The sequence below is a fragment of the Sycon ciliatum genome, chromosome 12 (assembly GCF_964019385.1).
Source record: "Sycon ciliatum chromosome 12, ocSycCili1.1, whole genome shotgun sequence".
Classification (NCBI taxonomy): domain Eukaryota; kingdom Metazoa; phylum Porifera; class Calcarea; order Leucosolenida; family Sycettidae; genus Sycon; species Sycon ciliatum.
Genome location: NC_088654.1, coordinates 4891928 through 4964016, shown reverse-complemented (window position 1 = coordinate 4964016; position 72089 = coordinate 4891928). Strand labels below are relative to the sequence as shown.

Genomic DNA, 72089 nt, shown 5'->3' with positions numbered 1-72089 from the left:
GAAAACAAATTATCAGCGGTCTAAACACGGCAATAACCCGCGACAGCAACAGCCGTCCGCCACGCCATCGCAATGTCCGAATTGTGGTCGCACTCCCCACGCCAGCAAGTCGCAGTGTCCTGCACATGGCAAGAAGTGTAGCGGCTGCAAGACTATTGGACATTTCCAAGCGGTGTGCAGAAAATCCCGCAAACCGGCTGACCAGTCCTCGCAGCGCACGCTGGGACGACTACAGCTCCGCCGCGCTCAGTGTGATGCATCTCCTACGGTGCCAGTCGACACACAATTGTGCACTGAACCTGACGCTACCTCCCTAGAATGGATCCCCGATACGGGAAGTGACATTGACGCTATTGGCGTCGATCAGTTAGCGCATCTCGGTGGTTTTGTGGAGAATCTGGCCACAGACCATGATAATGTGCATGCTGCCAATGGTGAACGTCTCGTTTCAGCTGGCAAGATCTCTGCCACTCTCACCATCGGCTCGCTCAAGCATGATAGCACCATCCATGTGTACCGTGGACTGCGTGAACCCCTGTTGTCACGCCAATCGCCATACGCCTTAGGCCTCTTACCAGACGGCTGGCCCAAGCAAGTTGCGCGTGTTAGTACCAGCAGCACACCACCTCCAACGGCTCCCGTTGTGACGACCGGTCTGGTGAACACACCTGACCCTAGCAAGCTGGCGCAGATCCGTGCTGACCTACTGCGAGAGTTCGCAGACGTCTTCGACGACACGACATTGAAACCCATGTGTGGCAAGCCAATGGACATCATTCTCGAAGATGATGCGAAACCTCACCGAGTCTACACAGCTCGTCCTATCGCACATGCCTACCGTGAGCAGGTGAAAACCCAGCTCGACAATATGGTTGAGGAAGGCATCATCGAGACAGTGTCAGAGCCGTGCGACTGGTGCCACCCCATTGTTGTAGTCGACAAGAAGAATTCTAGTGAGAAACGTCTGACTGTAGACCTTCAGTCTCTCAACCGACAAGTGAAGCGTCCCACCCACCCCATGCAGAACGCACGTGATGCTCTCTCTGGCATCGGCACAGCCCGATGGTTCACCAAGTTTGACGCCCGTCATGGCTATTGGCAGGTGCCCCTGTCTGAGTCTGCCAAGTCTCTCACTACGTTCATCACGCCGTGGGGTAGATACCGATTCTGCCGGAATCCACAAGGTCTTGTGTCCGCCGGCGATGAGTACAACCGCCGCACCGACGCAGCTTTCGACCGTTTGACCCATCTCATCAAGGTGGTGGACGACGGCCTCGTTCACGATGAGTCATTCTCGGACCATGTCGCTCACGTCCATGCCGTCCTGACCCGTGCACGCGAACACGGAATTACTCTCAGTCAAAAGAAGTTTGTCTTCGCCGCTGCTGAAGTCGAATTCTGTGGGTTTCATGTGTCGTCCAACGGATACACCGTGCCAGCTGACAAGACATCGGCTCTTCAGCACTTCAACCTACCCACCAATCGTACCGACCTCCGTTCCTTCCTCGGTCTGGTGAATCAGTGTGGAGAATTCACCCCACGGATATCCGAGCTCGCAGCTCCGCTACGTCCGTTATTGAAGACCACGAATGAGTTCGTGTGGGATGATGTCCACACCGCGGCTTTCAACGCCGCAAAGTCTGAACTGACATCGCCGCCGACTCTCTCGTACTACCGTCCTGGTGACGACCTTCGGCTAGAGACCGACGCCTCTGCCCTGAACGGACTTGGGTTCGTGTTATGGCAACGCCAAGATAACCAGTGGCGCATGCTGCAGTGTGGCAGCCGCTTTCTCACCGACGCAGAGACACGTTATGCCGTCATAGAACTGGATTTACTTGCTGTGGTTTGGGCTGTCCACAAATGCTCCCTCTTTCTGTGCGGCAGCCGATTCGATTTGTTCACTGACCACCGTTCATTGGTCCCGATTCTGAACAAGTACACCCTGGATCAGATAGAAAATCCACGTCTGCTACGCCTCGCACTGAAACTCCGGTCGTTTCAACTCGTCGCGCACTGGCGCAAGGGCAAAGAGAATGCGTTTGCTGATGCACTGTCCCGTAACCCGGTCGACAAGCCGACCAGTGAGGAAGAATTCGGTGAAAGCTCAACGCTCTCAGCACCAGCTATCAGAGCATGTCTCCGCCAGGACGAGGATGGCCGAATTGCAGACCTCCGGCACTGCGAGCTCTTGGACGCTGCCCGTGCCGATGATGACTATCAGGCCCTTCTCAAAGCCGTTCGTGAAGGTTTCCCTGATGATCAGCGCGCCGTCCACTCAGCTGTGAAACCGTACTTCACTACCCGCGAGCATCTTTCAGTCGACGGTGATCTTGTCCTGAAAGGCCAACGTGTTGTGGTCCCGCGTACCCTCCGCCCACGTGTGCTCCAGGATCTTCATGCCTCCCACCAAAGCCTCAACCGCACACAGCGTCGAGCTCGACAAGTCGTATACTGGCCACACTTGTCTAATGACATCGCCCAAGTCGTTCGCAGTTGCGAACAGTGTCGCTTGCACGCTCCGTCTCAGTGTAAGGAACCGATGCGTGCCACCACTGACCGCCGTCCCACCCTGCCATTCCAGTCAACCAGTGCCGACTTATTTTCCTGTCAAGGCTGGGAATACCTGGTTTACGTCGACCGTCACACTGGCTGGCCTTGCATCGCCAAGATCGGCCGCACTGCATCTTCTGCCGATGTGATCCGTGTGTTCCGTGGCTGGTTCGCCGACGTCGGTGTCCCCAGCATCCTCACCACTGATGGTGGTCCGCAATTTTCATCACGTCGCTTTGCTGAATTTTGCACCCGATGGCAAGTTCAGCACTCCACGTCTTCACCTCATTATCCTCAATCTAATGGCCATGCCGAAGCCGCCGTGAAAGCGATGAAATCACTTGTGTTGAAGACCACGTCCGACGATAACTTGGACGTCGATGAGTTCAGACGCGCATTGTTAGAATAGCGCAACACCCCCCAAGAAAATGGTCAGAGCCCAGCCCAAGCACTGTTTGGTCGACCATTGTCCTCCTTCGTGACAGCTCATCATCTCAGCTTTGCTCCTGATTGGCAAGCCAAAGCCACCGATGTTGACAAGCGCTCTGCCGCTCAGTCTGCCACCCAAGAACAGCATTATGATGAGTCTGCCAGATCACTGTCCCCACTTCGCATTGGCATGCGGGTTGACATCCAAGATCCGCGCACCAAACTCTGGCGCACCACCGGCGTGGTCGTCGCCATTGGTCGCAACCGGGACTATATGGTGAAGTTACCCAGCGGACGTGTTTACTGGCGCAACCGTCGTCTTCTCAAGCCTGCCCCTGCCGTAGCCCCTCCCGCTCCGCCTGCAGACACCTCCCCGGCTGAGCCCGCAGCACCGCAGCAGCCTTGTGTGCAGCAGCCTCGTCGTAGCCAACGGTCTCGTCAGGCACCAGAGCGTTTGAACATTTCGTCCACAGCATCTAGGTCCTATGCTTGACTCTACCTACCTGTACCTTACCCTCTTGCTACAAGTAGTTGGTATTGGTATCACGCTTCATTAGTGTTTACTTTCTTTTCTCTCACTTCTGTTTTTTCCTTCTCGTTTATGTGAGATAAACAGCTCCGATTTTCCGCTTGTTTATCTCAGAAGGGGCGTGTGGTGTACCCGTGTACATCGTACATATTTGCACTCTCATGTTTCTTATTATGCTACTGCATCTCCTTGCATGGACGTGCGTACAACCTTACAGCATACTACTCATACTATGCGTGCATGTGTGTACTCCGTGCCCATAATCGACAGTGCATGTCTCTTGTTGCTGTTCAGTCTTTCCTTGGTAGTTTCCTGACGAGTCGTCCTCTCTCAGTCCTTCGTTGCATTATTCTATTTCAATATAACTAATCATCACATAGAGTTGAGGATACCACAGCTGGGAACCCTTCCACGGTCTGCATACAGCGCCTGGCGTGCTTGAGCGGCCACTGAGGCATCACGGGCAATGTCTAATGCATCACATTGCTGCTGGAGCCAATCAACAGAGGCAGAACTCTCCCCTCCCCGTAAAATAAATTCAGGTGGGGACCGAGGATTAAATTCATAATTCAAGCAGAAAGGAGTGTTAGCAATAGATGATTGTTGGGAACTGTTAATGGAAAACTCACACAACGGAAGAAGGGTGTCCCAATTGTCCTGTTTATGATTGACAAAAGCTCGTAGAACATCTTCTACTTGCCTATTAACACGTTCTGTGAGCCCATCCGTCTGAGGATGGTTTGCTGTGCTGAAAGAAAGCTTAGTTCCTAGCTGTTTCATGATTTCTTGAAAAAAGTTGGCAGTAAATCTAGGATCTCTATCTGATACTATTGTGGAACTCAAACCATGAAGTCGGAATACATTCTGAATGTAAAGTTCAGCACTACCGCGGGCATCAATTGTGGAGTGGGTAGGAACCAAGTGAACACACTTGGTGAGGCGGTCTACAAATGTATAAATGGCATCATAGCCTCTGGGGGCGAGAGGGAGCCCCATGATGAAGTCTATTGAAATGTCCTTCCAAGGCTGGTCAGGAATGGGGAGGGATTGCAGAAAACCAGAACGCTGCTGGCTGCCCTTGGTGTGTTGGCACACTCCGCAAGACTTAACAAACTTCTTAACCCTTTGGAGTCCGTAACTTTTTGCTTCCGCAGAATTTGTGGCAGTCACGAAAATGCGCACTCCATTTCCAACATAACTTTGGTTCTACTTCACCGATTTTGAAGATCTTGGACTCGTTGGAAAGCTCTTGATGAGAGAAATACAATGGGCCCAAACTCGCCAAGAGGACTGTTCATTGTCCGCCACAACGCGCCCCAACCGCGAGTCCAGCTCCAGATCTGAGACGAAATCGGTCTCCTGTAGCCATTTCACTGAATCTAGCTCGGAACTGTTCACATTTTTTCGAATAGAAGCTTACCTTGCCGTGACATCGCGCCGCGCAGGTCCTGACACGTGCCGCCTGTCATGAAGCTGGGAAAATCCCTTTTTTTTCACGCACTGGTGACTCGCAGCACGCAGCGCAGAAAATTCGAAATGTTTGATCGCTCGCCGCTCACTCAAACTTCATCACAGAGACTTCGGACTAGTTCGAGGCGATAGCTGAGAGTTTTCTCTACCATATAGACCCTTCGATTGTTGAATTTGAGATTTCGCCGAGAACCGAAAGTTTGACTGCGCCCACATGCATACAAGATGCCCATGGTTCGAAATCGAACCATGGACTCCAAAGGGTTAATATCAAGTCCCATTCTTGGCCAGTAAAAGTATCGTGCTAAACGAAAGTAGGTGCGGTCGCGACCCGAGTGACCAGCAGTTGCACAATCATGATACTCCTGGATAAGCTGTAAACGCATACTGCAATTCGGTATACAGAGACGGTTATTGGAGGTTCCTCGAAGGTATAAAAGATGCATTTGCTCACCCGAATAGTATTGGTCATGCATATTGTCTGAACCGGAATGTTGCATTCTTTCGATAATAGGTGAGAGATCCTTGTCATGCGAATATGCATTCGAAATCGTTGTCGCCAGCTGGTCGTTAATCTGCAGTGCATACTCGATGGCATATACGTTGGCTGTTGGGGTGGGCTTGTTAATGCTAGATAGAATCTCATCCTGGCATGCCCTGTGCAAATCTGGGCGACGTGATAGTGGATCTGCGACGTTCTCTCGTCCTGGCTTGGGGTGAACAGAATAATGATAAACTGCCAAAAACTCCACCCACCTGGCCTCGCGCTTAGTAAGGTGGGGTTTGGTTCTCAAGTGAACCACTGCCATATTGTCAGTTAGGAGCTCAAATTGATTGAACAGGTAAATTCTCCAGCATTTGAGCGAGAATACGACTGCAAGGGTCTCTCTCTCTCCGCCGCTGTGTAGTTTCTCTCTGCAGATGATAATTTGCGGCTAGTGTATGCTACGGGGTGCCAATCATCGTTATCATCTTCTTGGAGGAGAACGCCTGCTACCGCAAAATCACTTGCGTCCGTAACCACTCTGAATGGCTTGTCTACATCTGGAAGTTTTAATACTGGCGCATTCAGTAAAGCATTCTTCAAGGCCAAAAACGCCCCTTGCTTGGAATCGTCCCATTCGAATCGTGCGTGCTTTCCAGTGATCTCTTCAAGGGGCTTAGCTATAGACGAATAGTGGTCTATGAATCGTCTAAAATAGTTCGTGAAGCCTAAGAACTGTCTCACCTCAGTGATGCTCGATGGACTGGGCCACGTCCGGACAGCGTTCACCTTCTTCGGGTCAGGTGAAATATGAGAGCCGTTGATGCAATGCCCCAAGAACAGAACTTCCGAAGCGCCGAATTCGCACTTCGATAACTTGCAGAGCAGTTGGTTCTTCCTGAGCACGTCCAGCACCGTCCGCACATGGCTTAGATGCTCTGACCACGATCTGCTGAATATGAGAATGTCATCCAGAAACACACCTACAAAATCTCGTAAGTACGGGCGGAGGATGCTGTTCATCAGAGTCTGAAATGTGGCCGGTGCATTAGTCAGGCCGAAACCCATTACCCGGAATTGATAGTGCCCAAACGGTGTATTGATGGCCGTTTTCTCGACATCGTTCTTCTGAATACGGATCTGATTGTACCCTGATCTTAAATCGAGCTTCGTGAAATACGTGTTCCCCTGGACTGTGTCAAATATATCATCCACATTGGGCAGGCAAGCCTTATTCTTCACAGTAATTTTGTTAAGATCCCTCCAGTCGCATACCATGCGCAAACTGCCATCTGCCTTTTTTACGAAGAACACGGGTGCGCCATACGGTGACTTACTTGGCTCAACAAAACCCTTTGCGAGTAGTTGCTCCAGTTGCGACTTCAACTCGTCCATTTCAGGCTTGGGGAGACGATAGGTTGGTCGTGACGGCGGCGGTGCACCCTCTTCAAGCCGAATCTCATGATCTACGGATCTTTCAGGTGGAAGTGCGTCCGGCAGTTCATCAGGAAAGACATCGGAATACTCACGAAGCAAGTCAGCAACTTCGGGCTTGTTAGAGTTGGGGATACTCAGAGGTGGATCAGGACCGGAGTCGTCCTCAGCTGTGACCCATGCTAGGAATCCTTGTTCACCGTTTCTGAGCGCATGACTAGCCTGACAGCCAGAAATGAACATGTTTTCGATTTGTGAGTCTCCGTCCTTGTCCTGAGAAGGTGCACTTGGCAGACCATTCCCGTCCACGATTATTTCGTTGGTCCGGAAATTGATTCGTGGGTTGTTCCTAGTCAACCAGGGCTTGCCCTATATCGCGTCGTAGCGGGCGAGGGGAAAGACGGTAAACTGCTGTTTCTCCTTGGAGTCGCTGACAACAACATCTATGGCATTCGTGGTCTCCATAGCGTGTGAGCTCGTTTTTCCATCCGCTAATGTGACTTTCAGTAATTCCGATCCCAACTCTGTTGGCACCTTGTGTCTTCGGACGAACACCTCAGAAATGAAGTCGTGGGTTGATCCACAGTCGATCAACACTGTCGCTGCACGGCCGCACAGTTTGGCTTCCACCCGTTGTAGCTCGTTCTCTTTTTCAGCGACGACACTTCCGACGTGCGCTTCGCGGCTCTTCTTAACATGTTTTTTGGAATCAACACAACTAGTAGCGGTAGCAGCAGCTACATCCGCGGCAGGCTCATCTTCTCCGCAATCGACTTCGTCAACCAATAAGTCACTGAAGCGATTCTTCGTGGCGATTGGAGCGGCAGTGGGACAGGGTGGTGCTCTTCTCAGCGCCAGTGATCGCACCGCTGTCAATGGCGTCCAACGTTTGGGTGGTGGTGAACTCGCGGGCAATCTTGGGCTAAATGTCCCTGCTGTCGGCAAGCGAAACATCTGCCAGCACTCATCAAGCGATTACGGTCTTCTGACGACAGTCTGGTTGGTCTTCGGATATTTGGCGATCCTGCAGCTATGCCATCTGGTTGGTGTCGATTCTCGGCCGTTACGGTCAGTGCTGCTTGTATAGCCTTCGACAGTGTTGTCAGATGCTCCTTGAGTACTTCACGCCTCAAATGGCCTCCGAGTCCGTTGACAAACAGCAGGGCGCGCGAGTGTTCGTCTAACTCAGGTACCTGCAGGCTGAGACGATTAAAGTCAGTGATAAATGATGCAACGGTGTCCTTCTGGCGAGCACTAAATAAATTCAACCGATTTTGCTCATTGCTGAAATGCGGGCCATACACACTTCCTGTACGCTGTCACGACGATGACGGTCAGCAGGAGCGGAAGGCCAGTACTAGTCAGGTCGATGGAAATCATCCTCTCTGCTACCAGTGTAACCGGCTACTGCGGGTTGAGGAAAAGAATGATCTTTATTCGTACTGCACAGGGTTATATATGATGTAAAGGTGTCAACTAGATAGGCGGGATGGTAGGTGATAGGCCGAAAGGCCGTGGATAGATGGGATAGGAGTAGGAACAGCAGGTAACACTGTTACAAGGCGTATGGCAATATGCAGTAGTGTGTGGGCAGATGTGCAAACATCTTACAAAGTGTCAGTGGTCCAGTGCCATTGCTGGGCACGGAGGTGCCGGAAGACAGACACTTTGAAACTTTGCAGCCGTTTCCGGTCAGGTGGCTCGCTGAGCACGGCGGGTGGCAGGGCATTCCATACAGGGACAGCACAGGCGGGGAAAGCTCTACGGCAATTTTCCCGGCTATTGACAGGTAGCCCTGTCTCAAGCTGGTAGTTATGCATGTCGAGATGGACGAGAGAGAGACGAGTGGGTCGAACATGGGCTGGTCGGGGGGCTTGAGAGGGAGGCAATAGCTGACGAAGTGGGCTGGTAGGATTGGAGCACAGTAGCTTGTAAATGTAGGTACACGCAGCTACAATGCGCCGGATAGACAGGCTTTGCAGCATTGCGCCGGGGCCAATCAAGTGGAGGGCTGAGCGCTGCGTCTGGTCAGGTCGCTGCAAGTGACAATCTGCTGCGCCAATCCAGACCAATGCATATTGCATATTTTGCAGGTTGATTGAGAACATGGCTGTCCGATGTACCTCATGTGATCTAGATGATAGGGAGCCAGGTACGTGCTCAGACAATTCAATGAAAATTCGCCAATATTAACTTTGTCAAGTAACCCGCTTTTCTGGTTACAGTAACAATAAAATGAGATTTAAAAAATATTTTACTGTAACTCAGAGATGGGATTATCAGACATGTCACATTTTATTATCTAAAACATTATATCGTGGAACCCTCAGTTATCACTATCGACACGTGATCACAGGTACTCACATTTGTTTGAGGAAAGCGTGCTTTTTCAAATTTCCAAAACTTGGACACGTTGTGCTCGGCTTAACTCTTGCCTACCGGCTGTTAGTTCCTTTACATTTTTCTCTAGCATGAATATGTCCATACCAGAGGAGAGTAAAGGTCAGAGATTGGTATCAGCAACCGCTGCCTTAGGATAGCCATATGGGTGGCATCGTCTGTGCTTAAATTCATATAATATAAGCTTGATCGTGCTCACGTTTCCTTTTTTGTCATACAAGTCCTGTAGTTCATGATCTAGTGTAACACTCGAATTCCACCAATATTAACTGGGCGATTGGTTTTTTGGTCCAAAACCAAAATATTGCACCAACATCAACACTTGAAAGAAGGCATAAATCAACAGCGAATAATGGTATGTATTCAAGAAAAACCCAATAAATGAGAAGAAAAGAACGTGAGTGAAAGAAGTCTCACACGCTGAAAAGTATGAAACAGAGACTACCTAAAGGCGATCTTAATATATCCCACTCAAACATGGATGAAACTCAGCCAGCATGCTTCCACGGAAAATCAAAGCAAAACATTCAACAAACAGCAAAACAACAACAACAAGAATGGATCAGGGTTGAATAGAAAAGAAATACATACAAAACGTAACACGTCAAAAAAACTACTTAGCTTCTACATTGGAAGCCATTACAAGCTTTGGCCGACTCAGAATTTTCATTACCTGGTTGGAATTCGCGTCAATATTCGAGTTTTTAATTCACACAAAAAACGGACGAGGTCTGTGTCATCAAATCACTTTCGAACACGATGTGCAAGATTGCAGTGGGCTAATACGAACAATTTTTTGTTTTATCTGAAGTTCAGAGCGTCAAATATTTTACGAATTTGAACATGGAGACATGAAGAATCCTTGCAGCATTTCCGAAATATTCAGAATTCTCAACAAGTCTTCACTGCCAAAGTACAGCATGGAACTACTGACTTTTTACGAAAGCATCACGCATAATTACCTTCCGGACATTTCCCTTCACTTCCAGAAGGAATAATATGTCCATTTCGAAGGATTTCCCGAAGATGTGGCTTTGATCATTCACAACCTTCTCGATACATAGACTTATTTTGAAAATGACGTCGCTCCAGCGCTTTGGTTTGGTTACAGTGTAGCTCGTACCCTTTGTTACTTCTAAAATAACGCGCTGGAAGTCCTCAAAATGATTGAAAGCAAATTTACCAGGTTTGATCAGTGGAGGTCCCCACATGAGTGGTTTAGAAGAATATGTGAGCAGGTTTAAGCCGACCGGGATTGCCTCAAATTGGTTGGATGGTGGCAATTCGATCATCACTTCCACCCAACGCGTTGCTTCCTCTTGTGTTATGCACCATATGCTATCTTCACGGGGCAGGACCAAATTCTCCAGACCGATGAAATCCAGGTATAAGGTGTCAATAATCCAGTGACATACACCTGCGTTATCATAGTACGTGTCAAAACAAAATACACAAATGCAAGTCGGGTAGTGTCCTGACTTTCCAAGATAGGATCCTAGAGTCATCTTGATTCGGATTACAGGATTTTGCCGCCTCTCGTCTTTCACCCACTCCTTGCTATCAATAGCCGAAAGAGGAATTCGAGGATAATACGCTTCTCTAATGATACGTCGCCGAGGCTTATCAGGGTGAATGGTGCTAACTACGGATCCTGTTGGGCGGAAGAATACCGGCCCCCACACTGTTTTCCTTGTTCCATCCGAATTAGTGCTCAGCACTATGACTTCTTCTTCACGACCTGAAATCGGAAACTGGCGTTTGGAGTACACCTTCACGAAGTTTTCCAGCTCAACAATGGACGGTTTCGAAGCCATATTCGAAGCCATATTTAAAAATACTTCACCGAGAAGTGCTGGTGCTTTCTGAGTACTTCAGTCGAGATCACTTTAAAAGCACCTCAATCCAAAACTTTTGCCACCTGTGGCTTGTGAGATATCTTCAGCCTTCTGTTACGCTGTTTGGGTGTTATAAAACGAGGTTTTTGCAGGAATCTGATTCTTTTTTGGGTGGTTATTTCGCTCTTGGAAACTACGAAAGTTTATTTTAGTTGCTAAGTCTTACTTGAGCAGCGCCGGGAAATACAGCTGTCTAGTCATGTCGCAACACGTGTGTTTTTCATCACATCGCAATCAGATGTTAGGACTTACACTCACGAGAATGCATGTTTTTTGAGTTGACGTGGTTCTCATGATACAAGTTCTACAACAGAAACCATTAGCACGAGAGACTGGGAATAGAAATCCAAGGACTAATCCTAGCCATTAACTTAACACGTGCACTGTGAATAGAAGTCAGAGGACTATCAGTAACCGGTAAAGCGTGGATTGGGATTAGGACGTAGAGATTAATCCACGTTTCCCACCTTCTCTTCGTGTGAACCACCTCACTTCTGAAGTAATACGTTGCATGTTATGGGAGGTGTCAGTACAAATATCCATGGAAAAATGAAGCTGTATTGTTTATAGTTGCTGAAGGTATCTAAAGTTCGGCCACTCGCAGCAGTGGCGGATCCAGGATTTGGCCGAAGAGGGGCCCCAAGGTATCCGTCCCCCCACCCCCTCCCCAAACAAAACAAAAACAACCAAACCAAAACAACCACGACAAAGTTCTGAAGTTGTGAAGAGCTGCTGTATTCCATTCTCACGACATTTTCAAACTGCACTGGAAGTGTTGTCAAGCTGTGGTGTAACTCAGGCATGAGGGCGACACTACTCTACTACTAGCAGGTATTTGTATGTTACAAAGTTACCACAAATATACATGTAATATTCCGTCGCTGGAACAGTGCTAATACTCTCAGTGGGCTTGGCGTGCGAAACCGGAGATCCAAGCAGAGAACTGTCACTGGAGGAATGACTTGAAATGACTTCACATTCAGGAGCAGGTTCGGGAAATGTCGCAAGTGCAAGAACATTTCCAATCGGCAGAGGCTGCGACGGACCTTTGGACGGCTCTTCAACGCGAGCTCTCTTATCTACCGGTCCACTGAAGAACGACCTGATGTCAGACCCTTTCCTCTTCATCGCACATCTGAAGGTGACCCGTTGGCTACACGCGAAGTAGAGAGAGAGAGCGTTTAGTTTCTGACAAGTGAAAAAGAAAAAGGGACGACGAAGCCGACAGCACGGTGCACCGTACAGGACTTCAGCCCAACGCTATCGCTGCACTAGCTGCACTTTGTGCCGGGCCCTGAATTTTTGGCACGTTTTTCACATGTTTGAAGTGCGGCCGTGTCCTCAGGCCGCAGTGCGTACAGTAGTTGTACACAGCGTGGTGACTAGTGCGTGACACCGCCAAGTCATTTCGAGCGCTCATTCTACAGTCTACTGTAATCCTAGACCAAGGTCGAAATTTTAAAAGCGGGGGGGGGGGCAGGCCCCCTGCCCCCCCCCCCCCCGGATCCAACACTGCGCAGTGCGAGGCTTACAAGCTGTCCAGACAATTATGTAGAGAACTACCTGCATCATATAATGCAATGCATTTGTATGTATTGGGCAGGATGTATTGCATATTTTGAGAGAGCATGTCTGAGAATACCAAAGTATGTGTGCAAGTGGATCTCTCCGATTTCGCTCCAAATTTGCAGGTAGGTTGCCTTTGGAGTGTGGATCGATTGTGCACAGCCCTTGTAAAAGTGTCAGAAGGGAACCTTCCAATTTGCATACCCCTCAAAAATGGCCGAAATATCACATTATTTATGGTTCAAGAAACGAGTCCCGCCATAGCGTATACGAACAACTATGAACAAAACTCCATCAAGCCAACATTGTCTCACTTTAGAAGAGTTCCTGGAGCAGTACCGCTTAGCCACGCCAGGATCCCAAAAGACGAGGTTCATCACCCCCCTGGCGCCACAAATGATCGTCTTGAAAATAGTAAATTTACAAGCGCTGGCAAAACAGCCAGCTACGTCCTCAATTGGCCAGAACTATTCACCGGCAGCTAGTAGAACACCTCTTCTAGCGCTGAGGACATGTCCCCCATCTTCCTTTTGGGGATTTCTTGAAATAAACTTTTTTGAATTTTTCCTCTCGACCATGCTGAAATACGGTCAAAGTCATACCCTCGCAGGAAAGCTCGCCACTCCGCGACGTCTTCTCAGCAATTTCTACTCCAATATTACTCGCAAGGCCGCAGAACAAAGTGCATTGTTGGCTCGTACAAGAAAAAGCCGCGGTGATCACTTGTCACTTCAAACGACAAATTTCTCCTTGCGCCACTAACAATTTTTGTTCGACTGTTGATGTAAAAGCCACTGAAGGCATGAGCGCAGTTTTTGAATTTTACTTCAAGAGGCACGGTGAAATCACGGGCTTTGAGACGGGCACAGTAACAATAAAAGGAGATTCAACAAATATTTTGCTGTAACTCAGAGATGGGATTATCAGACATGTCACATTTTATTATCTCTAACATTATATCGTGGAATCCTTGGTTATCACTATCGTTACGTGATAACAGGTACTCACAGCTGTTTGAGGAAAGGGTGCTTTTTCAATTTTCCAAACTTTGGAGACGTTGTGTTCGACTTGAGTGTTGCCTACTGGCTTTTAGTTCATTTAAATATTTCTCTAGCATGAATATGTCCATACCCGAGGAGAGTAAAGGACAGAGATTGGTATCAGCCACTAGGGTCCAGCGGATAATGCTCCGAAAATGTTCGTTAACACGCATGCACTCGCTATTGCAGACCAGTGGAGAGCACACATCATATGGAGGATTCATGGAGTGCTGGGCAACCGAATCTGGCATGTGATAATCATGTAGGATAGTCCACGCACGAGGTGCAGCCCATGAAATGGGCACCCATGAACTGGGCGGAGTGTGGACGGCCTGTATGATAGTGTGTATGTATGTCCACGCACAAAGTGCAGCCCATGAGATGGGCGCCCATGAAATGGACGGAGTGTGGACGGCCCACGCACACGAGGTGCAGCCCATGAAATGGGCACCCATGAACTGGGCGGAGTGTGGACGGCCTGTATGATAGTGTGTATGTATGTCCACGCACAAAGTGCAGCCCATGAGATGGGCGCCCATGAAATGGACGGAGTGTGGACGGCCCACGCACAAAGTGCAATGCCCGTTAGGAGCCAGGAGTGTGGGAGTATGAGTGTGATGGCCGAAGGCCGTGATAATTGCCAGATGAGAGGAGATAGCTGGCCCAGCACTCCTATATAATTTTCATCTTGTATGAATTATGATACCTGTGTTGAATCAAGGATATCAATATTATTCATAGATGGGAAGAGGTGGGTGGGTGAGAAAGGAACAAACCGGTGTTCTTCTCACAACCCAAGCAAAGCAAATATGAAGTAGCAATACGGCCAGCGCGAAGTATGGTGTATGCGTTACAGGTTCAAGCTCCGATGTGTGCTGCAGCCGCATATGGCTGGTTGGCTGGCGAGTTCAGGTGAGTTCCGGCGTAGATCTACGCATGTTACATGCCACCACAGCGTGCATGTACGTGTTACTTGACATGCATCAATGAATAGCGTGGGATCTGCGGGCTCTTTGGAAGCCGCTGGAGCGCGTGAAGTGGTGGCTTGTGCAATGTGTTAACCTACCTTATGTGCAATGCCCGTTAGGAGGCAGGAGTGTGGGAGTATGAGTGTGATGGCCGAAGGCCGTGATAATTGCCAGATGAGAGGAGATAGCTGGCCCATGGTTGCCCAGCCTCCATGCTAAGTTGTGACACATTGCAATGCACGTGAATGACACTGTTGTTGCTATCAGCACAGTTTGTCAGCACAATCCTAGCAGAGCAAGTTGCTGTGCTGTTCCAAACGGTCAGCCGTGTGGGTACGTGCATGGGTGCGAGTTGCGTGCCCGCGTGGCGGGTTCTTACATACCTCCATGCGTTCTGAGATGCGCTTGTACCTCTGACAGCTTTTGGGTCAGCTGCCCCATGTCTGTGTCGGTTGTCCTGATGTAGCGCAAGACACTGTCGCTTCTCCATCGGCCCATTGCCCTGATTACGCATAGAACCTGAATAAATAGAAGCTGAATAAATAAAAGCTGAGGTTCCGGCTTTGCAATGCGCTTATTACACCCATACTCACCTACAAAATCACCTCTTGGGTTCTCACTGAGGCCAGCTTAAACATATTGATGCATTCCACCGGCGTCCGCTCCTGCATGTCATCGAAATTCGGTGCCCTTGACGAATAACGAACAAGGACTTTTCCCAATGGATAGAAGTGGTCCACTGAGCCAGATCATCCATACTGTCAGATGGTTATTCTTTCGACATGTTGCGATCACAAGCAGTGGTGTGAAATGGGCAGATGGATAAATCAACATTATATTTAGAGAGTAACAGTGTTTAAGAGTGAGTTAACTCAATATGCGGACAAAAAAACCTGATAGTGATTTTAAAAAAATGTTTCAAATCCAGATTTACACCAGACTCGAACCTTGCCAGACCGCTCAAACTGACAAGTCAGTGAGCTCTGCATAACGAAACAAAGGTGTAACGTTTTGTAAACTCACAATTGGCTTGTGGCGTCGACTCGCTGGTGTTGTTTTCTTTTTCCCTGAATGTTTTTCGTTAATAATACTTCCCTATCATTTTATGACTGTGGGCTCTCCGTGTGCTAGTTTGTACATGCGGGGTGTGGGATATTGTGAAGGCTGAGCACCACCCACATGTGTGGATTCACAGGAAGTGTGAGTTACGAAGTCTGAAGAGAATTGTGAACGGCCACCTCTGGGATAGTGGTTACACATTAGCTCAATGGTTAGAGCATCGCTGGCCTCAAGCCACGATCCCTAGTTTGAATCCTGGTGATGACAGTCAATGTTTTCTTCAGATGTTTCCCGTATCTGTCTTTCCCTCAAACTATTTTTAAAATGTTTTGATTTTTATCATTATGTTGTATTCATAATTAGCTAGGACAGTTTCCAAAGACCAGATGTCTCCATCCTGTACTGATCACTACAAAGTCATGATATCCCCAGCCACACAGCGAGGCGCACAAAGAAAGAAAACGCCACGTTAGAAGGCGGGAGTTAGAAGGTAGAGGTTATCCGGGCCCCAGACTGTTTTCCTTGTTCCATCTGAATTAATACTCAGAACTTTAATTTCTTCATCACTACCAGAAGCTGGTAACTGGGAGTTGGAGCACAGTACATTCACGAAGTTTTAAAAACTCTACTATGGAAGGTTTCGAAACTATATTTAAAATACCTCGCGAGAAATGACGAATACACTGTTACCTTCTCAGTACTTCAATTGACACCACTTTAAAAGCACCTCAATCTAACGCTTTCGCCACCTGTGGCTTGTGAAATATTCGCGACTGGTACTTCATGACATCGCTCTCAGATGTTACGACTACCACAAGAGAAAATGTCTGTTGTTTAAATTGACGCGGCTCTCAAGATAAAAGTTCTACAATTAAGGTGGCTCACACCCTCTGCGCGCGCATGGTTTGAAAAGTGTCGATTTTCAGGAAAATTTTCGGTAGCGATGATTTTCGTGTGAACAATCGTTGTAGGAAACGTCTTCTCGCTTTTCTGCAATTCTGGCGACCTAGCTATAACCTGCTGCTAGTGTCCCTCTTCACTCGTTCTTTCTATGAAAGGGGAAGGCAGCACTCGCAGAAGATTTTCCCAGAATGCAATGTCGACTTGTGCTCGTACCATAAGAAGGGAGAAATCAGAGTCCGCTCTTGAATCATGCCTGAGTATTGGAAAATTATTTCAGAACACGCTTGTGTAGATTTCCTGTCAGTGCCACTGATTATAACTTGCTCGATCATCTCCCGCACTGACTGGCAAATTCGCCAGGTAGCTGTGGATGGATCGATTCAGGGAGATCGAAGGTAAATATATCGAAACACTTCAAACACGTTCATGAGGTCCGGCAGCTCTCGAGTGATGCAGAGTTGAATGAACTCTGGACCTGTGAAAGCGTGAGTGCAAGAACTCCGCTTCCTCGCTGATTTATTTTGTACCTTTTCTTGTAACCTTGCTTCCCGTCTTCGACTCGCTTCACCAGATTCCATTGCTGAACTTTGTTTCTTGTGGCGGAGAGTATTCATGTATCATGCTTCCTCACTGTGGCTATTGGAAATTTCACATAGCGGTAACAAAACTCAAGTTCTTAGTGGCGATAGATAAGCAACAATTGCAATAAGCCGGACCAAGCCTTCAAATTATGTAATTGTGTCTTGAAAATTGTTTAGAACAATTCGTACTTCAATACGCTGTTGAATTGTGTCCTCTGCTTGGGAGTCTCAACTGTTTTATTGCTGCATGGCTTTCTTCAACACCGTTCACTGTACATGCATCGCAAAACGCAGATTGGATGGCATTGGAGGTGAATTTGATAATTTGTGACTGGGTCATCAACCAAATGAGGCCATCAAATATCAACAGGGACGCTCCGAAAATCACAAACGCTGCGAAATAGATATGAAATGGTCTTACACACTGGATGGTATTCCACATTCATTGTGTAATATCTTTAGACTTTCCGAAGGTTTGTCGTGCCGTGCAACTTTCACAGACTAATCCGATGATTGGCATGTGGCCCTACCAGCACACTCTCATGCGTATGCCGTTGAGTTTACCTATATGTGCACGCACATGTGTGTACTTCTTCCGTATACAAAAACTTCGTGACATTTTTTTGAAAGCTGCGCACGGCTCTGGAATTGTTCCGTTTGACTCGAAATAACACTTGTGGCATTGTCTAACCTGTTTACAAGCTATATACAAAGAAAAAAGCAACTCAGACGAATGAGATTGAGTTTTTTCAGAGTCTTCGTCGCTCATGTCATTGTCACCTGACGACGCTGACTCCGCATCGCCAACAGTCGCTGCTTCCGCTCGCATTTCGGTCAGATTCTTGTCACCTGCAGTGATGATCCGACGCTGGACTTTGGCTACGTCCTCTTCATCTCTAGAGCTCTGTACAAACCGGTGTCGACTAGATTCAGTCGTTCCAACCCGCGACCTCCATTATGCCGTGAAACGAGTCGTACAAGCACATCCACACGCTTCGCATTTTCTCACCAGGATAATCCTCCCAAGCATTCTACAATGGCTTCGAGGAGGTCCCTGCAATTCCCCTTGGCGACAAAGGAGACGTCTGACTGGAGAGAGGCGAAGAAAGCCAGGCCATCGACATTCTGATCCTGAGTCTGCGCTGGTTGCACGACGACTGAAAAGTTTCATCTTGCAGTGCGAGCGAAACAAATCTATGTTCTCACGCTGCGTAGATCTATGGGGCCGCGCACTGCAAGTACGAGCCTAGCCAGTTTCAGGGCAGCGAGTGCCGCGTGATTCCGTGTTCCATGCCAGTGCAGCCACGAGCTACACTTCGTCACTGTGTCAGTTTCGAGCAAGTAAGTGTTAGTTTTTTTCATTTGACTCTTTGAGTTTCTGTCGGCAACGTCCTCACACGCATGGTGTCCGTGGAGAATCTGGTCGGGATCAACCGAACTAAACTCGACATGGACGTGGGTTGTCGATGACAGCCTTTGGCGCCGTTCGTTGAGCAGGTTCTTGCTCAAAAACACCGTTCAAAAAAAGTCACGAAGTTTTTGTATACGGATGAAGTATACATATAAAATTTTATTACGTATGCAAAATTAGGCAATGTACATCTATAATTATGTGTGTGCACTCACTCCTATGACATAGAACGACAGTGCAGGCTATGTAACGTCGCATGAATGTGTGTCACCTGGGTGTGTACATGCATGCGCACTCCCGCGGGCGTTTTGTGTGCGCGCCTGGCATGGCGTAACGCCGTTCAATATGACTAGTGTTGAACCGTGGTAATTAGCCCCCACTCCCTCTTTTTTCTGCTGGCGTTGGATATGCAACTAATGACATAAACTCGGTTGTTGAAAACGAGTACCATGCACCACAATGGATTGACAATAATATAATACAAATAGCACTGTAAAAGCGCTGGTAATACTCATGTTCCAGCCATGGCAGTTGTGATTAGCTTTCCAAGTCAAGCCTGCTGCAGAAATTATTGCACTCTGAACAGCTGGAGTGGCCCGGGACTGCCAGTTGTGGAGAACAGGAGTGATGCTTGTATATACGCTTGTATGATGTACACGTGTACTTCGAAGTAACTTTAGGTGTATTACTTGTGTGTTCTTCTGCCTGTGCGCGTGTACATGTGCTGGTCAGTGTGAAACCGCCATCCATATCAGATCATACAGCTGCTATCAGTCTCAACAGCTTGTATCTGGCAAATAGGGTTTTAGTGACTCGATTTTGCTTACTGTGTTCAACAGAGTGGCATTGCACACAGCTACTTGATGTAATAGTAGCATCTTGGAAATTTCATATTTTTGATAGTTAGCTTCAGTAGAAACTTCTCCAGTATGGCTCTTAGCTTCATTACCACGGAGACTAAGCATTCAAGTAATGCAAGAAGAACAGTGGCTATATGTAAAGTGAAATGCCATTGGACAGTACCCCACGGAATACGCATTTAGTATAGAAATATTTCTTGCTATGTTGGCAGCAAACACTGTATAATAATTATATAGATTAAATTACCAGTAGAAAGTGCCCAATGTGCATTGCTTCAGCACTATTTTTTCGACAAAGCAGTCAACAAATTCCACATCACTATCGGCTTCATGTTGGAGAAAGTTGTGAAAAACAATAGAGCATACATGTACACTCAATATAATGCACATGCTCAGCTACATGTATGGCATTTAGTATGTGGGCGACTTCAAAGTTCTATTTTGGTAGTTTGCTTCGGTAGAAACTGTCTAAACTTGATCCAAGGCTCTACTACTATGTTCTGAAGATGTTGCAATCAAGTAATGTCAGACACGTATCTGCCGCATTGGAGCTAGTTGTGAAAACCTTTGGACCATACACTCAATGCACATGCTCAGCTATGGCCTTTAGTATGTGGGCGACTTCAAAGTTCTATTTTGGTAGTTAGCTTGGGTGGAAACTGCTAAAACGTGATCTAAAGCCCTACTACTATGTTCGGAAGATGTTGCAATCAATTATTGTAAGACACGTATCTGTCATATGGTGAAGTCAGGGGTCCTAAGGCGTTGGACAATGTCCCAGTGCAATGTGCTGATTCTTGAAATATGGCATCACTTGAAACTTCAAAGTTTTATTTCACAAGTTACCTTCGGTAGAACCTGCTCAAACTTGCTACACAGTACCATTATTAGGTTATGATAGCATAACCATCGAATACAGGGCAAGTCCAGTGTCAAATACTTGTAGGACGTGTGCGCTGAAATGGGATGATTCCGAAAGAGAAAAAGGGTCACCTTCTACCAGAATTCTACCCATTTCTACAGCTTATGCTGATATTTAGCAAGTATACTACTGTCCTGATGTTGGACATCAAGAAAAAGGGGGTAACTACCAGTGCTACGGCCCAAAAAGTGGTTTTCCGGTATTTTTTGCCTAAATTGGCAATTGTGAGTATACCATGTTTGGCCCCTCCCCCGAGTGAAACCGGCTGGTGGACCCGAGGGGTAGGAGCCACTTTAAGAGAAACCATTAACACGAAAGAATGAAGTTGAAGACACCACTGCAGCTGTACTTATGGTTGATAAATATGGTGGTAAAGACCCACCTGGCAATATGGCGGTAAACACACGCCTGCCCACACACGCTCTCTAGGCTGCAAAGTTCTGGCACAGAGCTCTCCTTCTCACGACCACCACCATCAGTTCGCGCCTGGAGCCTGGTCGATGCATGGCTGGCGGTATTCGGCATAGCAGGCTGGTGCATCAAGCAGCGCATGGCACATAGATGATGACACAGCAACGATATACACTGTAACTCGATTGCGACCTACTTGATGTACCAGGCTACCAGCCTGCTATGCCGAATACCGCCAGCCATGCATGGTGGGTTTACGACGAAAGGGCGCGAGATATTAGGGCGCTAAGACGTTTCGGCGCCCTCAAACGCCGCTGAGACACGAGGGCGCTGAGACATCACGGCGCTGGGACACGAGGGCGCTGAGACATCACGGCGGTGAGACACGTCGGGGGCGAGACGAATCGGCGCTAAACTGTATAATGTCGACCCATGTGGAATAACTTAACAAATCACCTCGGAATAAAACACAGGTACGTTCCCCCCCCCCCCCCCCCAATTATCCCAAGCAATGTTCTGATTTTCTAGTCATAACCGATAACCGAATCTGACTATGGCAGCTCAAACCGATGGTATTCACTTATCTACTACGAAGAAGAAGAAGAGACTCCTCATCAATGAGGGGTTTTCGTACACCAAGGACAAGGACGGACTACAGGACACGACTTACTGGAGGTGAGAGCGGCGAGGCGAATGCAAGGGACGCTGTAAAACTGTCAGGGATGACGTGTTCAAGACCGTTCCCCACTGCCACCCACCGGATGCGACGCGTGTCACAGTCGAGAAAGCCAAGGAGGAGCTACCGACAAGGGCCGCAACGACAATTGAGCCAACGATTGCCGTTCTGAGAGCTGCAACGAATGATATGTCTGCTGATTGCCTATCCTCGTTACCTAAGGCATCATCCCTTAAGAAATCTATCCAGCGCGAACGGCTTGCTGCCGGTAATCAATAGGCAATGGACGCCCTGTGATAGTGGTGACATTCTGTCTCGGGGACGTGTGGTCCATACGCCTTACTGTCTGCCCGGCAAACTGTTCTCGCGCCTTACGGTGCAACGCCCTATTGTCACAGACGCCGTCAAGTCTGGCGCCCAGGTGTACTTCGACCTACTGTTAGACGCCCTACTGTCGCGATCCCCATCGACCAGGCGCCTGGCGCGAACTGATGGTGGTGGTGGTGAGAAGGAGAGCTCTGTGCCAGAACCTTGCAGCCTAGAGAGCGTGTGTGGGCAGGCGTGTGTTTACCGCTATACTGCCCGGTGTTTTTTTATCACCATATTTATCAACCATAGGTACAGCTGCAGTGGTGTCTTCAACTTCATTCTCCCGAGTCAAGCTCCGTATGAAGACATCCAAGAAGAAGATTGCCTGATGAGTCCAGCGGGGACGAAACGTACGTCGCAATCGAGCTATGTCGTTGCTGTGTCATCATCTATGTGCCATGCGCTACTTGATGTACCAGCCTGGTATGCCGAATACCGCCAGCCATGCATCGAAAAGGCGCCAGGCGCGAACTGATGGTGGTGGTCGTGAGAAGGAGAGCTCTGTGCCAGAACTTCGCAGCCTAGAGAGCGTGTGTGGGCAGGCGTGTGTTTACCGCCATATTGCCAGGTGTGTCTTTACCACCATATTTATCAACCATTAACACGAAGACTGGCAATAAAAATCCAAGGACTAATACTAGCCATTACCTTAACACCTAGACTGTGATTAAAAGTCCAAGTTCTAACAGTAACCAGGAAAGCGTAGACTGGCAATAGGACGTAGAGATTCAGAGACGGTTCCCACCGTCTCTCCGTGTGAACCACCTCATTTCCGAAGTAATACGTTGCATGTCATGGGAGGTGTCAGTACAAGTATGCATGGAAAAATGTAGCTGTATTGTTTATAGTTGCGGAAGGTATCGAAATTTCGACCACTTGCAGTGCGAGGCTTACATGCTGTCCTGACAATTCTGTAGAGAACTACCTGCATCATATACATGTAATGCAATGCAGTAGTATGTATTGGGCAGGATGTATTGCATATTTTGCAGGTTGATTGAGAACATGGCTGTCCGATGTACCTCATGTGATCTAGATGGTAGTGAGTCAGGTACGAGCTCAGACAATTTAATGAAAATTCGCCAATATTAACTTTGTCAAGTAACCCGGTTCTGGTTACAGTAACAATAAAATGAGATTTAAAAAATATTTTACTGTAACTCAGAGATGGGATTATCAGACATGTCACCTTTTATTATCTAAAACATTATATCGTGGAACCCTCAGTTATCACTATCGACAAGTGATCACAGGTACTAACATCTGTGGGAGGAAAGCGTGATTTTTCAAATATCCAAAACTTGGACACGTTGTGCTCGGCTTAACTCTTGCCTACCGGGTGTTAGTTCATTAACATTTTTCTCTAGCATGAATATGTCCATACCAGAGGTGAGTGAAGGTCAGAGATTGGTATCAGCAACCGCTGCCTTACGATAGCCATATGGGTGGCATCGTCTGTGCTTAAATTCATATAATATAAGCTTGATCGTGCTCACGCTTTCTTTTTGTCATACAGGTCCTTTAGTTCATGATCTAATGTAACACTCGAATTCCACCAATATTAATTGGGTGATTTGTTTTTTGGTCCAAAACCAAATTGTACCAACATCAACACTTGAAAGAAGGCATAAATTAACAGCGAATAATGGTATGTATTCAAGAAAAACCCAATAAAGGAGAAGAAAAGAAAGCGAGTGAAAGAAGTCTCACACGCTGAAAAGTATGAAACAGAGACCACCTAAAGGCGATCTAAATAATTATATCCCACTCAAACATGGATTAAACTCAGCCAGCATGCTTCCACGGAAAATCAAAGCAAAACATTCAACAAACATCAAAACAACAACAAGAATGGATCAGGGTTGAAAAGAAAAGAAATACATACAAAACGTAACACGTCAAAAAACTACTAAGGGCGCGCTCACACTGCGATCATGAGCACGCGTCCATGCGTCAGCAAAACGCAGAAACGTGGCAGTCGTGCTCACACTAGGCCTCGTACACGCGTAGACGTGAATTTGTCACACAACTTTACGAATTGCAGTTCGTCGCCTTTTCGTATCCAAAAGAGTTCGTGCGTTTCCTAATAAAGTTGTGGCCCGTTTTGGATGTAATTTTTCGCATGTTGCATGTTGGAGGAAGTGCCTCGTGGCTCGTATTCTTGAAGTCGACGAAAATAATTCATACAATCAGGTAGGTTTGGACTCTTGAGGGACTGCCGCTGACATCCAAGCGCTTTCGCTTTCTTGACCTCGTGGTCAGAGCAAGTGCCAGTGCAGTGGAAATTCCGGTAGTGGTTTCTTTCGTCTGTTGCCGAGATGAGAACTGTATTTTCCGATGATATGTAACTGAAATGTCTTGAGGTATGGCATTCCATCATCGATCGGGATGCATCGCAGAAAAGTAGAGAAAGATAATTTCCGAAACCGAAAAGCCAGACCAAGCTGCCATCGTATTGAACGAGTACACTGTAGAAATTGGTCACTGACCCGATCACAACGAAGCAACTACAAAAACAAAATCGACATCGTCCAAAAAGGGCAAAGAATGCATATATGGCGGTGCGTGCGTGCAGGACCACAACTACAAAATTTTAAAAATGTGCAAATGTCGAGGTGACATCGACAACCGCCGATTTTCATGAATCAACACACCGGAATTTGAGAAATTGAACATACTTCAGGCCAGGTTGTACACAAATACGCTTCACGTCTACGATCATGTTGCCGCCAAGTCGTGGCACCCCCCTCCGGAGGTCGGGGTCACGATTTGAAACGTGGCCGCGACGTTTTGGTCAAGTTCATGCCGTTGCCATGCAACTTGGCCGCATGGCCGCATGGACGCTGGTTTTGGTCGCAGTGTGAGCGCGCCCTAAGCTTCTACATAGGAAGCCATTATAAGCTTTGGCCGACTCAGAATTTTCATTACCAGATTGTAATTCGCGGCAATGTTCGAGTTTTTAATTCACACAAAAAACGGACGAGGTCTCTGACATCAAATCACTTTCGAACACGATGTGCAAGATTGCAGTGGGCTAATACGAACAATCCTTTTGTTTTATCTGAAGTTCAGAGCGTCAAATATTTTACGAATTTGAACATGGAGACATGAAGAATCCTTGCAGCATTTCCGAAATATTCAGAATTCTCAACAAGTCTTCACTGCCAAAGTACAGCATGGAACTACTGACTTTTTACGAAAGCATCCTGTATAAAATTACCTTCCGTACATTTCCCTTCACTTCCAGAAGGAATAATATGTCCATTTCGAAGGATTTCCCGAAGATGTGGCTTTGATCATTCACAACCTTCTCGATACATAGACTTATTTTGAAAATGACGTCGTTCCAGCGCTTTGGTTTGGTTACAGTGTAGCTCGTACCCTTTGTTACTTCTACAATAACGCGCTGGAAGTCCTCAAAATGATTGAAAGCAAATTTACCAGGTTTGATCAGTGGAGGTCCCCACATGAGTGGTTTAGAAGAATATGTGAGCAGGTCGACCGGGATAGCCTCAAATTGGTTGGATGGTGGCAATTCGATCATCACTTCCACCCAACGCGTTGCTTCCTCTTGTGTTAAGCACCATATGCTATCTTCATGGGGCAGGACCAAATTCTCCAGACCGATGAAATCCAGGTATAAAGTGTCAATAATCCAGTGACATACACCTGCGTTATCATGGTACGTGTCAAAACAAAATACACAAATGCAAGTCAAGTAGTGTCCTGACTTTCCAAGATAGGATCCTACAGTCATCTTGATTCGGATTACAGGATTTTGCCGCCTCTCGTCCTTCACCCACTCCTTGCTATCAATAGCCGAAAGAGGAATTCGAGGATAATACGCTTCTCTAGAGTTACGTCGCCGAGGCTTATCAGGGTGAATGGTGCTAACTACGGATCCTGTTGGGCGGAAGAATACCGGCCCCCACACTGTTTTTCTTGTTCCATCCGAATTAGTGCTCAGCACTATGACTTCTTCTTCACGACCTGAAATCGGAAACTGGCGTTTTGAGTACACCTTCACGAAGTTTTCCAGCTCAACAATGGACGGTTTCGAAGCCATATTCGAAGCCATATTTAAAAATACTTCAGCTAGAAGTGCTGGTGCTTTCTGAGTACTTCAGTCGAGACCACTTTAAAAGCACCTCAATCCAAAGCTTTTGCCACCTGTGGCTTGTGAGATATCTTCAGCCTTCTGTTACGCTGTTTGGGTGTTATAAAACGAGGTTTTTGCAAGAATCTGATTCTTTTTAGGGTGGGTGGTTATCTCACTCTTGGAAACTACGAAAGTTTATTTTAGTTGCTAAGTCTTACTTGAGTAGCGCCGGGAAGTACAACCGTCTAGTCATGTCGCAAGACGTGTGTTTTTCATCACATCGCAATCAAATGTTAGGACTTACACACACGAGAATGCATGTTTTTTGAGCTGATGTGGTTCTCATGATACACTTTCTACAATTACCAGAAACCGTTACAACGAGAGACTGGGAATAGAACTGCAAGGACTAATTCTAGGCATTAACTTAACACGTGCACTGTGAATAGAAGTCAGAGGACTATCAGTAACCGTTAAAGCGTGGATTGGGAATAGGACGTAGAGATTCTCAAACGTTTCCCACCTTCTCTTCGTGTGAACCGCCTCACTTCTGAAGTAATACGTTGCATGTCATGGGAGGTGTCAGCACAAGTATCCATGGAAAATGTACCTGTATTGTTTTTACTTATTTATTTATGAATCTAGAAGTTGCGACTTCGGCGGTAATAGTCGTGAAGTTGATTGTTCCAACTAGGAACACACGCTTCTTGCCGAACTTGACCCTTTACTGACTCACGACTGCCATCCAGAGCACACAAGGAGCACGTCGCACGTTCCACTTGGCAAACCTGCAAGAAAGCACCACTCCCTGCTAAATACACGGTGTTTCGAAACAGTTGGAACAATGAATTTCATGACTATTACCGACGAAGTCGTTACTTCTAAGTTCGCATTGTTGTCCCTCACGCGGACGTGCGACTAGTTGTTGGAGGTGACAGCGTTGCGAATAGCTATACTGGCTCTCAACGTCTGTTTATCACAACTTCATGAGCGACTCTGACTCACGCTGCTACCTGGAGCTTCGCGAGGTGTTTGTCGCGCTGGAAACAAAGCATCTCTGCAAGTTTGTATCCCTGGTGATGGGTTGGCCTGGAGAGCAGTATATAAGGGGTGCTTTTCAGGCCCAATTTTCCCCACGGAAGAAGAGAAAAAAGAAAATGAAGAGTAAGTACAAAAAGTGGGAAGGGATTAGCAAGTTACAAAGCAATGGGATGCTCAGGGAGCTATGCAGCGGAAGTGGGGACTGTGACTTTGTTTATTGGGAGATATTGAAGTGCTGTCTGACGAGGGTACGGAATTTGGGCATATCTGGAGCTTTTCTAACACTGGGAGGCAGTTGGAGCCACGTTGAGTAGGAGGAAAAGAAAGGGGAATTTACAAAATAGGGTAGGCCTAGCTAGGGGAGACGAGTGCAGCTTCGCGTGGTGCCATCTGAATTGAACCAATTAACGGACTGTAAATGAGCAGGGTGCTGGTCAAGAAAAATTGAATGTGCCAGGTTGCACTTGGAAGCATCAAGGTAGTGTTGCAGAGTGGTAGTGGATGCAGCAGCATACAAGTCTAGATTGGAGATATAACGATCAGTACGAATTATAGGGCGACGGAGAACTTCTAATTTGCCTATATGGGTTTTGTTAATGGTGGACCAGGCAGAGAAGTACGTGACGAGGGGAAGAATTTATAATTTATAAAAATTGATCCGGAAATTTTGGGGCGAATGGGACAAGTGACTTGACATTATGCCGACAGATCAGCATACTTTGGACGACACATGATCAGCATGGTGAGACAAGGAGGGGGCGGAATCAGGTCACTTCTGACTCAGGCTTCCTTGCCTTAGACAGGCGTGTCACAAACATTCATGCAGAGCTTCGAAATCTGTATCCGTGTTTCGAGTCGTCCAGCAACTGCGTAGATTATAACTATCGACACAGTCCCGCCAAATGAGTACGATTTGCGGTCTGCGTGATATGTAGGGAAGATTTTGGGAGCAGGCAACGAGATACAACAGTGTTCAATCTTCCTACTCTTCTTATTATCAAATTATACCAATGCTCGAAGGTTCTCATTGAATATTTCACAACACAGAGTTTCTAGTACCACAGTGCGGTAGGAATGGGGATAAAACATTATAGAAAATGGCAAGTGCGCGTGAACCTCTAATCTATTAAAGTTTGGAAGATACAAAATTGCAAAGATTGAAATGTAGCCTTCAAAACGATGTGTCGATTTTCATTAATTACGCAAGTGGTATCCCGACGGTTCACCGAAAACGCGTTCAAAGAACGATCATTCACAGACCGACGGTCCACTAAAAGACATGTCATAGAGTGTCAGATTTAGCGACTGGACACTTCGTCGAAAATCAGGTTAAAAGAAAACAGGTTCTTCAAGAGCATGTTCACAGAATTTCCATTCACAGAATAGCAGTTTTGCCTAATGGCAGTTTCAACGAAAACATGTCGCTGATGACATCGATAATATAATTATTGCATTTGAATCCTTCCAAATATAACAGTTTCACCGCATAAATGTTTCATCGAAAACATTTCGCTGATGCCAGCGCTATATATCATATTTGAAATCTTGGCATTAGTTCCGCGGGGAGACGTTGCCAAGTGGTTTCAGTCACTGGAAGCTGACTTTTCACCTGAGGCGGAGGAAATAGCGCTCTACTGTGAAACTTACAACACCGGCGGGCTAAGAGCTAATGGGACGAGTAAACACGCCTTTGTTTCACCATCAGTCGTGGTACGTCCAGACAAAAATAGCTAGTGGAAATCGTAGAGCAACAGTATCCAGGAAGGTTGTCATCGCCGATTTGAAGCCGTTGTTAAATGCCATCAAGTTCGCGAACGGTTTTATCTGCCTTAATGTTACTCTGCTCCAGGTGACATTGCTAGTTCAACAATATAAAATAACTGGTTAAACGCCTTTATGGTCAACTTACTGGATCTCTGTTAACGTTTATTGTGACACTGTCGGACGCCAAGATGATTTCCGGTTTCGAAGACTCGGCTTCTGTTCGTGGAGCAGCCTATGCACGTTTAGAGGGAACCCAGATTGTGCAACCAAGAACAATAATGGAGGACGAGGAGGAAGAGTACTCTTGGAAGGATATTTCGGCACATATACAGGACAACGAGTCATTGCTACGCTTCTTGGCGAGAAGGAAGGTGATTCGTAATGAAATTCAATGTAATCTCTGCGAATTACCAGCCAGGATATATGTTCATCAATCGTCAAAAGGCGGCTATCTGTGGGATTGCAAGCGTTGCGGGTCTGCATGGCAGATCGTAGCTAAATCAAATCTTTCCAGTGCCCCAGGAAATCTCATGGAGATTGTGCTAGGCTTCTTCACATTGTTTGACCTACCAACCTCCTGCAAAGTGCAGATTATGTCGAAAGCTAGATCATATCATTGGATAATCTCCAAAAGCGTCGAAGTGCTTGAAAAGAAGTTGAAGTTTGGACCTTTGAATCTAGTATATTTGGATGTTTTCAAGCCCTATGCCGAATTTAGCATGATTATTGCGGTAGAGATGAACACTAACTTTGCTGTGACCCTGCTGGACCGTTCTGTTGACCTTTCTGGCATGCACGCATTTTTACGCAAATGGTTACAACCAGGAAGCCAGATCATTTACAAATCTTCCTCAATCAATCATTTTCAGCAAGCTAGCAGCGCACGAGACTTCTTTTATAATGATGTCGATGATCACACACAATTGACGTTTGTGAAGTACAAGGAAAAGCACGAGGCAGCTATAGCCTGCTTCATTGATGAAATGTTCACACACCATGCTAGACTAAATGGGCTCTTAAAAGAACCGATTGATATAGGAATTTGTGCTCAGGTGCTATCATTACAGCGGTATTTCTATATACAGTCTTCATATCAGGCTATAAATCCGTTTGCAGTTTATCTCAGTTTCTTGCGTGAAGACATTACTCGTACATAGTAAATTGCGGGTATTGTGTAGTCTTGAATAGACAGTCGTGTTGACCCTTTCAAGTTTTTCATATCTATTCACAATCTCAACAATTCCATGTATTGTGCTTGTGTAAATAATAACTTCGTCATCGTGTTGCTCAACTTTTTGTTAATGTGTAGAAACCAATTGCACATACTTTGAAGTATTCGTTTTGTTCCTCCCTACCGTTTCGTCTACTGCTCGGACCCACTATAATATATTTGGCTCTTGTACGTCTTAAACTTGAGGAGGAGAAGTTCAATATTTTACTGCAGGAGTGTGTACTATGGTAATAGTTTCACCAATCATTATTTTCCTTCTTGAAGTTTTGGAATCCGTCAAGGCCTACTTATAGTACAGTGTTGTTGTTTTTTGTAATATTTTCCTCCTTTTGAATTGAGTTTATTGAGTTTATTGATTGAGTTAATTTTATTATAAAATTGATTTGAAGTTTTATTTGTTTGGGTCCGAAATTCTGTATTTCACACATGCATTTTTTCTGATTTCGTTTCCAATGTATGATTTATTGCATTTAAAACCGTTGTGTTAATTTTACAGTAAAAGAGGCCTGTCTACCCCACTACAACCGATATGCACTGTTCACTGTAATAAGGTTTTTCTTTTAGTTGTAACCGATGTCGTACTTATGTCATAAGCCTGGACCTCGTACTGTCATGGACATGGAAATCCGGTCGCACGTCTAGCCGCCCCAGGGTAGTATGCCTCTTTGGGCAAAACCAACGGAAACATCTCATCCGTTCCCACCACTAAAGTGAGTTATGGTAACTCGTTCGCGCTCTCATTCAATCAAGTTTTTAAAGGGGAAGTTAAGGCAAAAATCAAAACTTCACCAGTTGTAGTCTGCGGCGTGCTGAGTGGAATGGTCTTGGTCCGAGAAAGCTGAGACGCTCCCTTCCTACTTGAATCCCAATCGAACTCGCGCGCTTCCACCGAAACTGGGTGGCTGCGCCCTACGAGATGGGGATTTGTATGCAAAATGTCACTAAAAGCGCCATTTCGTTCTTATAAAAGCACGGATGACCGCGATTGGCCCATATGTTGTATTCTTTTGGACGCTGAGTCGACTGTTTTTTGTCCGAAAAGGCTGTGATGCAGCGTTCCTCCTTTATTCCCAATCGAACATGGTTGAACAACGTCACATGCTCCTGGGTGCCCAAATCACTTGGTCACCACGCCAGCAGGCGACAAATTTCACACCAAGGTTCAACTCGAGTTCAACTCGGGTGATAGGAGTGCCCCAAAAAAAGGTCAAACAGACTAGTAAGTTGTACCCTGCAGGCACAGTGACCAGGTGACTGGTGTACGCAGGAGCACGTGACTGCTTGTTCAACCATGTTCGATTGGGAATAAAGGAGGAACGCTACATCGCAATCTTTTCGGACCAAAACCAGTCGACGCAGCGTCCAAAGGACTACAACATATGGGCCAATCGCGGTCATCCGTGCCTTTATAAGAACGAAATGGCGCTTTTAGTGACATTTTGCATACAAATCCCCATCTCCTAGGGCGCAGTCACCCAGTTTCGGTGGAAGTGCGCGAGTTCGATTGGGATTCAAGTAGGAAGGGAGCGTTTCAGCTTCCTCGGACCAAGACCATTCGACTCAGCACCCCGAAGACTACAACTGGTCGAAATTTGATTTTTAGGGTATATTTCCCCTTCCGGCCAAACCGTGATGTCAGAGTTGGAACAATCTTTTTGTGATTGCGCCTTTTTCCGAATAGAAGGATAGGTGCAGCTACGGGGGACATAAGTTGATTATTCGCAAGTTGGAGGTCACATCGGTTGGAAAAATAATGGCAATCACGAACACACTTGAACATTACATTTTTCGAAGGTAACTCAAACGAATTTGATAGTGTAAAACTCTTTTGAAAAGAAGTCAACTAATGAATACTGAGAAGAAGTATTGTTTTCTCTTTTCCCTGTCGATCTCTAGAATGCGAGGACAAATTGATATGGCGATACTCATGTAACATTGTGTTGTACTTAAGGCCACAAGCAGGTACTAAAAAAGTACATTTTCCGAACTTTGAGGCTCCATAAGTATAACAAAGTGAATATGTATCCCCGCGTGCCAAAGCGTTATGAGAATTTTGCGAGCATAATGCGAGAATTCATTTTAAAAAGCTTAATTCCATTATTTCGCGAGCATATTCCGCCAGAGCGTACCCTGGGGCCGCTAGACGTGCGACCGGATTTCCATGTCCTCAACAGTACTAGGCCTAGGCTCTTGACTTTAGTACGACATCGGTTACAACTACAAGACAAACATTATTACAAAGTTCAGTGCATATCGGTTGTAGTGGGGTATACATGCCTCTTTTACTTGCGCGTCCATATTTGCCATAGCTACTCGGGCCCTTTATCTTGCCGTTCAGATTTGATCTCACTCTCTCTTTTCTCAATCTTCAATGTAGTCGTTTCGTTCGTCTTGCTCTCTTGTCTCGTCGTCTATAATAAATGTCGTTCCCCCAACCTACCTGTTCCCGTTGTAATGTCTGGATATGTCGTCAGTTGTCCTGTTTCGAATTCAACAATAGCAATAAATAGAACAAATTCTGCAGTCATCGCCACACTACAACGAAGTCATGAAAGTTTACCAGAATTAATTTTCTTGTCACATTCATCAGTGGAAAGTCGTGACTGAAGAGTGACCATGCTGAACAATGATTAAATATACATTCAATGATGTGTTACGAGAACAAAATACAGTGCCAAAATAGAATGAGGGAAGGTGAGACAATAGAAGTGAAGTGAGAGCTAAGTGCAACGGTTGGTGAAAAACTAATAATTATAACGCTAAAACTGTGTAGTGAGACAAACAATCATGCTGTGCACCTACTAAAACAATTTTAACGCAACTACATGTTTCTTCTGCTTACAAAGATCATGCTTATGCAAACGAATACAAACAGCCTCAAGTACTTTCAACTGACTAGCATACCGTCCACCACAAAGAACAGAAAAACTAATATCAACCACCGCAACCTCGTCCTCCGTCTCATCTCCCAACTCCTCCTCAGTGTCATCCTCCGTGTCATTCTCCTCATCAACACTGATCGGTCCCAGGCTTGCTTCATGTTGTTTAACCTCTGTTCGTTGACTCCTCCTTTGATCTAGATGGCAAATTGTTACCATTGTTGTTGTTGTTGTTAAATCTTGTGTTCCCAGTGTCCTCGCCGGTGCTTGATCTCCAGTACTGTAATAATTCATTGAATAATTAGCCGTTGATCGTCTAGGTCTTTGAATGTTGATTGTGTTACTTTCTTTGTTGAATTCCGTTCCCTTCAGGCTTCTTTCTCGTTGTTCACAATCAGTGCTTGCCTAATCCATATATGCACGTGCCACCGACACCACAGACCCAGCCCCAGCACCGCCGATGTAGGTGGCGGTTGTGGGGGAGGCAACGGCAAAGACGGCGATGAGGGCATTACCTCATCACAGCGTCAACTTTGGTCTTGAGCTGAATGTTGTTGTGGTGTGTTGTTATCTTGTGTTGTTATGGTGCATTGTGTTGTGGTGACAATATGCCCATTATCCGACTCAAACGCTCTCGATTCGGGTAATAGAGGCACTATTGCCGATGACGGAAATTGTGCTAACGATGGCTGTGGCCGAGGGTTCTTCAGTGGCCTGCCGCGTTTTGGTCGCAGTGCCCATGCCGAGCCAGTCAGCATATGCAGTGCGACGTGCTGCTTGATACGTGCGTTCAGATGTTGAAGAGTCCTACAAACGTACCGACTACCGCATTGTCGGCACTCAAATTGGTATACCAATTTAGATGCAAGTGGGGTTGGTAGGACATGCTTCCTCACCGTGAGCGCACGTACAGTTGTGAAAATGGGTACAAAATGTACCGCGTAGTAAGTTTGCTGTACAATTTTCAAGCGACTCATGAATAATGAGAGGTTACCTTTCCAGGGGAGAGAAAGATACGTGGGACATTTGTCCGGGCTAAAACGTTTTTCCTTTTTATCCAGCCTTTCGCTCATGAGTTCCTTCAATAGATCGTCAGGGTACCCGTTCTTTAGAAAAACGGACTTAAGGAAGTCCAGTTCAGTCAAGTTTTATAATTGAAATAAACTCAATCAAGAAACTCTATTCAAAAGGGGAAAACAATAACAAAAAACAACAAAACAAGTAAAGAAATGGGAAGCTTTGCGAAAACGAATTGTACAAGCCGAGATGTGTAAAAAACAACAACATTGTACTAATAAATAAGTACACCAATAACTTGATCAAGGAAAATAAAAAAAATTGATAAACAAAATAAACACAGTTTAAAAGATCAGAAAATTACGTAACAAGGCGAGACTCAGCCAGTACGACCAAACTATCCACAAAACGTTGGACGGGGAAACCCCGACGAGAACGAGCACCACGGACACAAAGAATGCTAGATCGTAGTAGAAAAAGAGCCGGGCACGCAGCGGACTCATGACAACAGAGTATTCGCTACCAGAAGATTCACATTGTAAGCGACAAAGACGTTTCCAAAACGTGCACAACGGACTACAACCACCATGAGTACCAAACACTAGAGTTCTCTACTTTAAAGCGATCATCATGTCTGACCTGAAGTGCGGATCCAATGCGTTTTCCCCACTTCTTACTGCCAACCAATTAGATCGGCTACAAGTCATGCAGAATCGGGCGGCAAGGGCCGGGTTTTCGGACTCTCGCATCACACCTCCGCGCGTACCCTCCTGCAGAAATTGGACACCTTTAGAGTATACGAGATATTCAGGCAGAAGTTCATCATTCTTGTCTGGAGGTCTCGGAATGGGCACGCAAGTTCTGACCTGTAACCTCTTCTAGTTCCTTCGTCAGCTGGCCGAACTAGGTACACTCCACCATGGGTCTGCGCCAACCGCCAGTTTGCACCAGGTTCGGCAAGGGTTGCCTCGCGGTCCGGGGCGCCCAGCTGTGGAACACCTTACCCAGCGATATACGTGCTATCCGCACGCTCCGCCAGTTCCGCGCCAGCATTATTCCGCACACCCTTAGTACATAGAGTACCTAGAGTAGCAAACGCCCTGTTTGATGATCAGCTGGCTTAGTTATTCTCCACCTCTATCCTTATTACATCCCTCCCCAATTTCATTTATTACTGCTTTCTATCTGCATTCCGCACTTTTTCATTGGGCAAATCTGCCCGTTTGGTTTGCGAATTAAAATAAACACAACAACAACAACAAGAAGAATCAAGCGCAACACCGAGTACTGCTCTCTTTACACTTACAGTAAGTATCGAAAAGTGGTGAATATAAGTGGTGAATATAAGATAAGTGGTGAATAAAAGCGGTGAATATTCAGCAAAAGTCATCGCTTAAGTAGATGGCCAATTGTATTCTTTCAATTCTGACTTTTTTCCAAGTAGAGGAAAAGGTTTTACTTGTAAGTCCTCGGGCTAAGTGGTCAATAATAAGTGGTTAATATTAGCGGTCAATATGTATAGGATATTGACCAAGACGAGGTCTATATGGGAAATATAGGCCGAGTAAAAGACCGAGGTCCGCCGAGGAGCTATTTTAACCTTTTTAGTATAGCATTTGTACTATAGTGTACATAGGATGTTGCCTATTTTGGGTACAAGGCTGTAAGAACAACAGGGTGCGGCATCTGCAGCACAGTAGCTGGGTGGTATATGGGGTTGCTTGAGATTCATACTGTTGTGGGTTCGAATCCTGCTTGTTCTCTTCCTTTGTCTTCTTTCTTTCAAACTTTCTTTTTGAAGTGGAGAGAAAAATTCTAAGTCCCTCCAAAGTCGAAAGATTACAATGCCTAAGTGGTCGATACAAGCGGTCGATACAAGCGGTCGATATTACGGCAATATGGGTAATATAGGACCAGTCAAGGATCAGGAGAATTAGTGGAGGTCAATATAGATGAGTGATAAATACTGATATTTGGCCACTTAGAGATCACAAGTTTCTGTGGCGGTCAATAATAAGAGAGTGATACTAGTAAAAGAACAATTATACATGTACTACTGTGTCACAAGGCAAAACAACAGAGACCAAAACGTTTTCTCGTTACTCCGAGTTTCGCGTTCATAAACACTCATCAGACGATCTGATATGAACGCGAAACTCGGAGTAACGAGAAAGATTTTTGAAATATTTAGTCTCTGTTGTTCTGCCTTGTGTATTACTACTGTGTCTGTATGTTGTCACCGTACATGACTTCGTAAGAGCGCGAGTGGCTACAACCCTGCAATGCATCTTTGGGCAAAACTAACGGAAACGTCTCATCCGTTCCCACCACTAAAGCGAGTCATGACAAATCGCTTGTGCTTTCATTCAATCAAGTTTCAATGGCTTCCGTCAAAAACGTGATGTCACAGAACGAGCTCTAGCCTCTTGACTTTAGTACGATATCGGTTACAACTACAAGATAAACCTTATTACAATGTTCAGTGCATATCGGTTATAGTGGCGTGTACAGGCCGCTTTTACCGGCAAATTAACGCAAGGGTTTTAAATGGAATGAATCATACACTGGAGAATAAATTGGAAAAATTCATATGTAAAATAAAGAATTTCAAACCCAAAACCTTAAAAACTTCAAATCAATTTTTTTAATTAAATTAAAATCAATTCAAAAGGTTGCTAAATATGGTGGTAAAGACACACCTGGCAATATGGCGGTTAACACACGCCTGCCCACACACGCTCTCTAGGCTGCAAAGTTCTGGCACAGAGCTCTCCTTCTCACCACCACCACCACCACCATCATTTCGCGCCTGGCGCCTGGTCGATGCATGGCTGGCGGTATCCGGCACAGCAGGCTGGTACTTAAAGTAGCGCATGGCACATAGATGATGACACAGCAACGACATAGCTCGATTTCGACGTACGTTTCGTCCTTGCCGGACTCATCAGGCAATCTTCTTCATGGATGTCTTCAAACGGAGCTTGACTCGGGAGAATGAAGTTGAAGACATCACTGCAGCTGTACTTATGGCTGCTAAATATGGTGGTAATGATACACCTTGCAATATGGCGGTAAACACACGCCTGCCCACACACGCTCTCTAGGCTGCAACGTTCTGGCACAGAGATCTCCTTCTCACCATCACCACCATCAGTTCGCGCCTGGCCCCTGGTCGATGCATGGCTGGCGGTATCCGGCATAGCAGGGTGGTACATCAAGTAGCGCATGGCACATAGATGATGACTGGTCTGTTGGGGTGCTGATGGAACAGGAGTTCGTATGGACAGCAGCCCGTAGTAGCATTCTTTGACGTGTTGTGCGCATACTGTACCGAACGCACTGCTTCTGGCCATGCCGCTGGATTGTGATCACACACACAGCGCACATTATCGATCAGTTGATTCTGTCGTTCGACGTGACCATTAGACTGGGCATGGTTCGGGCTGCTCGATGCCTGCCGAATGCCTATGGCTGAGCACATTTTCCCAAAAACCGTTCCTGTGAAGTGTGAGCCCCGGTCCCTCTGAATGGGGGAATCTCGGTGCCTGTTTGTGTGCGCGTGTCCGATGGAATATGTCCTTCTCTGTCGCAGGGGGTATGGCTCGTGTTGACATTGTGCTGCAAGACGTGATTGTTGCAGGTGTGGTGGGGAGGTTTAGTGGTGGATGTCCCATGCTAGTAGGAGTTGTTTAACAAGGGGTCGTGAGCCAAGGGAGGGAAGCTTTGCGTGTTGCAGGAGGGAACTGTGGTGAACTGGTGCGAAGAGGGGAGTCGGAAAGCAGATGCTTATAGTATGGCGTTGAATTCTCCCCAGTGTTTCCCACTGTTGCTGTGTGGTGTTGGAGAGGGCATGGCTGCCAGTAGAAAGTATTATGGGCACACCATATCACTGACGTCATCGATGACGTCATAGCGATTTAACCCTAAAAACCGGGGCGTTTTAACCCTATTTTTTTGCGATTTACGGTAAATTTTGCGATTTACGGTAAATTTTTGCGATTTAACCTAAAATCGGAGCGTTTTACACATGACGTCATCGATGACGTAATGCGATTTAACCCTAAAAACCGGGGTGTTTTAACCCTAATTTTTGCGATTTAACCCTAAATCTGTACGTTTAACCCTAAAAATCGCGGCATATTAACCCTAATAATCCCGGTAACCCTAACCCTATCACCATGACGATAACCCTAACCCTAGGGCTATCACCATGGCGATAACCCTAATATTCCTGACGATGATAACCCTAACCCTATCAACATGACGATAACCCTAACCCTAGGGCTATCACCATGACGATAACCCTAATATTCCTGATAACCCTAACCCTATCACCCTGATGATAACCCTAGGGCTATCACCATGACGATAGCCCTAATATTCCTGATAACCCTAACCCTAACCCTAGGGCTATCACCATGACGATAACCCTAATATTCCTGATAACCCTAACCCTAGGGCTATCACCATGACGATAACCCTAATATTCCGGATGATGATAACCCTAATAATCCCCGTAACCCTAACCCTATCACCATGACGATAACCCTAACCCTAGGGCTATCACCATGGCGATAACCCTAATATTCCTGACGATGATAACCCTAACCCTATCAACATGACGATTACCCTAACCCTAGGGCTATCACCATGGCGATAACCCTAATATTCCTGACGATGATAACCCTAACCCTATCAACATGACGATAACCCTAGGGCTATCACCATGGCGATAACCCTAATATTCCTGACGATGATAACCCTAACCCTATCAACATGACGATAACCCTAACCCTAGGGCTATCACCATGGCGATAACCCTAATATTTCTGATGACCCTAACACCACGGCCATAACCCTGGGCTATCACCATGGCAATAACCCTAATATTTCTGATAAGACCATGACTATAAACCTATAACCCTAACCCTATCACCATGACGATAACCCTAACCCTAGGGCTATCACCATGGCCATAACCCTAATATTCATGATTATGATGACCCTAACCGTATCAACATGACGATAACCCTAACCCTAGGGCTATCACCATGGCGATAACCCTAATATTTCTGATAACACCATAACCCTAATAATCCTGACACCATGGCCATAACCCTAATATTCCTGATAACCCTATCACCATGACGATAGCCCTAATATTCCTGATAACCCTATCACCATGAAGATAACCCTAATATTCCTGATAACCCTATCACCATGAAGATAACCCTAATATTTCTGGTGACTATAAGCCCACCAATAACCCTAATATTTCGAGAGACGATAACCCTAGTAGCCCTCGTAACCCTATCACCATAACAATCCTATTGCCATGTCAACTCTACTCTTTTTATGTGTGCAGGTACTACAGATCACAACGACACTCGGCAAACCCTAATAATCATCTTATGTGTGTACAAGTCCTATATGCCCTATTAGCAAATCTTGTTGTTACGTACACAGATCCTATCGTTATTCATCTTATGTGTGTACAGGTCCTATATACCCTATTAGCAAATCTTGTTGTTATGTATACAGATCCTATCGTTATGCTAACACAATCACCATCGCAACCCCCATCAACACTTTGATGACGACCGTAATCACCCAATCACCATCACATACGGGTCTACAGGTACTGGAGAGTTGTGGAAAAACATCCTCCCCCCCCCCCCCCCCGATTTACCTAACAGCAAGACTTAGTAAACTATTTTACTTACCTTGCACGAATTTATACAACAATTCAATCGGGGGGAGGATCATGCTCATCACCAGGTAAGATGCACATGTGCATTCACACGCGCAGATGTATGACGATAGTGTTGTAGCTGCAAACGACGAAAAATTACGAACAAATAAATCAAACGCTGCAAAATAACGAAAAAATAAATATGTCTATATATGGAATCAGACTACGAGCAAGAATTGTGTACGATCCTAATCGGATAGACATGCAATGGCCGACGATCACATACCTTGTACGAAGCAATGCTGCAAGGAGATTGTTGTAAACCACCAGTTCTCAATTGGGAAAGGCCTTCGCGCTTATGGCATTGTATTCGTTGAAATGTTGTATTTCGACTCCGCCGTACCGCTGATGTTGCTGCATGGCATACGCTATATGCGTTGTGTGCGTTTTGCTGTATACGCTGTTATGTCCAGTTTTATCTGCTTATGTTTTTGCATGTACGCTGTTTTTGCATGCTATAAATAGCTGGTGTTATTAGTGTTCATTGTTAATTATCAGATGAAGTGAAATATACTTTGTAAAGGAAAACAGTTGTCCTCGTGCCGTGTGGTCGTACGATCCTGACAATTTAGAGAATCTTGCAGGGTTCACAACATTTGGCGACCACGCCAGGATAGGAGCGAGCATGGCAGAGGAACTATGGAACAATTTGGAAGCCAGCTTTATCGACAATGGAGAGCGGTTAGGATTAGAAGGCGAGTTGTTGAAGGTACATGTGGAGCAGAGGCTCCAACAGTACGCGGAGCGTGAGGAGCGCAGTGCCAGACGGCGAGAGGAGGCGCTCCGCACCGAGTTTGCCAAAACACTAAAGGAGATTAACGAGCGCATCGCCAATGCGCAGGAGGGTGAGGGTAAAGCCACGATGGGAGGTACAGAGGAATCTCCCAGTCACAGCGGTGGGCGTCAACCGGTGATGAAAATCCCCTCATATGATGGAACGCAGCCATTGGAGTGTTATCTTGACCTGTTCGAGGACATCTGTTCCAAGAACGAGTTCGAAGAAAGCGAATGGCTGCTGCGACTGCGCATTGCGCTAGCGGGTAGCAAAGCGGAGAGGATATGTATTGGATGCAATAATTACGAGGAAGCAAAACGAGAGTTGCTTGCCTCGCTCGGAAAGACTCCGGATAAAGCGTGGAAGACATTGCTGACAGGCAAGCAGCGGTCAGATGAGTCGTTTCATCAATACGTTGTCCGTGTTTGCCGAGAGGTAGAGGTGTGGGCCACACTCGCTATGACAGAAGATGGCGAGGTGGACACCAAGTATAGCGCCGATATAGGAAAAATGTCCCCGGTGCTGCAAGCAATGGCAAAGCAGGTAATCTTGGAGCAATGCGGACCTGAGATGAAGACGTACCTGGTCGAACGGCAGTGCTACGGGATGTCACTGCGCCAGGTACAGGAGCACGGCGCGTCTTACCAGGTCGCGCACGGACGACAGGGTGATACTGCCAGGAAGCCAGTAGAACGATCCGTGCCAAGGCCCACGGCGTCGGCACAGTGCATGGCGATATCGGTCGCAGATGCAGAGAAGCAGCTAAAGTCGCTGCCACAGGAAGAGAGAAAGGGTTTTCTGCAGCGAGAGAGACTCTGCTGGAACTGCCTTAAGTATGGCCATATGGCCAGAGAATGTCGGTCAGGCTCGAGATGCACGAAATGCCAGAGGAAACACCACCTGCTAATACATGATGTGTTGGATAGAGCAGGTTACAGCCGGGAGAAACCGACTGAGATAGTTACGGAGAAGAATGTTGGGTCGTGCTGTCTACACTCGCCAAGTGTGCGGCTGATGACCGGAGTTGCACGAGTTGAGGGAAGAACTCGAAACGCGAAGGTTCGAGTGTTCCTGGACTCGGGTGCTGAGGCGTCATTCGTGACTGCAGCGTTGGTGTCAGCAATCGATGCAGAACACGTTGGGGTTGAAAATGTAGAGGTGAAGCCGTTCGGCGCGGAACCAACCCAACAGCGCATGGATAAGTACGCCATCACGATCCAGGGTAGCTCCGCTAGCATTCGGGTACGCGCGTTCGTGAAACCAACGCTTGAGCTGGACCTGAAGTGCGCAAGTCCGCAGACCATTGCGCAGTGGCACAGTTGGGGAGTAGAGCTGAGTGACAAGCCTCAACAAGGGACATCAGACGAAATACATATGCTGATTGGTGCAGACTATATCAACGCGGTACTGCACAGCAAGAAGGAAGTTAATGGTGAGACGGTGTGGAACACAGAGATAGGTAATGTATTATCTGGTCCAGCGTCTGCACCAAGTCGAAACAGTCAGCCGGTGACCGTGTCATGTGTCACAGCCCACATCGACAAACTATGGCAGTTGGATGAACCTCCAGAACAACATCAGCACCTGCCATCTTTCCCGCTATGTCGCCAGGACAGCGGGTACCAAGTGGGTCTCTTGTGGCGAAATGAGCGTCGGCCAACGGATAACTTTGCTCAAGCTAGAGTCATCGCAACGCGGCTTCTTGAAAAGCTGAAGAGGAATGGGAAGCGTGCGCTCTATGATGATGTGCTGATCAGGGAGTACCGCGAGCTTGGAGCAATTGAGCTGGAGCCATGTGAGAGCGATGCCGGGTACTATGTACCGCATCATGGTGTATTCCGCGAGCACGCTGCAACCACGAAGTTAAGAGTGGTGTTCAATGCCTCGGCGACGGCTCCAGATGGCAAGTCGTTGAACGACATGGTTGACCCTGGACCGTCGCTATTGCCGAGTCTCGCAGGTATGCTATTACGGTTCCGTGAATATAAGAGCGCGCTGCAAGCGGACATCCGCAAGGCTTTCTTCATGGTCGCGGTTAATCCCGAAGACCGTCCGTACCTGCGTTTCTTGTGGCCCGGTCGAAGCGACAGCGATGAACTGTTAACCTGGAGGCTAACGAAACTGCCATTTGGCGTAAACTGCTCGCCGTACATGCTTACTGCGGTGATTCAGCATCACTTGAAGGAGCTACGGGCGTTGTCTGCACCCAAAGATCGAGATCGTATTGATCTCTTGCTCACGAGTTTCTACGTTGACGATTTGGTCTCTAGTGTCTCAAATGCCTCGGAAGCCAAGGAGGTGCAAGAGTTCAGCGTGCGTGTGCTTACGGATGCTGGCATGGAGTTACGCAAGTGGCGAGGCAACGAAATCCCGTGCGATCCAGAGGCCGGAGATAAAGTCCTCGGTCTGAAATGGAAAACCAGTGATGACTTGCTCAGCATAGCAGCGCTAGGCGAGTCCGATAGGCCGTCTGTTTGGACCCGGCGATCCCTCCTCAAGTGTGTTGCATCAGTGTTTGATCCGCTAGGTCTAGCAGCACCGGCAGTTGTGCCGGGAAAGATACTGCAACAGCAAGCCTGGAAAGTCGGAGGCGACTGGGATGATATGTTGCCTGATGGCATCGCAGCCGCATGTGCGCAATGGTGGGGAGAGTTGGCCGAAGTGGTGAGCATTGACATACCACGTTGGATTTGCTGCAATCTTGACACGCCGATTGCGCTTCATGCCTTCGCTGATGCCAGTGAGAAAGCGTTTGGATGTTGTTTGTATGCCGTCGTCAATGGACAGTCGCACTTGGTATTTGCCAAGGCCAAAGTGGCACCTGTGTCTCCGCCCACGTTAGCCCGCCTTGAGTTACAAGCAGTATGTCTAGCGGCTCGCTACGCTGAGTTTGTGGTGAAGGAGCTGCGTGTGACCGTCACGCAAGTCTATGGCTGGACTGACAGTCTCACTACCGTTCATTGGATCAGTAATCCATCGTACAAATGGAAAACATTTGTGGCTAACCGCGTCAGTCAAGTCCAAGAGATATCGAAGAAGGTCGGCATTGTGTGGAACCATTGCCCGGGCCTTCACAACCCAGCAGATTTACCGTCGCGTGGGAGTAGTGCACAGCAGATCCGTAGTCCGTTCTGGAGGGGCGGACCAACCTGGATCACGGAGCCCAATGACTGGCCCACCGCATCCTCAACCGCAGCTACAGATGAGTCCAGTGTAGAGGTACGAGTGTCAGCCACCACCTGTAGTCGAGAATCTGATAAGGAATGGTGGCTCCGATTCAGTAAATGGTCGAGGGCACAGGGCATGGTGACTCGGATGTTGCAGTGGAAGCACACTGAGCCTCGTGCTGAACTCTATTTTGCAGCAGACAACGTATTGTACCGCATCGTTCAAGCCGCATGTTTCGCTGAGGATCTTGAGCTGATCAAGCAAGGTCAACCAGTGAAGCCTGGGTCGAAGGTGTATCAGCTTGCACCGTTTCTGGATGAGCATGGAGTGCTCAGAGCCGGGGGGCGACTTCAGCACAGCGAGTTGGCGTATGGAGCCAAGCACCCAGTCCTGTTAGGCAAACATCATCTGACCGAGTTGCTGTTGGAGAAAATGCATGTTGAAAGGATGCACCAAGGTGTAGAAGGAGTCTTGTCGTTCATCCGTCAGAAATTTTGGATTATCGGTGGTCGACGGGCGCTACGCAACATTACTCAGCGATGTGTTACATGCCGCCGCTACAAGGTTAAGGCTGCCTCAGAAGTCTGCCCGCCGCTGCCGGAAGACCGAGTTGTTCACGAGAGGCCGTTCGCAACTACCGGCATCGACTATGCTGGTCCGTTGTACGTGCGCCGTGGTGAGTCATCTCCGAAGGTATGGATAGCATTGTTTGTGTGTGCCACCACCAGAGCAGTTCACTTGGAGGTGGTCGATAGTTTAAGTACTGAGTCATTCTTGATAGCATTTCGGAAGTTTGTCGCGAGACGTAGTTTGCCGTCTCGGATCAGGTCTGACAACGCTACAACGTTCAAGGCGGCATCTGACAAACTGAGTGTGCCATGGATGTTCAATCCTCCAGCTGCACCATGGCATGGAGGCTTCTATGAGAGAATGGTTGGTACAGTGAAGAGTGCCTTGAAAAAGGTAATGGGAACAGCGTTTCTGAAGGTCCAGGAGCTTGAGACCCTCTTGTATGAGGTTGAAGCAGTGGTGAATAGTCGTCCGCTAACTTATGTGTCTGATAGCCTGGATGAGCCACCAGTAACCCCTGCAATGATGATGGGTGACATCTGGATGTCGTCAGAGAAGCCAGCAGGTGCCCTGGACGCTGCGCAGATGTCATCGAGATTGCGTTACCTCAGTCGGACACTGGAGCATGTCAAGAATCGTTGGGAGGTGGAGTACCTAAGTCAGCTGAACAAACACCAACAGACCATGTCGCGCCCTTTAGCTGTGGGTGATGTTGTCTTTGTTCTCGATGATACCAAGCGCAAGCAGTTCGGGCGTTTAGGACGGATCATCGAGTTATTCCCTGGTCGAGATGGTAAGCGTCGTGTTGCCAAGGTTAAGTTGAGTACCAGTACCCTGTTGAGGCCGATTCAAAGGTTAGTGCCGTTAGAAGTATCGTCACAGGACGTGGCTCCTGGGCTTGCAGATACCGCTCAACCTGCTATCGTCCCTCAGCAGCCAGCGTATGAACCGTCAGCACCGTTACCACCACCACGGCAGCAGGAGATAACGCGTTCTGGGCGCGTAGTCAGAGCCCCGGATCGTTTTTGACTTGTGTGCATTGTTGTACGGCGGTGAGAAGCCCTTTGGTGGGGAGAATGTTGTAAACCACCAGTTCTCAATTGGGAAAGGCCTTCGCGCTTATGGCATTGTATTCGTTGAAATGTTGTATTTCGACTCCGCCGTACCGCTGATGTTGCTGCATGGCATACGCTATATGCGTTGTGTGCGTTTTGCTGTATACGCTGTTATGTCCAGTTTTATCTGCTTATGTTTTTGCATGTACGCTGTTTTTTCATGCTATAAATAGCTGGTGTTATTAGTGTTCATTGTTAATTATCAGATGAAGTGAAATATACTTTGTAAAGGAAAACAGTTGTCCTCGTGCCGTGTGGTCGTACGATCCTGACAATTTAGAGAATCTTGCAGGGTTCACAACAGAGATGAAGAAGGATGTCCGTCTCTTGTCCGACTAAACGACTAGGCGAAAATAATTCCAGGACTACATGAAAAAAGGAACACTGTCACTACGAAATGATTTGAGGAAATGAAGATTGCTTCCATATACGTGCACACCACTTGCTCCGACGAGTTTGAAATTTTCAAGTTCGTACGCATCAAACCACAAAGCCAGGCAAAACGGGAGCCGCGTACCGGATACGCATCAAAAGCTCGCCCGAGCCCTCGCGTCTCACGTACGCGGGTCAAAAGGTTACGAGGAGTGCGTCGTACGCGCCCACACCATCTAAACTAAAGGGAGTAGTAAAAATGTTTATTTTACTCCTCGCTATGCTCAGAGTACACACAGCGTACTCCGATCAAGCAAAAGTTTCTGGATTCAACTAGAACCCACGACAGATTTGGACGCGTTCAAACAGAACGCGGACGAAGTACTCTAGATGCTTTTCCTTTTACTTGCTCATAATTTATTTTCCTTCGATGAAGAAAGGTGGAAGTAAGTTTGTTTAGTTGAAAGTACATTTAGCTACAAGATGTCCCAACCAAGCCGAGTGATGCGAATGTTCGAGTTCGAGCTCGAGCATAATGCGAGAATGCTCAGGAACTACGTCTGCCATCTTGGTGCTGGAGAGTACCAGGATGCTAGCGTTTTGTTGCAGCTGATGGACAGGAGCCTCAGTGAGCTGCTTCGCGATGACGTCCTCGAGTTTGGGAGATACAAAGTAGCTATTGTCCTTCAACTGCGCTTGTTGAAGCAGGATGGTGTCACCGGTGACAAGGTGTTCATCAGCTTCTTCGTGCGCACGCGAACCACCATCGTCCTGAATGATGATGATGTTCGTTACAAATTGGATAGTGCTGCAGCAGAGATCGATGCTCAAATCGATGAGTTTGTCCGGAATGGATCGGGGTGGATCGTGGATCACGTCGAAGCCGTATATCTGGAATTGTCGAAATTTGAGCCGATGGGAGGTGGAACGTTCATCCAACTCCCCCAGCACATCAAGGCTAAGACAGCCTGCCTCAACATCATCAGCAACGACAATCGGTGTTTGCAGTGGGCTCTGCTGGCCGCAAAACATCACGAGGATGTCGGTGCAAACTACAATCGTGCAACGAAGTACGTTCCATACGTCGACGAGCTGAACTTTGCTGGCGTAGAGTTTCCAGCTAGTATGTGTGCCATCACGACGTTGGAGCAGAACAATGTCGATCTCGCCGTCAACGTTTTCGGCATATCGGATGATGGGAAGACTGTCGTTCCGCTTCGTCTGACCAGAAAAGGCGATCCTCAGGAAGCCATCAATCTGCTCCTGTTTTCTGGTCAAACTGAGGACGAACGTAACGTGCAGCACTGGGTGTTCATCAAGAACATGAGTCGTCTGGTACACAACAAAAGTCATCATTCACGGAAGGTGTGCTACCGGTGTCTGAACGTGTTGAGTACTCAGACGGCTCTGGAGAGTCACCAGCTGCATTGTAAAGACCATCTCATCGCGCGGGCGGTGATGCCGCAGAAGGGTGAAAAGCTGCGTTTCACGCAGTACGAGAAGCAGCTTCGTGCACCGTATGTGATTTATGCTGATTTCGAGAGCATCATCACACCTCATGCTGAGCCTAAAAGCATTGGGGGGAAGACGAAGCAGCACTCGGAGCACATACCCTGTTCTGCCGCATACATCGTCGTGCGCAGTGATGGCACCGTGACGGATACGTTCCAGCATACGGGCGAAGATTCAGTAGAGCAGTTCCTGACCTCCCTGGAACTGCAGGAAGTCTCCATTCGTGAAGACTTGGAGAATCGTCGCCCTATGAACCTGACGCCTGATGAGGAGGCTGGTTTTCTCAGCGCCAGGGATTGCTGGATATGTAAACGTCGTCTCGGAGGGGATCGTGTGCGTGACCACGATCACATGACGGGTGCGTTTCGCGGAGCAGCGCACAACTCCTGTAATCTTCAGCTGCGCATCGTACCCGGCAAGGTGAACATCCCGGTGGTGTTCCACAATCTCAAGGGGTACGACGCGCATCACATCGTCAGTCATCTCGGTAAAACGAAGATTGACGAAGTGACGTACCAAGATGCTGGAGACAAGGAGCACACGGAGCAGCGCGGCTCCATCAACATCGTTCCGTCCAACACGGAAAAGTACATCGCTATGATGTGGCGGCAGTTCGTGTTCATCGACTCGTACGCTTTTCTCAGCACTTCGCTGGATAAGCTTGCGAAGGCAACACCTGGAGAAGCGTTCGTCCGCATGCGTGATCTGCATGGGGGGGATCCCGAGAAGACGGATCTTCTGCTTCGGAAAGGTGTATACCCGTACGAGTACATGGACTCGTTCAGCCGCTTCGACGAGGAGAGTCTCCCCCCACGGGAGAAGTTCTACTCGTCGCTGTCCGAGGCACACATCACCGATGACGAGTACCGTCACGCGCAAACCGTCTGGAGCAGGTTTGATTGTGTCACTCTGCGTGATTATCACGATCTTTACCTGAAGACGGACGTGTACTTGCTGGCGGATGTATTTGAGAACTTCCGCACCACCGCCATCGCCACGTACTCGCTAGATCCGGCCAACTACTACACGCTGCCCGGGTTTGCGTGGAGTGTGCTGCTCAAGGTGTCCGACGTCAGTCTGGACCTGCTGTCTGACGTGACGATGCACACCTTCATCGAGCACGGCATCCGCGGTGGAATCAGCATGAGTGTGCAGAGGTACGCCGAGGCTAACAACGATCTTATCCCAGACGGGTACGACCCCTCGAAGCCTATGACGTATCTGCAGTACGTCGATGCAAATAATCTGTACGGCTGGGCCATGCAGCAGCCCCTGCCCATCGGCGACTTCAAGTTCGTGGAGGACATCAGCGATGATCTCGTGGACGACATCGTCATGACGCACCCCCACGATTCGCCTGTGGGATATATCGTGGAGTGTGATCTCACGATTCCCGATGGTGTGCACGATGCGCTAAACGAGTATCCTCCTTGCCCCGAGAACATGTGCGTGACGGACGACATGCTGTCGCCGCATCAGCAGCAGCTGGCGCAACAGCTCGGCTTGGGCAAGCAGAAGGAGAAGAAGCTGATGCTCACTCTGCTGCCAAAAACCCGCTACGTGTGCCACTACGTAAATCTGCAGGCGTACGTGGCGCTTGGCGTGGAAGTGAGTGAAGTGCATCGCGTCCTCCAGTTCACGCAGCGTCCGTGGATGCGCTCGTACATCCAGCTGAACACCGATCTGCGTACGAATGCTGCATCGGAGTTTGAGAAAGATTTCTACAAACTCATGAACAATGCAGTGTTTGGCAAGACGATGGAGAACGTCCGGCGCCGCTTGAACCTGAAGCTTGTCCGCTCGGAAGAAGAGGTGGACAGGCTGCGGCGCGCCATCGTCAAGCCAACGTACAAGCGCAGTATCGTGTACGACAACGACCTGGTGGCGGTGGAGTTCTTCAAGTGTAAAGTTCACTTGAACAAACCTATCTACGTGGGTTTCTCCATCCTAGAGTTGTCGAAGGTGCTGATGTACAGCTTCTTCTACGACACTCTGAAGCCACGCTATGGTCAGAACGTACGGCTGTGTTACACGGACACCGACTCGTTCATCCTGCAGTACGCCACGGCCGACCTGTATGCGGACATGAGTGACATGATGGGTCAGTACGATACGTCCAACTATCCGACTGACCATCCTCTGCACTCCCTCGCAAACAAGAAAGTCGTCGGCAAGTTCAAGGATGAGCTGGGTGGACGCATCATGAGCGAGTTCGTGGGGCTTCGCTCAAAGATGTACGCGTACACCGGCGAAGAGTCAGCAAAGCGTGCGAAGGGCGTGAAGAAGTCCGTCGTGAACGATACTCTGCAGTTCTCGACGTACAAGGACTGCCTTCTACGCGATCAGCAGAGCATCGAGAGAGAGATGAATGTGCTGCGCAGCCGGAATCACCACATCTATGGTGAGACCATCCGCAAAGTGGCGCTATCACCGTTCGATAGCAAGAGGTACATCCTCGACGACGGTGTGAGCACACTTGCGTATGGCCATTATAAGATACCGGCATAACACATCTTAGCGTAGCGACAGACCATTCGCTCACTTCATGAAATACATAGTGTTCTCATAATATTTGATTTTCACAATATTTTATTCTTACGCAACCGATTAACTTCCGATTTTCTTAGCCATTCATCCACCTTGGCCGGATAGCCTTTGAAAGATACTATAGATGTATTGCGCTTCGTTTTAATCACTTTGTTCAGTCTCAGTCCGGTTTCTTTAGCTCGTTGCAATTCATTTTCATAGAAACCGCCTGTAAGTTCCTCACCTTTTAGATCTTCCAACTGATACGTAACCGGATCTGTGAATAGAACTAGCTTCCTGATCTGAAACACTTACTCACTCCAAAAATTGCATGCAACCTTAACCCTGTTGACGAGCATAATGATGCATGACGAAAGCAAGCAGAGTCTTTTATATCGACTCCTACGGCCAATGAACACTCGTCGCCTCTGCATTATAGACGGATGCAGACGGTGCATCGACGCCATTTCCCGAACATCATGGACCTGTGTGATCAATTTGATGCGCTCATCAATTACGTTCGACAGCCAAAGGGCTCTCCGGCACGTGATGATGGTTGCAATCACGTGACCGAGGCAGTGATAGATGGACACTACGTGTGCACGTCGTGTGCGCACGTGATCGATCAGCAAGTCTACGCACCGGAGCATGATTTTCAAAAGCGGTGCATGCCAGAAAAAAGATGCTATCAATCTCGACAGCGCCTTCTAGGCGTCGACAGGCATCTGATTAGTTTTCTGAAGAAAACAAACATTGGTGACTTTCTCTCAGCTCACTTCAACCTTCATCCCCTGCAAGAAACGTTACATTCTCTGAAGAAATCCTGTTTGTACAAAAGTCTCAATTATGCTATTGCACTATCGTGTCTCCTATTCGATTGCAATTATATCGTTCAGAAGCGTTTACGCGCCTTCCTTCCACGCAGCAACGTTTCCTGGCTACGGTTTGCGCGAATGTTCAAACCCTTGCCGGTGAGATTTTCTCTCCTTTGGTGTCTTCATTTCATGGAGAGCTCGCGCCAGCTCACATCGCAACACGCGACGACCGCTCGTAGAAATCTACAAAACCTGAGCGACGGTGATGCTAAAATTCTAATCTCTATCGTCGGTGCCTATTGCTGGGAGACGTACCCTCTATCCCATCTGATCGACAACTTTCACTCACAGCATCAAGACTTGCAGTGTATCCTATACGACTATGCGAAAATCGCATGCGATCGACAGCCATCGGCACGACAGAGGCGCGTTCGAGCGTGCCGGAGGCACGTCCGGGCAGCCGGGCAGCCGGGAGCCAGGCAGCCAGCAGCCGGGCAGCCGGGGGGAGGGGGGGGCAGCAGCCGGGCAGCCCAGCCAGAATGGGGCCAGAATGTGCTTTAGAACGAGAAGTCGTTTCTTCTTCGGTATTCTGAACAACCCCTTTTTTATTTATAGCTCTTATAGTGCTGGGTAACCCCGATGAAAATTGTAAGAGTAAGTGGCCCATGACTCGCACCGAGCGTACTCAAAATGTATATGAGGTTTATTTTATTATTTTTATTAATATTTATTATTTTTTTTGAATTGGCCAAAATTTGCGCTAGATTTTGGGGTGGTTTTCAGGCTAAAATTTAGGCTAAGTTTTAGGCCAAAACTAAAGGAGTTTACAAAATAGACCGACTCATTCGAAATTAACTTTATTGCTTTCTACATCACAATAAGTTGAGTAGGTGTTCTTAGAACAATCTATGGCAAGAATTGGCCTCTGACACATGGTCAACAGTTTTTCATAAAGTTTGAAAGTCAACGCAGATTTTAGGGTTAGGGTTAGGGTTAGGTTTAGGGTAAGGTTTAGGGTTAGGGTTTGGTTTAGGGTTAGGGTTAGGTTTAGGGTAAGGTTTAGGGTTAGGGGTAGGGTTAGGGTTAGGGTCCTGGCCGCCCGGGCGTGCCTCTGGCACGCGCTGCCCGGCTGCCGGGCAGCCGGGCAGCTGGGCAGCCAGGACCCTAACCCTAACCCTACCCCTAACCCTAAACCTTACCCTTAACCTAACCCTAACCCTAAACCAAACCCTAACCCTAAACCTTACCCTAAACCTAACCCTAACCCTACCCCTAAAATCTGCGCTGACTTTCAAACTTTATGAAAAACTGTTGACCATGTGTCAGAGGCCAATTCTTGCCATAGATTGTTCTAAGGGTTAGGGTTAGGGTCCTGGCCGCCCGGGCGTGCCTCTGGCACGCGCTGCCCGGCTGCCGGGCAGCCGGGCAGCTGGGCAGCCAGGACCCTAACCCTAACCCTACTAGGGTTAGGGTTATCGTCATGTTGATACGGTTAGGGTCATCATAATCATGAATATTAGGGTTATGGCCATGGTGATAGCCCTAGGGTTAGGGTTATCGTCATGGTGATAGGGTTAGGCAAGAGTAGATAAACAAGAGTGTGCAACTCCGGATCTCTCCTGCACAATCTGCAGATACCCCGCGCCCACGGCGGAATTTTTTGTTTACGTCACCTTTTTTCAGAGAAACGCGGCTTTGCCGCAGAGCAGTGTGAGAGCACGTGCTGGGCACCGACCTTGTAGTGTAAAGCCCAGCCAAGTGCACGAGGGAAAACTCTCCAAAAGGCTCGCAGCGCGTGCGTCGTCGAAAAGATTACGTCAACAAAAAATTCCGCCGTGGGCCAATCCATCCGGAGTTGCACACTCTTGTTTATCTACTCTTGGGTTAGGGTTATAGGTTTATGGTCATGGTCTTATCAGAAATATTAGGGTTATTGCCATGGTGATAGCCCTAGGGTTATGGCCGTGGTGTTAGGGTCATCAGAAATATTAGGGTTATCGCCATGGTGATAGCCCTAGGGTTAGGGTTATCGTCATGTTGATAGGGTTAGGGTTATCATCGTCAGGAATATTAGGGTTATCGCCATGGTGATAGCCCTAGGGTTATCGTCATGTTGATAGGGTTAGGGTTATCATCGTCAGGAATATTAGGGTTATCGCCATGGTGATAGCCCTAGGGTTAGGGTTATCGTCATGGTGATAGGGTTAGGGTTACGGGGATTATTAGGGTTATCATCATCCGGAATATTAGGGTTATCGTCATGGTGATAGCCCTAGGGTTAGGGTTATCAGGAATATTAGGGTTATCGTCATGGTGATAGCCCTAGGGTTAGGGTTAGGGTTATCAGGAATATTAGGAATATAGCCCTAGGGTTAGGGTTATCGTCATGTTGGTAGGGTTAGGGTTATCATCGTCAGGAATATTAGGGCTATCGCCATGGTGATAGCCCTAGGGTTAGGGTTATCGTCATGGTGATAGGGTTAGGGTTACCGGGATTATTAGGGTTAATATGCCGCGATTTTTAGGGTTAAACGTACAGATTTAGGGTTAAATCGCAAAAATTAGGGTTAAAACACCCCGGTTTTTAGGGTTAAATCGCATTACGTCATCGATGACGTCATGTGTAAAACGCTCCGATTTTAGGTTAAATCGCAAAAATTTACCGTAAATCGCAAAATTTACCGTAAATCGCAAAAAATTAGGGTTAAAACGCCCCGGTTTTTAGGGTTAAATCGCTATGACGTCAGTGATATGGTGTGCCCATAATACTTTCTACTGCTGCCATATTCGATAACGGGTCGGGTGTAGGGCGTGTGTATTGATAATAGGTTGGAAGGGAAGGACGACGGTTTCGTGTTGTTGACGAGGAGATGCCAATCCTTCAATCATCGTCCTACTGTGTCCATAGCACGTTGGAGGAATGCAGCTGATAAATCCTTGGTGTAATGGCACACGACGAGTGCCCTGTCATCCGCGAACTGGCTGGATTTGGTGTGCGAATTTGTACATGCTGGGGGGAGGTCGATCGTTTACACCAGGAAAAAAGAGGCCCCTGGACAGAGCCCTGGAGTACCGTTTTACTGGCCTAACTTTGCGATGTAAACCAAAACTAGTCAATAATGGGCGTGCCTGTATGCAAGAAAGAGAGGAAGAAACGAGACCGTTTTGAGTTGCTAAAGAGATACGAGATGTCCAGCAGAGGGCGCTTGAAGATAAAAAAAGGCCGCGACGAGTCAGGACTCTTCCCACCAGATCGTCCTGGGTTCGCTGGTAAACAAGCGGGAGCTGGGGTGAGTTTTTGCCACCTTACGCAGCTCTGAAGCGATCAGAGCCCAGATCCCAAAATGCGAGTGCCTACAGAAGATTTCAGCTACATTCGACCAAGGAAAGGGAAATGGCAGAAAATGGTCAATCTAGAGCGCAGCCCCGCGCTGAAACGCCTTCGCTGGCTCGCAGCGAAGAATCCATAAGATAGACAGTACCGCGTTCCGTCATGATATCTGTGAGGCCAACCTACATGACTTTTCTGACTTCAATGATGTAAATATCATGTGGAGAGAATGGCATGCCAAGTTTATGCACGTTATGGATAAGCATGCCCCCTATGTAACTCAAAGCCTCCCAGACAGTCCACACCACGGTGGGTAGACGCAGAACTACACAGGCTAATGCAGCGAAAACGTCGCATTCATAAACGTTGGAGACAGGACAAAACGAATGGAAATCTTCACACCGAGTTCAAACGAGCACGTAGCATTGCTCGGAACGCTTCTCGGCAAAAGAAAAATGCGTACTTCGCCACCCAGTGCAAAGAGAATGCTGGTAACCCAAGAAAGTCCTGGGAAATTCTCAATGCCGTGACAGGGCGCTCACGGTGCCGTCAAGATCCGTGCTGCGACGTCCATGAGATCAGCAACACGTTCCACTCTATTGTTACAGACACAAACCGACCCGACCATCTCGGCGTTCCGTGTGGCCCCAACGGGCCTGTCTCCCTAACCGAGTTCTCCCCTGTAACTCCATCGGACGTTCAACGTCTCCTTCAGCAGGTAGATGCTCGCCAAGCTACGGGAAGTGACGGCATACCGGGTTCGCTATTGCGGCAGTGTTCCGATTTATAGGCATACTCTTTAGCAGTACTGTTTTGCACTTCCCTCCGCACTGGCACGGTTCCTTTGGCGTTCAAGCTGGCGACCGTTGTACCGCTTTACAAGACCGGGGACCCATCAGTCCCCACCAATTATCGCCCTGTTTCCCTCCTTCTAGTTGTCTCAAAGCTGCTGGAGAGAGTGGTGCAGCGTCAGCTAGTTCGCCATCTAGACTTGAGTAATGGCCTTCCCTGATTGTCAGTTTGCTTTCAGGAAGAAGTGCTCCACTGAGGATGCCCTCTGTGTTCTCACGGACAGCTTGCAGAAGGCAAAGGACAGTGGTCTGGTAACTGGGCTGTGCCTCCTCGACATGTCCAAGGCTTTTGACAAAGTCCGGCATGGTATCCTCATCCAAGACCTTTTTGACGTTGGTATCTCTTGCCCTGTTGCGATCATGCATCATGTATTTGCGGGGTTCACGGGGTCTTTTCCGTGAGCGATCGGTTCGGCATCCGGAGCCTGCTGACCTGGTTGTTGCTGAGGCCCAGGTTGCTCGCATGTGAGAATCTATAAATTGCAGCAGATTATTTTTATTATAAATACTGGACATGGATATTGAATTAAACTGTACTCAGTGACTTTTTACATTCTACAGGCTACGTTTTATTGTTGTTATTATTGCAAAGCTTTCCTTTTGATCTTCAAAATTTGAGTAATAAAAAAAAATTGTATCTCTGGTGTCGCCCTGAAGTGGTTCGCGAATTACCTGACAGATCGCAGGCAGCAAGTTACAGTCGCTTCGGCCACAAGTCGTGCTCTTGACTGCACCTGTGGTGTGCCCCAAGGCTCCGTCTTGGGGCCTGTTCGCTTTAACGTCTACACCCGTGATGTGAAATCGGTCTCATCGCCAATACCCAGCGTGCAATTCGCAGACGACATTGCTCTGTATGATTCAAAAGCTTCCGCTGGGGAAGTCTCCAAATCCGTCTCTTCAGCTGTCACCGATCTCGCCATATGGCTTAAGTCACGCGGCCTAATTTTAAATGCCACCAAAAGCCAGGTAATGACTATCTCACCGCAACATGCCGGGCCCGAGGTCTCTATCGTGTGCTGCGATACCTCTCTACCGGTAGTGAAGTCTGCGCGGTATCTTGGTGTCTTTCTTGACAACCGCCTGAGTTAGGATGTACACGTCAGCGCCATAGTGACCAGAGTTGCGAGGAAGATAGGCGCCTTGTGGCGAGCCCGTCGATGCCTCTCCCGCAGCTCGCGCAAGGTATTATTATGTAAAGGCTATTGTCATGCCGGATATTATGGTGCCTGCAGCTTCTCTGCAGCCCTCCGCGTGACCCAACTTCAGCGTCTGCAAGCCATGCAAAACCGGGCGATCCGATGCATTGATGGCAGCCCGCCATGTTCCGCGATGCAGCCCCTCCTGGCTGCCAACTCGATTTACCGCGTCACTGAACTTTTCAAACAAAAGCTCCTGATCTTCATCTGGCGTTGTCTAAATGACTCCACTAGCCTTGCTCTAGCCCAGCTTCTCAAACCAGCAGCATGCAGCGGCAGAAGTACGCGCCATCAGCATGCCAATGGTCTGCTCAGCCAGCCAGCTCGCAGTGGCCAAACGAGATTCGCCACCGCAGGAGCATTGCTGTGGAACAGTTTGCCTAGAGAGGTGCGCACCGTATCCAGATTGCAAGATTTTAAGCTAGCCTGCCTTCCTTATGTATGCCTGAAATTATTATTATTATTATTATTATTTATTCACAATCACGTGGCACTAGCCAATGAAATGGTGATGTGGGCGATAGCCAGCCATGGCGGCAATAGAGCTAGAGGGGAGAAAGAAAAAGAATGAAAGGGGAACTGAAAAGCAAGAGAAGCTAGGGCATGGCTGGATATCAACTAGTATGTTGCATTCTGCAGAAGCTGTGTGAATGTATTGTAACATTGGCAGGATTTTAGATGTTGTGGGAGGAGAGACCAATGGCGGTAAGCAAGGAAGAGAGGAGATGTTATCATAGAGGCAGACCGCGCAATAGGGAAGCGGAGAGAGTTTCTGGTGTGCATGTCTTGAGATTGAGCAAACCAGCTTAGGCAGGAGAGAGCATGAAGAGGAGCAATGCCCAGCTTAATTTTATGAATTGTCTGGCATGCCAAAAAACGCACGCGGACCGAGAGCGGCACAGCAGAAGCAAGGCGGTATAAGTCTGGCCTTGGAGTCAGGCGAGGAAGCCGAAATAATATTTTCAAAAGACGCCTATGCATAACTTCGAGTCGAGCAATCAGTGTTTTAGAAATGCCAGCCCAAATTATGCAGCAGTAATCAAAAATAGGCAGAATGTAAGATGTGTAGATAACATGGTGACAGTCGGTGTGGAGGTGGGTGATGTGTGATGAGAGAAATCCCATTACTGAGCTAAAACGGCTGTCTAAATGTTCGATCTGGGATTTCCAGGTTAAGTGTTGGTCAATAATGACGCCAAGATGCTTGTGTTTTTCAACGATGCAGAGCGGGGTTGTGGTGCCTGGAAAGGTAAAGGGACTGGTTACTAATGAAGATAGGTCACAGGAACAACTGGGGGGGGGGGGGGATACACATTACAGCAGTTTTCGAAGAGTTGGGCTGCAATTTCCATTTTTCCATCCAATGAATAACGCCATCTATGTTGGACTGTAACTTGGCACTAGCCTCGGGGAGAGTGGGTGCTGTCACAAGTAGTGCTGTATCATCAGCATATAGTGATGTGTGATCCATTTCTGCCAGATCGTTTACATACATAAGAAAGAGGAGAGGCCCCAGGATTGATCCCTGAGGAACTCCAGACCGTACATGCCCTTTGGCAGACAGAGCAGAGCCGACACGCACCCTTTGCTGTCTAAATAGGTTGTGTTTCGTCAGGTTTTGACATTTTCCTTTCTTCTCAGTATTCTCGCTCGCATAGTACTCCACTTTTATGATAATATTGCCTATGCTGTTGCTCATTAGGATTTTGGCAAATTCTATCCTTCGCTTTCATATAACTGGGCCAGGAACCCGTTTGAACTTGCGAAGTAAAATAAAATCAATCATAAAATCAATCAATCAGCGCTGATAAAGGGCATCAGGTGGACACGAATTTGGGCTCATCGCGTTCCTTTTGTCAGGGGTTTTCCAGGATGCTCAAGATGGGGAAAATTGTCCATGGCAAACTAAAGTCAGGTTGAGTTCAAGGTAAAGATTTTGAGGTATATTGAGCGCACAATTCTGCACATATATTGAGTTCAGTCTATAAATGGTGTACAGGGTAGGGTTGAGGAGTGAGATTCATGCATGCAAGGTATGATCACACAATCTAGTGGTCATACCTTACCGGTTTACGTTGTGACCTTGAAAGATTTCTCATGATCCTGCTTCACTTATTGAAAAACTTGTCTTTGTCGGCAGTGATTATTCTTTTTTTGTTTTTGGTGGTTGCAGAGGTTGCACCTTTTCTTGCCCTGCTGTACGATCTCGCCAGGTCGGTGATGGACCAGGTCAGCGCGTACTCCTAGCTGTCGACCCGCCGCTTCCACAGGTGCTTTGACTGCTCAGATAGATACCATCGTAAGATCTTGTCCGTTCGCACTAAATGCATACGTGCAATTCGAAAATGCAACTTCTAGCGCCAGGATCGCGAACTGTATTATTTGCACAAATGTTGCTCTGTGCTAAGTTTCATTGCAAGTTCGACAATATCGTAAGAGTGAGTGGGAAAATCATCACGCTGTATAATTATGTCAGCAATAGGGGACTTGTATAAACTGCCAACGAAAGGAACTGTTCTAAAGCCTGTGGGGCCAAGTAATTGGATCTCTGCTAGCATTATTGTGTGACACCGTCATCTGCCAAGATGGATTACAAGGTCGGTGACCCAGCTTCTGCTATAGCACCTGGAGGAGCCGCGGCAAGTACACGGATAGGAGGAACCCAGATTGTGGAACCAAGGACGATAATGGGCAACGAGGAGGAATAGTAGTCTTGGAAGGACATTTCGGAGGATATACGGGACAACCCTTTCTTTACTTATCTTTCATATTTATGACCCACCCCAGTTGGGTGGTGTGCTGCTTCGAATTGTAGTTAGACCGTTTTGTCAATTATCGTACTGGTCTCGTCATCGTCCAGTAACAATCGACATTCTTTGCTCCGTTGGGACTGTAGCTTTTTGCTCGTTTTCGTTGCGCTTGCCTTCCCCTCTTTGGTATTCCCATAACCTTGAACCTTCCAAGTTGGAAGGCTGTCGGTTAGCGCTACGGAGATGTGTAGAAGCTAGGTGTCAGGACGTCGAAGGTGTCAGTACCCTTGTCGGTTTTGTGCCTAGTTATTGCACTTTCTGACTGTATATAGTATCCAGTTACAGTGACGGAGAGTTACTCTTAACTCGTATCCTTATGTCCTTTTCCTTCGCACATGTATTTTTTTCCTTTTTTTACTAAATGAACTCTTTATTTGAATCGTTTACAGGCAACCTGCCTTTTTATTGCACTCAGAAAAATTATAAGGCACCCATTCTGATAGTCCGGGGGATGGCCCACGCCTGGTAAAAAGAATAAAATAGAAAAGAATCATAACAAGTACATGACTAGACCTCAAGACAAAAATGTACATGTCTAGACTTTAGTTCAACACTCCTGCAAGGAAACACGTCCCTCGGCTACTACTACAGACGCGGGGTCCCTGGTGACACGGTGTGCGGATGAGGATCTTGCCCCAGGAAGGCACATCACGCTAGCTCGGACTAATGCAAAGCTTAGCTTGCAGCGAAGCCATGCCATCGTCACGGAGTACGGCTCCTTCAGCTTGTCAGATAGCAACACACTCGTACTCACCTTTACACACTCGCATTTTCTTTTTTTACCTGCGAACAAAACACAATTTGCCATGGCGGGGGAGGATTGAAAACAAATCACATAATTATGACGTCACATGTGATCAGAGAGCAAGAGAAGCATGGCATAATACGCACAATCACGGGCCAAGGCTCAACGGGGCACCCTAGCCTCCACGACAGCCAGGGAGGCACAGCCATTCATTGGAGACTGCCAAACTCGGCGAGCCCTACGCAGACACATGACACTCGAACCCAGCAGGGCGAAAGACAGCCTGCAGCGGAGGTGGGCAATTAGCACAGAATACGCCTCCCTCCCACGTAGCGGCTGGAGATGTGCAATCCGGCTTACCAGTGCAGCGGCACCCTTACCGCATCCTCCAGTGGAAGAGAGCACAAAGGGGAGAAAAGTGGATCGCTCCACTTCTCGGACTCTCCAATCCTATCGACGCCGTTTCTCTTGCTCGTGGCGCTGGTAGCAGGCAAAGAGAGAGGAGGTGCGGTTCGAAGACGCACAAGGGTTGAACACCCGTACATCAATAAAAGTACACACTCGTATTTACCTTTGCACACTCGTATTCACCTTTACACTCTCATACTCACCCTTACACTCTTTTACTCACTTTTGTCCCCTTTTCTAACCTTTTCTTCCGTTGGCCTGGGTAGCTGAATTCGCGCTCTAGAACATGTACTACCATAGCTACCCAGGCCCTTGATAAGCTCTTGCTTAGCCATTTCATACTCTCTGTCCTCCCCGAATCTCGAACTTCGTCTACAGACTTCGTCTGCGTGCGTGCTTTACTCGTGTATAGCGAAAATACAAAATCAAGCGCCGAGATCGCGAAAAGTATTATCTGTCCTAATGTTACTCTGCTCTAGGTGACATTGATAGGTCAAAAATATCGTACGTGTAAGTGACAAGATTATCACACTGTGTTATTACGACATCACTAGGGGACTTGTGTAAACTGCCTGCGACACGATAACTGGTCCAAAACCTTTGTCGCCAAGTTACTGGATCTCTGCTAACATTTAGTGTAGCACCGTCGTCCGCCAAGATGGATTCTAATGTCGGTGACTCGGCTTCTGCAGCTGCATCAGGAGGAGTAGCAGTCAATGCACGTCTATGGGGAACAGATTGTTCAACCAAGTACCATACTGAATGATGAGCAGTGTAAGAAGGAAGAGAACTCTTGGAAGAACCTTGCGGGAGATATACAGGACAACCAGTCATTGCTCATTTTCTTGGCCAGAAGAAAATTGATTATTCATGAAGTAAGCTCACCAGGATGTCGTCAAGCTAAGCCCCTTTCTGCATTTGTCACAAGCACCAAGTCATTCCTAGGGTTCCCAGTAAACAGGCAACGCCTGTTGGGAGTTCCCTAGTAAAATAATAAATTCTACTACTTCTACTACTACTCTGGATTCTTGTATATTCATTTCGTGTCCTTTGCTTCTATGCTCTTAAATTGCACTGTATACTATTGCCTTTCCCGATGTCTGCCAAATGCAATACTCTCCCAGCTAGGTATATTCAGACTTATTTTCTGTAGTTCCGCAAAAGCAAAGTGGATATTGTGTTCGAATAATAATATTCTACCATTACAAGTCGAGGAGGATACAATAATCGGATTCTCCCATAGATTTTGCATGCAACAAAGTTAGGAAATCTGGAGGTTGCCTGATGTCTCCCTGCTCCGACTTGTCCCCTGGATGTAGGCGTCTCTTTTATAAATGCTACCTTTTTCCTATCTTTCTGTACGGCGTCACTGCTTGGCATTCCCTGTATAGTAAACCTGCTGTACAGGCACTAGAGATACATCATAAACGTGTCTTAGGAATTATTTTCGTATACCTTCTCTATTCCCCTGTACTGACCTCTTTAGTTTGGCCTCGACCAGCCCCATTTCTATTCTGAGGTTGAAACAGCCATGCGTTCTCGTCCGTCGTATTAAACCGAAAATTGTTCCTGAACATCACAGATCGTATAATTGGTTTACTTTCGCACGGGACACTCGCAACGGCATAGTACTTCCCAGAGCCTTCGGAACTATGTTTACCACATCTCCTATCCTTTCTACATAATTATTCGTAGTGGCTCAAGCTGCCGATGGAAACGAAGATAATATCCATTATTAGACAGTACATAGACCATGTTAAATGTCATGTCAAGTTGTAGGCCAACTCGCCTCCTTTGCTAGCCTATCTCGCCACTCTCCACCATGGAAAACATGGTGATACATTTCACCCTGTTGATGCTTCCGACTATCCCGATCACCCCTGCTAACGTTATTGCTCCCGCTTGCTTTTCATGATCCATTGCTTCTCGCCTCCCCGGTTAATTTCCATCTAGCTGTTTCTGGCTAGTACCTGATCTATCGCACTTTTCAATCATCCTTATTGGCGTCACGCCATCGTGGAATAAAAGAATAATTATAATTGCGTTCTTTCCTTCTTTCTTTCCTTTTCCCTCACTTGCCATGGCTTGCTAACGCCTCTCCTTTGCATTGGCTTCTGCCATTGGACGGTGAAATAATAAAAAATATAAATAAAATATTCTAAGTTCTCAATGAAGAGTTCATTTTTATACAACGCGCGTAGTCATTACGTACATGCATCTTAGTATGCACACGTCATCACTGGAATGGTTTCTTTCTCAACACCTTATCTCTTGATGGTCTTCAATTAAACGACATCACTGAATGTTAGATAAATATAATCAAGGTGATAAACCAGTGTAGTTTATTACTATCGACAAAGTCCCTCCGAACGAGTGGGCTTAGCGGTCTCCGGGGGTATGTCGCGAGAATTTTGGAAGGAGACAAGGAGATTCAACAGAGATCAATCTTCGTCTGCACACGATGTGTGCTAAATATTGTACGTTTTATTGTCAAAATAGACCAATGTTCGAAGTTTCGCATTGAATACTTCACAACACTGAGTTCGTGTGCTAAATATTATACGTTTTATTGTCAAAATAGGCCAATGTTCGAAGTTTCGCATTGAATACTTCACTACACTGAGTTCGTGTGCTAAATATTATACGTTTTATTGTCAAAATAGGCCAATGTTCGAAGTTTCGCATTGAATACTTCATAACACTGAGTTTGTAGCAACATAGTGTGGTAGGAATGTCGGGTAAAAAAGGATAGAGGAAATTGCAAGTGCGGTGGGAACCTCTAATCCACAACAGTTTGTAGGATAGAAGAATTGTAAGGATTAGAACGTGACCCTCACAATGATGTGTCGATTTGCACTAAAAAATATTATATACGTGTATATGACGAAAATGCTAATTCAAGCGCCAAAACCGCGAGCGGAATTATCTGTCCTAATGTTACTCTGCCCCTGGTGACATTGCAAGTTGAACAATATCGTAAGAGTAAGTTACGAAATCATCACTTTTTTGAATTATGTCATCACTAGGGAACTTAAATAAACTGCTTCCGATACAATAACTAGTCCAAAGCCTTTGTCGTGAGGTAACTGGATCTCTGCTAACGTTTAACGTGTAACCGTCGTCCGCCAAGATGAAGTTCAATGTCAGTGACCCAGCTTTTGCCGGTGCGTCCGGAGGAGTAGCAGCCAATGCACGGCTAAAGGGAACCCAGATTGTGCTAACAGATATGATACTGGACGATGAGCAGTGCAAGATTGAAGTGTTCTCTTGGACAGACATTTCTGGAGATATACAGGACCCAGAGTCTTTTCTACGCTTCTTGGCGAGAAGGAAGGTGATTCATAATGAAAGCAATGTAACAAATGCGAAAGACCAGCCAGAATATAATGTTAATCCAAGTTCAAAAGGCGGGTATCGGTGGCTGTGCAACCCTTGCAAGTCTTCATGGCCCATCGTAGCTGAATCGAATTTTTCCAGTGCCCAAGGAACTCCCATGGAGGTTGTGCTAGGCTTCTTCAAATTGTTTGACTCACCAACTTCGTCGAAAATTGAACTCAAACCGTAATTCAGTTCATATGACTGGATACTCTCCATAAGACTCGGGCTGCTTGAGAATAATTTGAAGTTAGGACTTATACATTCAGTGTATTTTGAAGTTTTCAAGCCGAAAACCGCGAGGACAATTCTTATTGCGATGGAGAAAAACAGTCACTTTGCAGTGACTATGGCGGATAGTTTAGGAGACCTTTCTTGCGTGCGGACATTTTAGACAATAATTAATAATTGGTTAGCACCAGGAACCAAGATCTATTACAAATCTTCCTCAATCGATCATTCCGGGCTGACAAGCAGTACACGTGGATACTTGTGTACTGATGTTGATGGTCATACACAACGGACATCAGGGCTGTACAAAGATCACGAGGAGGCCATTTCCTGCTTTATGGAGGAAGTTCAAGATACCACTGATAGACTAGAATTACTGGTAAAGCTAAAGCTGCCATTTGTAGCGCGCTGAGGTGCTGTCGTTGCGTCGCGTTGTCAACATCCAGTCTGTACGTCTGGACCAGAATCCGTTTGCATGTTATCTCAATGTTTTGCGTGAAGGCCATTCATAATAAACTGGGCATATGTGTAGTCTCGAATATATCCTAGTGCTGGCAGTTGTAAGTATTTCATACTACACACTCATAATTTCAGACTGCTCAATGCATTACGCTTGTGAAAAGTGGTTCCTTGTGATCTTGTTTTGTTTCTGTTTGTTGCACTTGTCCTCCTATACCCAGTGTAATTTTTTGAAGAAGTTCGAGAAACCCATGATAGACTAGAATTACTGCTAGATCTACAGCCCAGTTTTGGAATATGCGCTCAGGTGCCGTCATTTCGACGATTTTTCCACACCCAGTCTGTAGCTCTTTCCAAGAATCCTTTTGCATGTTCTCTCAATGTTTTCTGTGAAGGTACTTCATAATTAGTTGCACGTATGTGTTGTTTCGAACATACCCTTTCAAGTCTTTTATATCTATTCAAAATCTCCGGCTACGTAATGCATTATGCTTGTAAAAGTGTAACCGTACGACGTTGGTGCACACATCTTTGTTTGTAGAAACCCACCGGTACGTTCATGTCCTTTTGATTGTGTTTCTCTTTCGTCTACTGCTTTGCAAAAAAATTGACATGTGGTCATACAACTAGGTGTATACTTTCGACATAAATAAAATTGCTTCCCATATACGATAAATTGGCTCAGTATTGAAGGTTCATTGCACATAGGAGGCTGGATGCACCTCGAAAGTCAATATTGTTGTGGGTTCATATAGGAGCAATGAATCACAAAAACTGAAAATGAATCACACTGACAACTTTTTTTGGCCCCAAAAATCCATTTTCTTATTCTTGTTCCCATATGGGAACAATGGGAGAATAAAAGTTAAAATAAACAATTAAAAATTTTCGCTCGACCATGCTGAACTACGTCCAAACTCATACATAGATGTTTGCAAGCAATTGTTGAATCTTACGGCAAGAGGGATGATGGAATCACGAGCAGAGGACAACGAAGAGTACATGCACAATGTACATAGTCATTGAGTACATGTATCTGAAAATTCGCACGTCATTCCTGGAATGGTTTGTTTGTTTTCTCAAAACGTTTTTCCGTGATGGTCATCAGTTAGATCACATCACTGAATGGTAGATAAAGGTAATCAATTTGATAAACCAAGCGAAGGTCCCTACTTCGAATACTGGTGATGACAGTCAATGTTTTCTTCATACGTTTCCCCGTTTCTTTTTTTCCAGCAAACCATTTAAAGGTGGATTGCAAGCTCGGTGACCCAGCTTCTGATATTGCACCTGGAGGAGCAGCAGCAGGTGCAAGTCTAGGAGGAACCCAGATTGTAGAAGCAAGTACGATAAAGGACAACAAGGAGGAAGATTACTCTTGGACATTTCGGGGAATATACGGGACAATCAGTCATTGCTACGCTTCTTGGCGAGAAGGAAGGGGATTCGCAATGAAATGCAATGTAACCCATGCGAAAGATCAGCCAGGATATATGATAAACCAGTGTCAAAAGGCGCGTATTACTGGAAGTGCCAAAGATGTAAGTCTACATGGCCCTGCGTAGCTAAATCAAGTCTTTCCAGTGCCCCAGGAAATCCCATGGAGATTATGCTAGGCTTCTTCACATTGTTTGACCTACCAACCTTGTCGAAAGTGGAGCTTAAATTGAAATGTAGATCATATCAGTGGACACTCTCCAAAGGCGTCCTAAGTCTTCCGAGGATTTTGTTGTTTGGAACTTTAAATCCATTGTGTTTGGATGTTTTTAAGCCAAATGCCGATTGTACGATATTTATTGCAGTAGAGATGATCACTTACTTGGCAGTGACAACGCGGCACAGTTCCGTTAGCCTTTTTGGCGTGCTGGTATTTTTATGCACTTTTTTAAGACCAGGAAGCCAAGTCCTTTACAAATCTTCCGCAAACATTCTTTCTCCGCGTTCTATCAGTGCACATGACTACTCGTATATAGATGGTGATGATCATACGCAAGTGACGTCAGTACAGTACAAGGATAAACACGAGGCAGGTATATCCTGCTTCGTTGATGAACTGCAAGCAAACCAAACAAGACTTTATGGACTGTTTTAGGAAAAGGTGGATATTGGAAATGCCCTCAGGTGCTATCATTACAGCGGTATATTTCTACGGAGTCTGTAGTTCGGGCTATAAATCCGTTTGCATGATATATCAGTTACTTTCCTGAAGGCACTACTTCTACATAATAAACTGTGGGTTTGGTTAATCTTGAATATTTAATAGGGTTTACCCTTCAAAGTATTACATACCTATTCGTAATCTTAGACTGTTCAATGCATTTTCTTTTTGAAAAGTGTTACCTTGTGATCGTGTTGCACACCTCTTTGTTGGTTTGTAGAAACCCACTTGTACGTATGAATTGTTTTGTTCCTCGTTTCTGTTTGGTGTACTTATCGTCTTTGGGACATTATAGCTTGTTCTTGCATGTCTTACGCTATGCTATTAGTTTCAGCAACATTCCCTTTCTGTCTCCGTCTGGTTACTCACTCGTTATGGTGTAAATTTGCAAGGTCTATTTATGTGTATTTGTTAAGTAAATGTATTCTAACTCAACTGTAGCCTTGACACAGTGATTTAAAGAAGATCACGCGCACCTTGCCCTTCTCAGGTTTTCCTACAAAGAGTGGGAAATTCTCCCTGAAAACCAATGAAATTAACAGAGTTCTAAACACCTTATGCCAGGCCTTGGCGGATAATACTCGAAAAGGTGGCAGATTCTGCTTTTTTTGCACCGAAATTGGCAGAACCATACAAACCTTATGGCGGGCAATTCCTCGAATTCTGCTCCATTTCTTTATCCACAGACCAAACATGTATGAAACTTACCAGAAAAGTACCGAATTCTGCCAATTTTTCTGCCGGCATTATCCGCCAAGCCCTACCTTATGGCAGGCTCTTCATTGATTAGTGTTCCAAACTTTAATCCTGTTGAAAAGCATCTACGGGCATGTTCGATTGGTAGGGCACGGGATCCAGATCTCATTACACTACATGAGCCGAGCCAAGCAAAAAGGTGGCTTAGGCATAAATTTTGGAAATTTCTTTTTTCATGCCAAAGTGATGTCTACCTATTCAGCTACCATCAAGGAAATTTTGGTGCCCATCTGAAATGTATATGTGCCATAAATAAGCATACATTGCGCACATGTCACAGCATGCATGGTATCAGTGAAACTAAGATAATAATTATGAAGACCTACTCCAGAAAACATGGGACACCAAGTGGAGACAAAGCTTAGCAGGTGTGGAAGCAATACAAGAAGAACGAGCACTTGTGTTCTGATTAGAAGATCCAAGAAAGAAGAAATAATTGATCTATGCATCTCATGTCATTTCATCACGCAACACGAATTTTCATCTCCTTCAATGATTTTGTGAGTCTGTCACGGACTATATTTTTCGCTGGGCTGGGAAACGTCGCATCTTACCAAGACAGTCCGTCATCCTCTCTCCAATCACCTACGCAAGCATGAATTTATCCTTCCCTGTAGCTCGTAGTGTTGTGCCAGAGATCGAGCTCCATTGGTCCCTTGCACGTAGGTCCAACAGACTGCACATCGCTAAAAGGCGGCACTGATTCTTTGTCCGTCCTAGTCCATGTCATTCTCCTTCCCTGGTGTAGGTAGTGCTATAAGCACCACAGGACGATATGATCACTCCCTCCACCAGCGGAGGTGGATGTGGCTTTGGCGACGCCACGTGTGTTGCATGCAGACACGTTTGCATCAGCATCGCTTGCTGCATCACCGGCAGAGACGACAACACCTACCTCAATATCAACGAGACCCAGAAGAGCAACTGCTAATTACACCATGACCTATTTCAGTACGGAAGTACCGAGCCAACGGAATACACAACAGGAACGTGAGACGAGGGATGGGAGGAGACGGGACCTGATTGCTCCGAGGCAGGACGTCGTTGAGGAGGATTCGGCCAGTGAGTCCAGTGATTCCGGTGAGTGTGAGAGCGAGAATGATTGTGTGAGTACGAGTGGGTGCGAGCGTGTGTTTTCTAGTAGGAAGTCATCAGTGTATAAGCATCTTGCATCTCGTCCTGATTGCTGTAAGGTTTATTCGGATTCTTCTTTTTCTGTTTTGTTCCGTGCTCGTCATGGTTATAAGTTGCAATTGAGTGTGTTAGAAGCTGTTTGTCAACTTATTCATAAGCCTAATCTGTGTGTCCAGAAGGACAGCATTATTCGTTTGAAATTGTTTTAGTAGCAGCTTGTTCTGTCTGTTTGGCTCTGGTTGGCCATGGTGTCATATCTTGTGTCACAGTATACTAGTAGTCCTTACAAGTCGTTAAGTGCTTTCGCAGTTTTTTCTGTTATTACCTTAGTGCTAGGATTATCATTTTCATAGGTGTTGTTTCTTCTCACTCCATTTCTGGATTGTTTTTCATTAGTACAACGTAGCTTCCTGAGGAGTGTTGTGCGAAAACTAGTTCGAAGTACAAATTTTTGTTCATCATTTCTTCCATATCACATTTTTTCTTTCTTCCATGTTCTTCACTGCCTTCGTACCCACTCGTTTTTTTTAATACAATAAAAGCCTTTGTGAAAATGTCGGTTCAGCTCGTTCTAATTCTTTGTGCCATCTTCAATAGGTCCGTCAAATACAGTAGTAGTAGGTTTTTCATTTTGACCCGACGAGACCATACGACGCTTGCAGATCACAGCACGAACAGTTCACCAGCCACACTCCACGAAAGCAAGTAGTAGTACTCCTGACAAGTCTTGTTTCGTTCCATAGAGATAATAACGGGGAACTCATCAGAGGAGAAGCAGTTGTTGAATGAAGGGGTTTAGCTGAATAATGCTATTTTATAGAAGAGATATTGGCGCACTGAGGTGTAAACACTCCTTCTCATTGTGAATGATTTAGCACTTGTGATAGTTGTGTCTGGTAGGGTTCAGAACACCTCCATTCTGCACTATTCCTTTTGTGTTGATATGTCACATATGTGAGTTAGTTGAGTGTTTACACCTCAGTGCGCCAATATCTTTTCTATAAAATAGCATTATTCAGCTAAACCCCTTCATTCAACAACTGCTTCTCCTCTGATGAGTTCCCCGTTATTATCTCTATGGAAAGAAACAAGACTTGTCAGGAGTACTACTACTTGCTTTCGTGGAGTGTGGCTGGTGAACTGTTCGTGCTGTGATCTGCAAGCGTCGTATGGTCTCGTCGGGTCAAAATGAAAAACCTACTACTACTCAGCTCGTTTTGTTGATCGCAATTCTAAAACTATTGTCGCCTCGACGCCTGTTTACATAATATATCAATATTATTAATTTCATATATCAAGCTGATATGTTATATCTGCTTGATCGTGCTAACGTTTTCTGTCTTGTCATACATGTCCTGCAGTTCATGATCTAATGTAATACCCCGACTCCACCAATATTAACTGGGCGACGTTTGTCTTCCAAAACCAAATTGTACCAACATCAACCAATGAAAGAAGGCATAAATCAACAGCGATCTTAATGAAGTGATACCCCCGACACAAACTGCACAAACAAGTGTGACATTCTTTGAAAGTTTACTTTTGGCTGACCGGTTTCACTACTAGGTGTAGATCATCAGAGTGAAGAGTAAAGTCGAACGAAACACAATTTTATGCTCCCACTAGGTGGGTAGAAAATGTATTGACACATGTGGGCCGCCAAAACGCTAGGGGCCCCAAGGGCATTGGGAAATGCTACGGTAATACGGTCATGCAATAATTGCACAAGGTGTATGTGTGTCATGTGTCATGAATGAAGTGCGCATGCAACTATGAGTACTATATTCATGAGGTGAATTGAATTTTAGGCGGGATCCAAAGCTTGGATCGATGGGGCGATGGCACGGATGGCCCGGGCTTGCACACGGTCCAGTCTTGCAAGATGGGATGGGGCCGCTCCCATCCAGACAATAGGGCAGTACTCCATCACTGGGCGCACAAAAGCATTGTAGGCTTGGATGCGAGCGGGCACGTCTAGGAGGTGGAAAGCCTTACGCAAAGCACGAAGTCGCTATGTTGCCCGGACTGCTACGGTACGAAGGTGGCGCCGGAAGGTAAGATGACCATCGAAACTGATGCCCACGATGTTGAGCTCCTCCTGTTCCGTCACATTTGATCCGTTGAAGTCAATCGGTGGCATGTCCCATTGGGTGCGGTGGAAACTAACGGTCAGTGCCTGGGATTTGGCTGGTTCAAATTTTATTTTCCATTCTTGACCCCAGCGGGAGATGTTGTTGACTGCTAGCTGGAGGGCTTGGGTGGTATCTTCTTGGGTGGTGAGGGTGATGTTGGCATACAGCGTAGTGTCGTCTGCGAACGAGGCTAGGTCAGCACCGGCTGGTACGTGGTCCTCGCAGTCGTTCACGTACATGAGGAAGAGAGTCGGACCCAGAATACTGCCTGGGGGACTCCAGCCTGAATTGGGAGCCTTGAGGATGTCTGGCCACAAATGACCACTTGAAGGTAGCGTTAACTGAGGTAGCTGCTGAGCCACTGGTGCAGTTGCTCACGCAGGCCGTATACGTCGGACTTGTGTAGCACACCGGGGTGTGATACGCGATCAAACGCACCGGCGATGTCAATGGCGAGTATGCGTGCTGCGCCTTTCTCCCCGGCTGTATGCAGCCACTGGTGGTGGAGGCTGGTAAGGAGGTCGGCTGCACTATGACCATGGCGAAATCCAAACTGTCTGGTGGAGAAGACGTTGTTCGACTCGAGGAAATTTGTGATTGTTCTGTTGATGATTGTCTCCATCACCTTGGACAGAATACACAAGAGCGAAACTGGACGGTAATTGGAGGGAAGAGACTTTGATTTCCGTTTGAATATAGGGACTATGTTGGCAATCTTCCATGTCTTGGGTTGTATCCCAGTTTGGAAGCATTGGGTAAACAGTATGGAAAGCGGTTGCGCCAGTTCAGCAGAGCAGGCTTTCAACACTCGTGCCGGTATCCTATCCGGCCTGGTTGCCTTTGATGGGTTGAGCTGGCGAAGGGTGCGTTCAACAGCAGCGACGCGGAAACGGACTTCCGAAAGAGCCTGGTCAGTTCGAGGTCTGACATATGGGAATGGGGCGGACAGGTCATCTTGTGCGAGACTGCATTTGCTTGCAAAATAGCGGGCCATGCATTCTGCTTTGTCTGCGCTGGCTGTGTATTTTCGTCCATCGGGATCATGTAATGTCGGAACAGATTGACTACGCCCATTGCCAGAGGCACGCTTGACGGTGCGCCACCAGTCACTGGGTGGCAGCTACTTTGAGGTCATTTTCTGTCTCAGTTTCGCCATGAAAGCACTCTTGGCAGTTTTGAGACAGGCAATCGTTGAGAGCCGTGCATCTTGGTAGGCTGACTGCCGATCGTGGTCAGACTGGTCGTCTCTCAGGCACCTCCATGCACGTCGTTTCCTCACTGTGGCAGCAGTGCACTCAGGGGTCCACCATGGAGGATCTGATGCTCGGGTTTTCAGAATTTTAGAGGGGATGAATCTCTTCATACCCTCCAGGATCCTCTCTGAGATGCCAGTGCATGACAGGTCTGGATCAGTCCGAGCAATAGCTGCCCAATTTGTGGTTCTGAAGAAGTGACGGAGCCTGGCCCAATCAGCATGCTGATACCTCCATACTGTTCTTGATATGGGAGGCTCGCGTGATGCACGGATCTGGAAGTCAGCAAGTATACAGGCATGGTCAGATTTGCCAAGAGGTGGCAAGACAGTAGCCAATGACTCTACGGGGAGGTCGGACATAATCAGGTCCAGTGTGTTGCGGCCACGCGTTGGTTGGTCGACTAGCTGCTCAAGACCGTGCATGTAGCACATGTCCTCTGCATGCTCGCCGGCTCTAGTTGTTCTGCTACTGTGGAGCCACTCTTGGTTATGTACATTGAAGTCTCCAGCAACTATCACAGCAGAGTTGCGGCAGGCTGTGGAGGTGAGGCCCCTGCAGATCACGTCGAAGATGCTGGTGTCTGTGTCTGAGCACGTTCCAGGACGGTATGCAGCACATATAGCCACAGGCCGGCCATTTGACAGTTTGACG

General features: G+C 46.9%; 1 protein-coding gene across 1 annotated transcript; it reads left to right on the top strand.

Annotated features, from left to right (window-relative positions):
• Positions 1-46286: 46286 nt before the first annotated feature.
• LOC135827881 (uncharacterized) lies at positions 46287-49763 on the top strand. Its single transcript, XM_065340317.1, has one exon. The coding sequence runs from the start codon at positions 46287-46289 to the stop codon at positions 49761-49763; it is 3477 nt and encodes a 1158-aa protein (XP_065196389.1).
• Positions 49764-72089: the final 22326 nt, after the last annotated feature.

Bases quoted from the DNA above. Each gene is read 5' to 3' on its own strand.
- LOC135827881 (XM_065340317.1), top strand. From the start codon at position 46,287: ATGCTCAGGAACTACGTCTGCCATCTTGGTGCTGGAGAGTACCAGGAT.